Below are 72089 nucleotides of genomic sequence, written 5' to 3'. Positions count from 1 at the left end.
ATTTATTTCTGCTCTCTTCTTTTTTTGCTTTTGCATTTTATATTTTTATAAGTGTGGGTAATCCCGATCATGCGGTCTATCACTCACTTGGCATTCATGTTTCTCAGGCACGGTACTGAGCACTCGACAGAGACGCAATCTGAGACGTGTTCATATCAAAGACATGTTTATGTCAATGACATTGGAAAACTTGCCCTTTTGTACACTTGTATTTATTTTTAATTTTTTTTTGCTTATTTTTGCTATTTTAATTTTTTGAATTCACTCAAGCCTTTTTGAAATTGCATAAGTTACACACCATCCCATCCCAAGGTTAAGTAGATATGGGTTGAAAAAATGAAGGGTCTATCGTTAGACGAGGCTCAAAGTGGTTTACCAAAAAAGGATGTATAATTGAAGGGTGAAAGGTAATATGATGTGGCTACAAGGGGTGCCTCAAATCATTGGTATACCTTAATGATCATATGTAAGAGAATAAATGCTTATTTTATTAAAAAGGGGAAAAGAAAGAATCTACAAAATTAATCTAAAGGAAAAGAAAGGTGCCTATGCTAGACTTATTGGGGAAAGGGTAAATAAAGAAAAAGAAAAAATATGTCATGAAATCTCGTCGTTGAAGCTCGCCTCTTGTCTTGTATTGTTTGCTTTATCATCACTCGCTCTTCTTGTTAACTTGAGGTATGGGAAGCTTGTTATTATCAATCAAATGTTGGATAGCCTCCTTTAGCTTCCAACAGCTCTCAGTAGCATGACCCCTACCTTGATGGTACTTGCAGCGCACATTTGGATTCCAACTAGGCAACCTCTTCTCAAGCGGGGGATCTTGAAGAGGTCCAATAGGAGTAATGAATCCCTTGGCATGGAGTCGATCAAAAGCATCATCGTAGCTAATTCCGATAGGGGTTAAATCCCTTTTTTGTTGCTTTCTAAATCCTAAGATCTCATTAAGGTCGAAAGTACCAACACTGTTGCTAGAGTAGGTGTTTTCGGAAGAAGAAGGATAGTCGTTCTTTTTCCCTTTATAGCCATTGTTATTATCGTTATTAATCTTGGCCTTCTTGTCGCGCGGAGGAACATGAAGGAGATTAGAATCAATGAAGTCTTGAACACGATCCTTGAGGGCGAGACACTTTTCAGCAGTGTGACCGCGACCTTTATGGTATCGACAATAGGAATTTAGATCCCAATTGGGAAAACGTTTTTCATGTGGAAGGTCTTGACTGGGACCAATGGAGTGAATATGGCCTTGATCGTGAAGACAGTCAAAAGCTTCGTTGTGAGTCATTCCTATTGGCGTGTATTCTTCAATGGTCCGTTTTGCTCGTGGCTTAGGAGCATTGAGTTCTTCATTAAGCCCTTGGCGAGGATTTTGTTCGATGGCCATCACCCGATTTTCTAATCCTTCTACCACATTCAAGAGCATGACAACGACATCTTGCAATTTTCGAACGTCCTCTTTTAGACTTGACGAGTCTTCCCTGGTATTATCTAAGAAAAGACTTTCATCCTCCTCAATCATGGCCACTTCATCGAGAGAGGTTCTATAAGCTGTCTCGATCATGGGCTCTCCTACAAGTGTGATAAGAAGTGATGGATCGAACGATGCTTGGTCATCTTCGATGGCTAGAATCTCGGAAGTTTCATTGTTATCGATCAGATCTTGAATAGCTTCTTTGAGTTTCCAACACTCCTCAGTGTCGTGACCCTTTCCTTGGGGATATTTGCAGTGCTTATTGGGGTCCCACTTGGGTGGCCTAACTTCTGGAACTGGATCTTTGATAGGCCCTATGGGCATGACTAGTCCTTTGTGGTGTAGCTTCTCGAAAGTCGTTTCATAACTCATACCAAGTGGAGTGAACGCCCTTTTCGACCTTTGGATTCGTGATTTAGAGGCATTCGTGGCATGTACCTCATTAATGGGAGAGGAAGAAGAAGGATGGTCGTTCTTCTTTCCTCTCGCACTATTATCTTTCAGAAGGACAGCCTTGAAAGTATTCAAGTTGTGTTGGTACTTTAAGTGCTTTGAATACTTCCCTTGAAGATTCTTGATAAACATCCTCACAGATTCTTTTTCGGTAGGAGCCTTAACCATATTAGCAGAAGTTTCCCTCCATTTATTGAAGAAAAACGTGAACCCTTCGTTTTCTTTTTGTTTTAACATCTCAAGTGTCTATGGTCCGTCTCGTCTTGGATGTTGCACTTATATCTATCTATGAAAGCGTTTGTTATTGACTCCCAAGAAGAGGTTTTTTCTTTGTCAAGGGAAAAGAACCATTGCTGGCAAACGGTCTCGAGAGATAGTGGGAACAGAGAGGGGAAAACCTTCTTATCGATACCCTTAATGCTCATTATAGTTTCGAAAGCTCTTAGATGGAAGTAAGGGTTATCTGTTGCCTTGAATTTAGGGATGTTAGTGGCGTTGAACTTATGCGGAAAAAGTTCCTTGTCCAGCGAGACCCCTTGTGAACTAATGCCCTGAAATTTATAGTCACTAGATAGCTTGCTCAAGCTTTCTTGCATGAGGTTCATTTGTTGTTGCTTCACAGGGTCGTCAATTTTGAGGGTTAAAGCCTTTAACACCTCAGTCACGTCATTCAATTGACTCCTAAGTTCATTGACCTCTTCTTGACTTGCCATTATCTTTTTAGCCTTCCTCCTTTGACGAACTGGTTTATCAAAAAGTGAGACTTGAATAAAGAGGTTGTCCTTGATTAATCGCCCTTCTCTCCTCGACCAAGTACTGTGGAAAAGGAATTTGGGGATATTTATTGTTAATTGTTTGACTCAAACTTTATTCAACATGCAATGGATGGAGGAAGTGAAGAAAGATTAGAATAGAATGTGAAGAAAAATGATATAGATGGAGGGATATGAAGAATTAGGAGTAGAATGTACCCCCCAACTAAAATGACGGAAAGACCAACTTATGCATGAGCCTAAGACATGGTCATGGTGACATATACTCGAAGTGTGTGCTAATACTAGTGAGTGTAGGTGACATGTTAAGACTCGTGTCATGACCATGTGGCTAGACTATGTGACTAGACTCAATTAATGACTCGACAGAGTATTATTGACAGCGAAATTTAACCGAATTAATTAGCAAACTGGTTAATTAGACACTAGGTGATGACTCGATCAATAATCTGAACTGTCGGCAAAAAGACAGGACTGGCGTCGCACTGTGTAGTGTAGCGCCAGACGACAGAGCTGTCGCCAGGTGCCACACTCCACAGAGTGGCACTACAGTCCAGACTTTGGCGCCAATGCTGGAGCTTCAATTTGGGACTGTTTTCGGTGTTATTAATCAACAGGGGTATGCCTAAAGTCGTACTAGGTCAATTCTGATTAAAATATTAGACTTTATTTACTCAAATTAATTAATCAATTAATTAATTAGGTAAACTCTTAAAGTCATTAATTTATTAAATCTCAACACAAGTCAAACAAACGATTAAGAAATCATAGTATATGCACAACAAATAATGCACAATTAGTCAAGTGGGCACAATATGATGCAATGAGTTTGCAACCTAACCATGGCTCTAGTTCTCTAAAGTTCGGGATATGGTTTAGTCAATAGAGGGTCCATGGTTAATTGTCCGGATGCACTGCACGGAAGCCTAACCGTGAAGGGTTGGCGCGAGTGGATGGGACACCGCGAGTTTAGAAAAACTCGCTTCAATGGTTTGGTGAATTCAACATTCACGGATATACCCTTTGTTGCTCAGAGCGTTCAATCAGGTAGATGGAGCATGAATTCCCAGAGGGTTATGTCCATATGTAGAACACATATGGGTTTCAGAAAAGAGAGAAAAACTCAATCAGGAAGTAGGATCTAGCAAACAATACGAAAAACTGGTCGAAATTAGAACGCATATTTCTGGCTCGGTATTAGAAGAATTTGGCGCCGGCAAACAGAGATTGGCGCCAGGTTTTAGCTGTAGCGCCTGGCGACAAGCCTGTCGTCTGGCGCTATAGTTAAATATCTGGCGCCAATGCTCTGGTCGCTGACGCTAATTCCTACATGCCTCAATAGCTTTTTGTGCTCGATAAAATTTTCCAGTTTCGCCAAAAAACTGTGGGGAATATTTCAAGAGTTAATCCCCTAGCTTGAACCCCACTATGATCATACACTAAAGTACGGTGGCGTCCAAAGGGAAAGAAGATAGAGCAAAAGAGTCGCCAACAAGTTTTAGGAACTTGTAAACCGTTCACGAGGTGAAGGTTACACCCCTTAACGATCCAAGAGATCGTCAACTCCATAAGGTCTTGAACCAAATAGGGTTCGGGGATGAAGGTACAAATCCAACCTAAAATAGATTGAACCTGCCCTAATAATATGCCTCTACATTATTCTGATCGTATTCATGTGCGCTTTCTGACTAACATACAATAAATAGGATTAACCCTAAACCTGTTTATTTATGGTTGAATATAATGCACAAATAAATCTATTATTGGCGATCACTTGAATTATAATCAAATTAACCCTAACAAGATTATTAATTATCTTATTAAGCGTGATTACAAGTACCAATTCCCTTTAAACATGCATAAAAGGTGTGATCAAGCAAATAAATAATCATCAAGCAACATAACAATAATAATCATAATAATAATCGTAATAATAATAAAAATAATCATGTTAAAGAACAATAATAATAGCAAGATCCTAGGCATGATACTAACAAGATTAATAACAAACCCTAGCATGTCACTAAAAATTAAAAATCAAAGCTTTAGCCCTAATATGATACTAACAATCATAAATATTAGGAAGAACATAAAAGGCATCATAACAATCATACTTAAATATTAAAGTTACCCTAGACATGATACTAGGAATCATAATAACAATCTAAGCATGATTTCTACATAATAACATCAATAAAAACCATTAAAGCACTTACTTTGATGCCTCGTACCTCTTTCTTTCACGTCTAGGGTGAAGGCAACTTCGAATATGGCTAGGTATTTCTAGATCTAATGAATGCAGAATTTTTATATTTGAGAGAAGCTAGTTTAGAAAAAAGGGAGAGAGAGAGTAATCAAGAAAATCTTGATGAGAATTGGTGAATTAGTGAATTATATATGAATGAAAATTGGTTATCGAAAACGGAGTTTTTAGCACGTTATTTATAAAGAAATTCAGCCAAAAAGATAAAATATCAAAACAGAGTTCTGGCGCAGATAAAATCTGATTAGCGTCAACGCTGGCTATTGGCGTCAGACGCCAACATTAGCGCCAAGCGCTACAGCTGGCGTTTGGCGCTTATCTGGAAATACACGCGTTTTTCTTAAAATCAGATAGAAATTGTCGTACCGGAGGATAAAATCGTATTTTTCCTCAAAAATGCTCTTTGATTCTAATTAAAACTCTAAAAAGTCAACAAACGTCAATTTATCAATGCTAATTGAATTAGGAATGAAAAGAACCTTCTAGAAGAATCTAGAAGACTAAACCATTCCTAATTGCATTAGAAATGATAAATCTATATTAGGCCCTCCCCTAGATCATTGGGCCGCATATAAGGCTCAGACCGGGCCCAGTTCAGTAAATTGGCCATAACTTCCTCAATATTTATCGGAATTGGGCTTATAATATATCGTTGGAAAGCTCTTGTCAAGCCCCATCCAACTACACTACTATTGGACCCATATCATGGACCAATAAAACTGGATTGGCAGTTTTTCTTAAAATAAGTTTTCAAAAACAGAGAGAAGAGAAAAGAAATTAAAACTATCCGCAACACTAGAACTTTCCACACTTTCACTTCATTCGATTATGATTCGACGCAAAAGGCACTCATCACTGGGTTTGGTTTTGGGGAGACACAAATGAGTGTCTACACCATGCTAGACTTATTAGGGAAAGGAAAAGAAGAAATAGAAAAGAGATCACGAAATCTTGTCGTTGAAGCTTCCTCTTGTCCTTTTCCTTATTGTCACTTGGTGTTCTTGCCGACTGGAGGTATTGGAAGCTTGTTATTGTCGATCAAATATTGGATTGCTTCCTTTAGCTTCCAATAGCCCTCGGTAATATGACCCCTACCTTGATGGTACTTGCAGTGTACATTTGGGTCCCAATTAGGCAATCTCTTCTCAGGTAGGAGATCTTGAATGGGTCCAATGGGAGTAATGAGTCCATTAGCATGGAGTTGATCGAAATCAGCATCGTAGCTAATTCCAATAGGGGTGAAGTTGCTATCTAAGTCCTCGATTATCCATGGCTAAGATTTCATTAAGGTCGAAAAACCAAACACTGTTACTAGAGTAGGTGTTTTCGGAAGAAGAAGGATAGTCGTTCTTCTTTCCTTTCAAGCCACTGTTGTCATCGTTTTTAATCTTGGCCTTCTTGTTGCTTGGAGGAACATAGAGGAGACTTGAATCAATGAGGTTTTGAACGTGATCTTTAAGGATGAAACGTCCTTCAGTAGTGTGATCATGGCCTCTTTGGTGTTGATAATGAGAACGCTGTTCGATAACCATTATCCAATCTCTTAATCCTTCTATTGCACCCATAAGCGTGACAACAGTATTTCGTAATTCCTAAACGTCATCTTTCAGGCTTGACGAGTTTTCACTAGTATTACTTAAGAAAATTTCTTTCTTGCTGGCCATTATTACAACTCTTTTCGTGAAAAGTGATGCTTTATCAAAAGTGATGTCTTGGTTAAGTGCTCTTCTCTCCTTCAAGTATTGAGGAAAAGGAAGTTAGGAGTAAGTTTTCTCTTTTTTTTTGTTTTTATTATTTATTTAGACTTAAGCTCTATTCAACATGGAAGAGAATGTGGAAGAGAATGGCAATAGATTGGATCCCCCCACTCGAATGACGGAAAATGACTCATGTATGAACCTAAGACATGGTCATGGTGACATATACAAAGTGTGTGCTAAGACTAGTGAGTGTAGGTGACATGTTAAGACTTGTGTATGACCATGAGACTAAGTTCTTAGACTCAATTAAGGACTAAATAAGGTTACTGCCATTAACAAAATGATCAAACTGATTAATAAACTGTTTAATTAGACTCGTCGTGATGACTCGAGCAAGAAACCGAACTGTCGCCAAAGCAAAAGGACTGTCGCCGCACACTGCAGTGCAGCGCCAGATGACAAGATTGTCGCACGGCGTTTCACAACAGCGTTTGGCGCTGTAGCCCAGATTTTTACGCCATTACTGGAACATTAATCTGGGACTGTTTTCAGTATTTTTACTCTAAAGGGACAAGCCTAAAGTCGTACTAAGTCAATTTGATTAATTTATTAGTCTTTAATTACTCAATTAATTAATTAATTAATTAATTAGGCAAAGTCCTTTTAATCATTAATTAGTTTATTTAGACTTAATCACAAGTCAAATAAACGATTAGGATAAACACATAGAGTATGCACAGAAAACAATGCACAAGTAGTCAAGTAGGCACAATATGATGCAATGAGCTAGTAACCTAACCATGGCTCTAGTTCTCTAAAGTTCGGGATATGGGTTAGTCAAAGAGGTTCCATGGTTATGAGTTCGGATGCACCGCCCAGAAGCCTTACCTTTGGAAGGATTGGGGCGTGTGGATGGGACCCCGCGAGTTAAACTCGCTTCCATAGTTTGGTGAATTCAACATTCTCGGATGTACCCTTCGTTGCTCAGAGCGTTCGATTGGGTAGATGGAGCATGAATTCCCATAGGGTTACGTCCATATGTAGAACACATATGGGTTTTTGAAAAGAGAGAAAAACTCAATCAGGAAGTAGAATCAAGCCAACCGTGCTAGAACTAGTCAAAACAAGAAGGAAGATTTCTAGCTCGGTATTGGAAGAACTTGGCACCAGAAATCAGAGTCTGTCGCCATAAAATAGCTTTGTCGCCAGACGACAAAAATATCGCTAGTCGACAAGGTCATTTTTCAGGCGACGAACGCTGTTTTCTAGGGGCTAGTTCCTACATGCCTCAGCAGCTTTGTGTTCTTAGAATTTTTTCAGTTTTCGCAGTATTATTTCGATCCTAGTTGTGAAAGATATTTCTCAAATTTCCTACGTATAAAAATCCTATGTTGTTTACTCATTATGGATGGTCTTTCCAATGAGAACCTTTTTTCTATGCTTATGTCAATCAAAATTACGCACATCCAAAGGGAATTATTGCCAAAACAAATTTTAGGAATTAAAACAGAAATCCTCCCCAGCGGAGTCGCCAAAAACTATAGGGAATATTTCAAGAATTATCCTAAACTTGAGCCCCACTGTGATCATACACTAAAGTATGGTGGCGTCCAAAGGGAAGGAAGCTAGAGCAAAAGAGTCGCCAACAAGTTTTAGGAACTTGTAAACCGTTCACAGGGTGAATGTTACACTCCTTAACGATCCGGGAGATCGTTAACTCCAATAGGTATGGAACCATGACAGGAAGTTCAGGGATGAAGGTACAAATCCAATCTAAAAGAAAAACATAATAATAGGCCTCTACTTTATTCTACTCGTATTCATGCTCGCTTTCTGACTAACATGCAATCAATAGGTTTACCCTAAACCTGTTTAATCTATGTTGGTTAAAAATTTATGCACAAACAAATCTATTATTGGTGATCACTTGAATTATAATCATATTATCCTAAACAAGATTAATAATTATCTTATTAAGCGTGATTACAAGTACAAATTCCCTTTAAACATACATAAAAGGCGTGATCAAGCAATAACAATAATAAATCCAGAAACATAATAATATCATAGTTAAAATAATCATGTTAAAAATAAAGCATAATATTAATAGCAAGATCTTAGGCATGATACAAACAAGATTAATAACAAACCCTAGCATGTCACTAAACATTAAAAATCAAAGCTTTAACTCTAACATAATACTAACATGCTATTAGGAAAGAAATAGGAAGCATCATAGAAATCATAATTGATATAAGAAACTTAATCATTACCCTAAACATGATACTAAGAAGCATTCTTTTAACCATACTTGACATAAGAATTTACCCTAAACATGATACTAGGAAGCAAAATAACAATCTAAACATGATTTCTATATCATAATATCAATTAAACAATTAAAGTACTTACTTGTATGCCTCGTATCTCTTTCTAATAACAAAATACACGCGTTAGTAACTTCAAGGAAAATAATAAATTACAGAATTAAATTAAATAATTGAAATAGAGATTTGGGACCAAACCCTCAGAAATATCAAACCTTTCACGTCTAGGGCGAAGGATACTTCGAACTTGGCTAGGTGTGTCTAGTGCTAATGTATGAGGAATTGTGCTTGGAAAAGGCTAGGCTAGAAAGAGGGAGAGAGAAAATAAGCTTTAGCTTAGAGAGAGAGAAGAATTAGAGAATTCTGGTTATTGTTAATGATTGAAAACAGAGGTCCAGGGACCCTATTTATAAGAAAATAGTCCGGAATCGATAGAAATGAATAAAAGTTCGAAAAGGAATAAAACACGCTTATGTCGCCAGCGACAGGGCTCGTCACCATTTCCACGCGGAATCTATTTTTCGATAAAATCGATTTGTAAAATTCGTACGAAGGGTAAAATTGTAATTTCATTTAAAACACTTCTTTTATTCCAAATAAAACTCATAAAACATAATTATCAATCCTAATCCCGTTAGGATTCAAAAGAACCTTCTAGAAGACTATAATCAATCCTAATTGCATTAGGAATGATAATTCATAATAGGCCCTCCTCTAGATAATTGAGCCGCATATAAAAACCAAAGCGGGCCCAGTTTAGTATTTTGGCCATAACTTCCTCATTATTCATCGGAATTGGGCTTATAATATATCGTTGGAAAGCTCTTTTTAAGCCCTATCCAACTACACCATTATTGGACCCTTGTCATGGAAAAAACTAAACTGGATTGGCTATTTTAATAAAATAGAGTAGGTTTTTGAAAACAAAAGAAAGATTTTTAATAAAAACTAACCACGACATTAGACTTTCCACATTTTCACTTCATTCACTTATGATTCAACGCGAAAGGTATTCATCACCGGGTTTGATTTTGGGGAGACAAAAATGGGTGTCTACACTTTACAAGGTAATCGCCTACTCTTTCTCTCTCTTGTCATTTCACTTTTTTCACCTATGTTTGCTTCCTTAGAAATGGTATCACAAACACACACGGCACGGCCTGAGGTAGCTGTCATCCGGTCACCTGGGACAGCTGAATCTAGAACTAGGGGTTCCGCCTATCCTTAACTGCACTCGCCAACAAATTTTTCTCTGTCTATGCAGGACACTATGGCTAGGACAAAAAGGACAGCTCGGCCGCCAAGTGATAAAGAGAACGAGAGTCCTATTAGGGTGCCTAGGTGAAGTCTCCTACTATCCATCAAGCGTCCCCATGACCCCGGATGACTCTATCTTAGGTGAATCTGGAAGTGATTCGAGTGAGCAGACATCCGGCTCTGAAGAGAACTCATCTCAGTCAAATGCTAACACAAGCAATCTTAGAATCGAAGAGGGGCCATATGAGAACGCTGAACAAGCATCTGAAGAGGAAGCCGCCTCTATAGAGCGTTGCTAGGAAGAGACTTCCTCTTCTCTTCAAGAAAGATACACCCCATACTTCACCCACATATCCGCATCCACCCAAAGGATTATGCAGAAAAATTTAGAAGAGACCCGGGATACCTACGTTATGGGAGCCTGTTACAGAATAAACGTCCTTGTCCTTGACGACGCAGTCGTCTGGCCGCTTGACCAGAGTTATGGAGATTCATGCTTTGGGTGCTATGCGGCCACAATACAGGTGGGCCTTAAGTTCCCGCTAGATCCAGCTATTGAAAGGATTCCGGATGGGTACCGCCTTGGGGTATGGCAACTAGCACCTAATTCTTGGGTTAACATATTAGGGTTTGTAGTCACATGCAGGATTCAGGGTGTGAGCCTAGCTTTGAGGCCTTCGCCCATATGCATTACCTTAGCAAGGCTCCCAAATCAGTCGGTCCCAAATGGTTACATGATGACTTTGGGGAAAGAAAATAAGTGGAAGGATTAGAGGAACAAGTTTTATATTATCTCCTCCCCTGACACCATCCAGAATAGAAAATACAACTCCTAAAATCAAAATCCCTATTTGTTGGGTCAGAAAGCCATCCTCCCGCCTGTGACTGATGAAGGTTAGGATAAAATTTTTACGCCTGGGCTATTTAAAGTTGAAATAAAAATTGTTAAGGGGGGAACTGAGAAGGAAATAACCCCAAAGAGTTATATCCTAGAGTTTGAATGGCTAACAGATCCCTTCTACCTGGCCGCATGTGGCCTTAGTAGTGAAAACGGAAAAGGTGGGCAGCCGCATGAGTATTTTGCGTAGCTTTTTTTTTATACAAACATCTCATTTGGCCTTTTGCAGAGGAAGATATGTCTCAGTTGGACCCCAATAAGAAGCCAGGGAACGCCGCCTCTGCCTACCGCCAGATGGTTCGGTAGAAGAGCCAAATTTTCAAGAAATAGCAGCTGGAAAATGTAAGTTCTTCTACATCCGCCAACTTTCTTTTGGGCTTTTTCAAGTTCCACACTTTCATTTCTAAGTTGTGTTTTTTAAGGAAGGGTCGGTAAAGCCACCTGTTCTACCAACCCTTGGGCAAAAGCCCTTAAAGCAGCCAGCTCCAGATGAGGATCCAGCGCCAGCCAAGAGGAGGAAGACAGTTGTTCACAAGTCGTCTGCAAGCCAATCTGAAACTCATCCAACTACAGTCGGCAAATCGCCAATTGTTATGGCTTCTCTGAAGTAGGCGGAGGAGTCCAAGTCAACCAGGGATAAACCTCCGGCTGGTGCTACCGGCTCTCCAGGTGGTTTGTCCAACAGACGGAAGGACAAATACGCTTAGGATCTTGTCGTTATCCTAAGTACCTTCGCCTTTGATCCTTTGCCTTACCCGTGTAGGGTTAAGACTTATAGTTATTCGCCAACCACCTCTGAAGCTAGCCGGTCTATTGGTCGGATCTATGCCATCCTCTCACTAAGTGTTGATTGTGCAGATGCTCCCCAAGCGCCGAATGTGAAGCGGGTCGCCAAGGATATGCTCGCCGTCGTATCTTCTAAACAGCATGAATCTATTTAAGGAATCGACTCCTTGAACTTTGATGCTATCCTTGCAAATTTGGCACAGGTAATTTCGTTAAGTTATTTTCCAAATTTTGCCTTTGCCGACTGTATACTAACTGTTGTTTCCTTTTGACCGGATGTAGGCCATGCTGTGAGTGAATGGTTTTAAAAACCCATTCAGTGACAAATAGAAAGAGGTAAGAGCTGCTAACCTAAGGGCCGCTTCCAATCTTGACAAAGCCATATATGATGTAAATAAGATTGAGTTGTTGACCCAAGATATCCTATACTCACAAGCAACTGCAAATTTGCAAGTGAAGAAAGATTTGGAGGCGGCCTAGAAGAAGGTGACTAAGCTGAAAGCTGAGCTGAAAACGGCTAAGGAAAAGGTGGAGGAGCTTCAAGATGCTGGCAAAGAGGCAGATAGTCTCAAACGTTATAATGAGAAGTTGCAACACAAGCTTGCCGATCAAGAGAAGTAGCTTGCGTCCAAATAGTCCGCCAGGGTTGAGGAGGAGAAGAAACAGCTCATTCAGAAGAATGAGATCGACTGCGTCACTCGCATGAAGATGGCGTGTAAATCTTTGTTCCCCAATGACGATTAGTCCGTTTGGGAGTATCGTAATGAGCAAGCTACAAATGAGCTGGATGCACAGGCGGGCCATTGGGCAGATGGCGGTGAGGATATCCAAGACGAGGACGAGGACGAGGCTAAGAAGGGCAACGATCAGCATCCGACCAATGATGAGATGGCGGATGAAAATGAAGTTGAGTCCTCTCCCGAAGCTGATTAAATTTTAAGTGTTTTCTGCGGTCGAATGGCCTTTTCAAATACATTTTCGGCCTACGTGCCGAGTATCCTTGTTTCTTTATCGATAGTGGGGTCGGGTTACTCAACAATTTCCTTTTCTCTTTCACCGGTTGTTAAACCGGTTAACAATTTAACTTATTTTGGCTGATCAAGGGATCAGCTTTATTTATGAAACATCCGGCCGTTAGGTCAGTTTCCAATACTTGTGTTTAAAATTTGATACTTGTTATGAATTTAAAAACTGAATTTGTTGTGTATGGGTTACCAGAGCTTTTGCCCCTGGGCGCTTGTGCGTTTGGGTTTAGAAGTTGGTTGATTGACTTGGAAATTTGCAATACCTGATGGGGGTATGGCTGATTTCTAAGTCAATCAATCACTAAGGTGATTTCCCCTAGCCAAGCGCGCAACCGGCCACTTGAGCAGCCGGTGCTTATTGAAGGTGGTCGATGACCGTTTCATACTAGCGGGATGGCTATTCATGTTAGAAGCACTAGTTGCGTGAACTAGGATGCAATATTAAAATTGTCCGTCTCTGTGCTTTGTGGCACTGGAAGCCAAGCCTTCATTCACCAGGCGACCTAAGGTGCCTACCCCATTTAAAAAGGGTTCCCTTGCCATAATTAACCTACTTTTGCCAAGTTGAACTTGGCCGTCTGTGAGTTGACATACTACAATTATCCAATTATACTTTATGTCCGTTTGCTCCTATTGGGAAGACTTGTATAATTTCATTGAATAGTGTAATAGAGAACTTCAGTTATTAACTGGTTGATGTCTTTTGACATCTGATCTCTACACTTAGTCGTTCTTTTAAACTATTTTAGTCAGACAACTATAAGTTGACCAATTTGGTCGTTCAATCTTTGTCGTCTGCATATGCATGTAGAGCAAACGATAGAATGCCCTCTACGACGATAACACTCGGAGGGGCGTCGCTGGATGCCATACACATGTTGGACCAGACATAAAATATATATTTGCATCCGGCCACTGGCCTCAAGTTAAATATCAAATTAGCCGCCAAGTTTTTAACCTAGCTTATTTATTCAGTGGACCGTCTGTGTTTTCAACAAGCAGTAGTATATTGTTACGCGTGTATATATACAAAATAAAATTAATATTGGAAACAAAAAGCAACTTTTTCATTGATAGGCTTTTTATTTACAAAAATTTACAAGTATTAGAAATAGTACTTTTTCAAGTTATATACATTCCAAGTCCTACGCAGCCGCCTACCGTCTAGAGTTTCCAGCCGGTAGGTGTTGTCTCTCACTTCTTCATAAATCCGGTAGGGGCCTTCCCAATTAGGAGTTACCTTTCCTTACTCATTGGCCCTACCGGTTTGCCTCTCCATCATATACCGTAAACCATGAGAAATGGGGTTTCACCGGTTGCCCCTTTTTTAGCTGTCTAGATGACCCATAGGACATGAATCAACTCTTCAGCCCATAAACCACCAGCTCTTTCAATTTTCTTTTTGATAACGTATGAGATGAGTTTGTTGAAGGCTTCAACTTGGTCGTTTGCTTGGGGTCGGCCGACTGATGCAAAACAATGTGAGATCCCTTGATCTCCTAACCAAGTTTTAAGCTGAGGCGTCTCAAATTGAGGTCCATTATCAAACATCATTGACATAGGTACCCCTAATCGGGTGATAATGTTCTTCCATATAAAGGAGATGACATCCTTTGTACTGATGTCTTTGACCGCCTCTACTTCCACCCACTTGGTTAAATAATCCACAACCATAAGAATATAACGCTTTCCGCCTGGTGTAAGCGTATACGGACTTAGAATGTCCATGCCCCATTTAGCAAACGGGAATGGGCTGTGGATTGCCGTTAGATCAGTCGCAGGGCACTGGATTAGCTTGCCAAATCTTTGACACTTGTCACATTTCTTAACAAACTCCATGGCATCTGACTCAAGAGTGGGACAGAAATAGTGCCGCATGTTTCTGACGGCTAAGGACCTGCCGCCTGCATGAGAGGCGCAGTATCCCGCATATAATTCTTCGAGAACTTCTCTCCCCTTTTCTGGGGTAACACACTTCAATAGAGGCTTCAGAAACCGCGCCTTGAAGAGCTCTCCTTCCCTCATCTCGAAGTTTGCAGCACGCTTCTTAAGTACGACCTCATCCTGAGGTGAATCAGGGAGTGTGTCGTCTGTCAGATACGCCCGGATGCCATCCATCAGAGTAGATTTTCGGTCCAATACTCTAATGGGCTCGTCATCAGATTTGCTCCATTTTCCATCACTTCACAGAAGACTGACTGAGGCATATCACAGGAGGCAGAGGATGCCAATTTTGACAGAGCATCCGCCTAGTTGTTTTCAACCTGGACACTTTACTAAGATGAAATTGTTCAAGTGTCCCAGCTTCAGTCTTGACCGCCTGCAAATATTTGATCATAGCCGGATGGGTGGCTTCATACTCACCATGGTATTGGCTAACGACCAACTGAGAATCAGAGCAGGCGTCAATTTTTGTTGCCCCTGCCGCCTTACACATGCGGATACCGGCTAGTAGGGCTTCATACTCCGCCTCATTGGTTGAGGCCTGGAACTTGAACCATAGTGCATATTCATATTTATCTCCTTCCGGAGATTGACATATGATGCCTGCACCACAGCCGTTCATAGTAGAGATCCCGTCTACATGCACCTTCCAAACCTGATCAAGATTGTCCGGAGTAACCGGCCTTGTCATTTCGCAAATGAAGTTGGCAAACGCCTGACCCTTCACTACCTTTCTAGGTTCGTAGGTGATTTTAAGACTTTGCATTTGAATATCCCATTTGAGCATTCTACCGGATGAGTCTAAGGTTGTCATTGGCCGATTGAGGGGTTGATTTATGTAAATCACCACCGGATGTGCCAAGAAGTATGGTTTCAACTTCTTAACAACCATGTAAAGTGTAAGGCCAAAATTTTTAACCATGGGGTACCGGAGCTCAGCATTTCTGAGTACATGGCTAATGAAATAGACCGAGAGCTGAATACCGTCTCTCTCAGCAAGGAGAACGGCACTGAGAGCATGATCTGAGATGGCCAGGTACATGTAAAGCGTCTCCTTTGGCAAAGGGCTAACAAGACTTGGCAAGGAGTGTAAATGTTCTTTCAATTTCTGAAAGGCCGCCCTCAGCATCATCTCCCCATTCAAATCTAGTCTTCTTCCTGATTTCTTGGATGAAATAAAGGCATTTGTCACCTGACCGACTGAGAAATCTCCCAAGCGCAGCCAGACAACCGATAAGCCACTGAGCTTCCTTGACAGTGTGGGGTGACTTCATGTCAATCACCGTCTATATCTTCTCGGGGTTAGCCTCTATCCCCCTTTGATCAATTATGAATCTAAGAAACTTCCTAGACTCAACACCAAAAACACATTTTTTGGGGATTCAACATGACCTTATGTCGCCTGAGTGTAGTGAAGGTTTCTCGGAGATCAGCAAGGTGATCCGTCTGTAGCTTGGATTTTACTATCATGTCATCAATGTACGCCTCTAAATTCCTCCCAATCTGATTAATGAAGACTGTATTAATCATCCGTTGGAAAGTGGCCGGCGCATTCTTTAAGCCAAAGGGTATCACCGTATAGCAAAATAACCCCTGATCAGTGACGCTTCTCTTGATATTTTTTCCAAAGGGGTATCTGATGGAAGCCAGAGTAGGCATCCATAAAACTCATCAAGGAATGCCCGGCTGTAGAGTCGATAAGGTTGTCGATCTTTGGAAGCGGGTAACTGTCCTTTGGATATGCCTTGTTCAAGTCAGTGTAGTCAACACACATGCGCCAAGTACCATTCGGCTTCTTTACAAGCACCACATTCGCAACCCAATAAGGGAATTTACATGGTCGAATGAACCCGGCGTCTAACAGCTTTTTGACCTCGGCAGCTGCCGCCTGACTTCTTTCCTCGCCGTGATTTCTTTTCTTTTGCCGGATGGGCTTCTTTTTGGATACGACGAGTTTGTGAATAAAGAGATCCGGGCTGATGCTTGACATCTCTTCCACTTCAAAGGCAAAAATGTCTTTGAATTCTTTTAGCAGAAGGTGCAAGTCTTCACCGAGATTTTCAAAGGCAACCGTCCCCACCTTAACAGTTTGCTCTGGATGTCTATCGTCTAGAGTAATATCTATGTGTTCACCAGCCGACTGGGGACAGAGATCATCTAACCGTTCCCCGATAGTGATTGCTATTTCTTCTCCTTCTTCACATCCACCAGCTATTCAATTTTTCTTTTCTTTGCGGCTGTTGAAGGGGGTGAATCAGGGTCCTTGACATCGTTAAGGTATATTGGCTCCTTCGTCTAACCCGCTAAAGCAGCAGTCGGCTTGACGTCAGAGAGATAACACTCTCTGGTCGTCTTTTGATCCCTGTTGAAGGAGCCAACAGAGCCATCATCCTTTTCATACTTGAGAAGCATGAAAGTTGGGATGATGACGGCCTTGCACTCGCTCAGAGTAGGTCGGCCAAGAATAATGTTGTAGGCGGTAAGCTCTTTAACCACTAGTAACTGGATGACCATGTGTCGCCCTTTTCCCTTTCCCCCATCTGGATGGGTATATCGATTTGTCCGACTGGGTGCACGACCCCTCCGCCAAAGCCAACTAATGGATGGGAGACGTCGCGTAAATTGTCCGGCTTGTAATTAAGCCTGGACAGACACTTGTAATTGATGAGATCAAAGGAGCTACCCCTGTCTATGAGGATCTGACCAACCAGTTGGTTGGCGACCTTACATTCAATGACGACTGGGTCGTCATGCGGTCGGCAAACTTTGCCCTGAACCTTGCATTCAATCTTTCCTTTTTTTTTTTTTTTTTGAGAGTTTTAATTTAATTACACAACTTTTGTAAAATTAAATTAATTGGGTCTTTTGAATTAAAACATAACATTTATGCCTAATTAAATTTTGAAATCAAATTCACAATTCAATTTCAAATTTTAGGGTTCTTCATAAAATTAATTCCAATTTAATTTAACTTTTAAATCAAATTATTGATTATACAAAAAATCATATTTTATGTATCAAAACAATCCAATTAAAATTATGAAGCATAAATATTCGAAAATCATCAAAATTAAGCACACAAAATCAAAATTTTAGGGCTTTATTTCAATCAAAATTTTCGAAAAACTAGGGCTTAATTCGGATTTTGCTAGAACAAATTGAGCAATTAAATCATATTTAATCATATCCTAAAAATTAAATCTCCATTTAATATAAAGATTGAACCATAATTAATTATAATTCTCCCTCCTAATTGAATTAAAATTGTGGATTAACAAAGGTTTTAATACTCAATATATGTAATTGCAAGAGGCTAACTAATACCACTGAAGGGGATTATAGGTACTACGCAGCGAAAATAATCATGAATCATATTCATCTAGCACCTAACCAAGGATCTCATGCATAACACATAAAGAGTAAGAATTATACCTTTGAAGCGTGATTCCACTAGCAATCGAGCAAGAACAAGGGAGACAAAGAACCTCAAACGTGATTCCTCTACTTGGTCCACAGGCACAGGTTAAGACCTCCACTAATTCTAGTTAGTCGCGATCGAACTCTTTAATCGACCTTCTACGGAGAGGTGTGAGCAACGAACTAGTCACGAACCACCGCGAACACCACCAGGGGTGGTCGGCCGCAAGTCCAAGGGGGGAGAGGGGTGCCGTGAGTGAGAGAGAGAGATGAGGGAATTGGGATTTTGGTTGCCTTGATTCACAACTCACTGTAAGTTGATTGTGACTCTTATGTTTGCAATCCTAGGCACATATCTTATTTATAGATCATATCCATAAATAAGAGTCCATGACCAAACCCAATTCCTAATCCCAATCAAACTACACTAGCCCAATCCTATTCATGATTAGTTAAATACTCATAAGGCCCAATAATGGGTCTCTTACTTGCTTAACCCAATACCTTTGTGTGTGACCTCATAGGATCCATTCTAGCGGGCTTTGGGCTATTTTACTAGCCCAAAGATCATCTCTCATAGTCTAGCAACAGATGATGATGCCCCAAGAGAACGAACTTATTATCTCCATAATAGTGATCCTTGATATATCTAGTAATTGCACTTATCGAAGACATAACTCCTTCAGAACCGCCTGACATATGAGCGAAGTCCTTCTCTGTCTCCCTGCCGGATGGTGCTCAAGTCGAGACTTGTTTTCTTGGCAGGGATGTTCATCGAGAAGTTAGAGGCATACAGGAAGGCAAGCATCCTGAAGCCGTCAATGCATCCGGCTAGCAAGTTTCCAAACCATTATTGGGCAATGCCCTTCAATGTATCCGGGAAGCACTGACACCACATAGCATCCTCCAACCTGGTATGTGCATGAGGTTAGAGTAAGTCATGAGGTGGTCTTCGCGGTTGGTGGTGCCGTCATATGCACTCACCAGCACATTCTTAACCTAGGCCTTATCCTTGGTGAACGCAGAAGTTTGTTCACTAAGTTTGAGAAGAAGAAGCTGCCAGTCCAAAGGTTGGACATTGTATATCGCCTGACCCCCAAAGAGGATCGGCTGCATGAAATGAGGAGAATACGGACCGTAAACCGTAAGGGTTACGTACGATGCATTCCAAATCATATGAGGTTCAAAATGGACAGTATTACCGCCTGTATGGCTCTCATGCAAGGATTGAGTATTCCCTGCAGATGTATTCTTGAAGTTGTTGAGAAAGCACGAAGTAGAGGCTGACTTAGATAGCTGCTGACTTCTCCTGCACACGATGAGTTCTCGAGCGTCAGGGGTAGATTTTTGGCTACCCACCGGTTGATCCTCCCGGTGGGGTTTTCACGGACCCTTCTGAGGCAGAAGGATCTTGGACCATTAAAGCGTTGCGGCTGCCGTGTCCTTTGGATGCGAAGTTGGCTGCATGTCCCTGACTGACTTCCACCTCTCTTGAGGAGTCTTCCTTGCCAACTGACCCTTACTTGGGCCAGCCTTGCTTTTGGTGATTAGATCCTTGATTTCACCCTTGAAACTAGTCATGAATTTCATGAGATCCTCCCGAGTAACTGGGGTGGATTCGCTTGGCATCTGGATTTCCCCTTCTGGCTGACCAGGGGGTTTCCTGGTACCCGCCTGGCTTTCACCCCGTTCCAAAGTGTCTCTGGGACGAATGCGCCTTGTGATGAGTGAGCCATCGTTCGCAATGTATGTTTCGACCTAAGGATCATCATCCTCATGGTCGGTAAAGACCTCCGGCTGATTAGCCTTAGGGTTAAGAGGTGGTACAGACTCTTGAACCATCCTTGAGGTACTGTCCCCACATACGGCGCCAAATGTTTTGGTTGTTTTTGTCCCTCGGGAGAGTTACAACTCAAAAATTGATTGGGAAACGCCTATGCCTGCAAAACAACGGAAACTCTTGGTGGGTGGAGCTCCGCCTCCGACGATCAAGTTAGAACGTGCTAAAGAAAGTAAAAAGTGCGGAAAAGATAAAAGTGAGATCTTCTCAGATTTTGAGATTTGGAGATTTCTCTGATGTAAGAGAATGTCAGGAATATTGTAATAAAAATTAATCTACCCCACAAATGTGGGAAATCACCCTATTTATAGGGTCATTGGGAAAAGTATGCTCTTACATAAGTCATTTGACCTAGATTTGGTGGGTTTCCCGTGCTTTTGGCCGCCTTTTGGGAATTGCGCCCTTGAAGGACGCCATTCCTTCTCTTGACAGTGGATTCCATGTGTCATGCTGCTATTGGCCTCTTTTGACCAATTCTATGTGGACAAGTGTCCTATTTTAAGTGGCCCATGTGGCAGGGTTATTTTCCCCAAAACATAGACCATTCTATTGATTTTGTTAGCTTTATAATTACAACCTAATACTAACTAAAACAAAAACACTTAACAAGCTACACACACTAAGAACCATTACAAGAAGATCGAAGAGAACCAAACATTGAAATGGTCTTGCAACAAACAAAAAGTTGCAGAGCCCGAACCACCATAAGAACCGAACCACATCCAAAAAGTTGACCAAGAGAAGCCAAATGAACCGAAGCAGTCGAGATGAACCAAAAGCGCATATTCTTAACATTGAAGAGAATCCAAGCTGGCACTGAAAGCGAAGGGAACTCTAGATCGAAAATGTTGGGAGACGGAAAAACCCGAAGTATGCACCCTGTTGTTGAGAAACGGACCTGTGACACCATTCCACTCCTAAGGAACGAAAAACATAATTGCATCCTAGGAGCTTGAGAACAAAACCTGTAGAGTCATCTACCTTAATGACTCTACAAGAAACCATTCATTCAAATGCAGTTTCTCCTCTTGCAATTTTACTAACGGAGAATGCAAGAAAATGGAGGAGTTTGCTTAACCCAAACATTATGTATCAAAACAATCCAATTAAAATTATGAAGCATAAATATTCGAAAATCATCAAAATTAAGCACACAAAATCAAAATTTTAGGGCTTTATTTCAATCAAAATTTTCGAAAAACTAGGGCTTAATTCGGATTTTGCTAGAACAAATTGAGCAATTAAATCATATTTAATCATATCCCAAAAAATAAATCTCCATTTAATATAAAGATTGAACCATAATTAATTATAATTCTCCCTCCTAATTGAATTAAAATTGTGGATTAACAAAGGTTTTAATACTTAATATATTTAATTGCAAGAGGCTAACTGATACCACTGAAGGGGATTATAGGTACTACGCAGCGGAAATAATCATGAATCATATTCATCTAGCACCTAACCAAGGATCTCATGCATAACACATAAAGAGTAAGAATTATACCTTTGAAGCGTGATTCCACTAGCAATCGAGCAAGAACAAGGGAGACAAAGAACCTCAAACGTGATTCCTCTACTTGGTCCACAGGCACAGGTTAAGACCTCCACTAATTCTAGTTAGTTGCGATCGAACTCTTCAATCGACCTTCTACGGAGAGGTGTGAGCAACGAACTAGTCACGAACCACCACGAACCACCGCGAACACCACCAGGGGTGGTCGGCCGCAAGTCCAAGGGGGGAGAGGGGTGCCGTGAGTGAGAGAGAGAGATGAGGGAATTGGGATTTTGGTTGCCTTGATTCACAACTCACTGTAAGTTGATTGTGACTCTTATGTTTGCAATCCTAGGCACAGATCTTATTTATAGATCATATCCATAAATAAGAGTCCATGACCAAACCCAATTCCTAATCCCAATCAAACTACACTAGCCCAATCCTATTCATGATTAGTTAAATACTCATAAGGCCCAATAATGGGTCTCTTACTTGCTTAACCCAATACCTTTGTGTGTGACCTCATAGAATCCATTCTAGCGGGCTTTGGGCTATTTTACTAGCCCAAAGATCATCTCTCATAGTCTAGCAACAGATGATGACGCCCCAAGAGAACGAACTTATTATCTCCATAATAGTGATCCTTGATATATCTAGTAATTGCACTTATCGAAGACATAACTCCTTCAATCTCCCACTTGTCTGAGACAAGTGCGCAATATTCAAATTCCTTAAGTCAATGTGTGCCGATTTGATAATATGATTGCATCTCATGTCGTGATCATATTAGTCCACAAAACTTTTCTTGAAAACTGAGTGAGAATTACAAAACAAATGATTACTATGTAATCCATTTGAGCACGGCCATGCATTTTCTGAATTCTCCCTCTTCAAGAGGCCAAGACACATTCCTAATTAAATAGGTAGACTCAATCCAATCTTGTGGCAACCAAAGCTCCCACTCAATTTCAGAAATAACCGGGAAACACCCTTTATAATCTCCAGTTACGGGCAGACGTTTGAGTGTACCACAACCTTAACATCCATTGAGTGAAATCAATGTTCCACTCATGTCAAAGGAATCCACTAATATATCCGGAAGCTCTATACTTGAACTTCAAAGTAGGTCTATAGTTCGATCATGCATCATTCATGCATATCCATGTGATTGACCGAGCTTCACTACGCTCCTATAGCCCATGAAACTGCGCTATCCAATCAATCTTACATGCTAGTCCACTATTAGAAATCATTTATGTCCAATTTAATGATTCTGAACTAGGAACTTAAATAATATATGAATTTAGTTCACCTGTGGGGTTTCATTCACCAGGTCATCAACCTGATAAGCCCATCAATTCATAATTATTTTGGACATTTTATTTAATCTTGAAACCACGATTAAATAAGATTGAAACTTTGTTTCAATTGATAAACATAATTCTGCAAATGAATGTATTACACATGTAACTTGTTTTTCCCCAAAAACAAATACAACTTCTAATTACATCATTTGCCTCAATCCAATTTCATTAGCATGTTTCTCACGCTTTGGAAATGGAAGGGGTTTACTAAGTAGAGTTCATGAGACATTCTCATAAACATGAATTTTGCAATTTCTAAATCTTATAATCATTTTCATCTCCATACACTAAGAATTTTCCTTCGCCCTTTCACAAGGAACTTAGAAATTTCTAATTTGTATTCCAACGTAACATTGGATTTCAATTGAAATCTATCATCACTTGTTCTTAAAAACATGTGAATCAAATGGACGAGTATAGTCCATGACATGCATGATCCATCCTTTGCAAACTGCACAAGGATCATCACTCAAGACCTTAATTTCATCAACCTTTCTCAAAGTATTGAATCATAAGCAATGTGCCATGTTACATGGGATTGAAACTCCTTTCAATATAACGTTGAAATTTATAAGAATCTTATCAATATAGGTTTCTTAACCAAGCTCAAACATCCATCAAAACCTATCTCTATAGATTTTGAATCCCAAATGTACTCATCTTCTTCTTCAAGATTTACATACAAATTGCATCAACCATCACTTGACCCTTCAAGAAATGAATAATTGCTCTTTGTACTAGACCCAAAAGACTTCATAGCTCCCACTAAACATCTTGTACACACAAGACCTTTTCTTCATTTTACGAGAACAACAAACGATTTGATTTACTCACAAAATTAAGAACACTAATCAACTCCATGATGCTAACTTCAATCCATTAAAGGATCTTTTATGCATCTTTAGGATTATTGGATTTTCAAAATCATTATAATTGTATCATATACAAATCTTCTTTCATGAACAATTTCAAGAAGTCGTTTTGAAATCCATCTACCAAATCTTATAAGGTAGAAATCACCGAAACATCTCTCTTTAATAGATCTTTGCAACGTGACTAATGTAAAGGTTTCATCGTAATCATAGTCATACTATGAATTAGTTGAATCCTTTAACAAGTCTTTGCTTACTTAGAAAACATTTTTCTTTCTTGCCTATTTTGCTTATAATGGGTCTCACCCAATTAGGCAAATTATTCAAGTGTCATACACTTGCTTTCAGACTAGAATCTATTTCAGGTTTCCTGGTTTTTAAACCACTTGAAGTCATAACTTGTCAAATCATATTTATTACTTGCATAATCATCATGTTCCAAAATGAATATTTTAGAAATCTTAATCAATATGAAATCATATTTCTTTGACTAAGTTTTACATATGCTAGTCATCCTTGTGGGTTTTTATGCAACAATTGAAACTCATACAACAACTTTGTTTAGTTTCAATGAGAAACGACTATTGAGGATGTGTACTTGGAATGTACTACCTTCGACACATGGTTATTATTCCCATTACACTTAATGAGACCATGCGTTGTCACTTGTAACATGAGGTGAATCATGCTCATATTGTTGCTTTGATTCGATTACTTCTCAATTTCTTCAAGATTTTCGAAATCACTTTTCTTGAACTCTTTCAAGGCTCTCGAACTTTTCGAGATTCTTATACTCCCACTTGCCTATTTTAGGAGGCACTTTTAGCATAGGGTGAACCAATCATGGTTTGAACCATGTTTGTTTGTTGCTTTTCTCAAGCTCTTTTGAGATTTATACTACTCCCACTTGACCTTTTGGAACAATTTCCATAAGGGCATCTACTTGAGCAACAAACATTTTGTGCTAAGTATGATTTGTGTAGTAGTACCCCGTGCTCTGTGTAGGAATTGATCGTGCATTAAACTCTTTAATACAATATTTATTCCTTGCTTTGTAGAAAGACTTTATGAGAACTCTTCTTATCCATATCATATATGGAGTCTTTGCTACACTTGATTTGACATATATAGTTTGTTTAGTTTTGCAGCTTATCTTAAAAGTAAATCCCTTGAACAATGGCTGGAAGATAGGTAATTTTCATCCATTATCAAAATATATCTTATATAGATTGATAGCTCCCTTTATAAACACTTCACAAGGTTTTCTTTCGGAGTTTGTCGTAAAACGATTTCACAACTCTTGGATGTTCATCAAGGTCTTGGCTTAAATTTTCATTATTACGATCATATCGCAATATTTTGAATGTGTTGCCAAGTAAATGTCTTGACTCAAATTTTCACAATTACAATCATATTGTAATGCAATTATTATCTTGTCAAGTTGATACTGAACTTCATACTGAACATTTTGAACTTTTTAAAATTTTCACTCTTATGCTTCAACTAAGCACAAGTAGTGATCGTATCACAAATGAGGTTTTCTTACATCAATAGTATTAGACCTTGAGTTCACATCATCATTTCTCTAAATGGTGATTTTGTCAAAATTTCAAATTAGAATGATAATTACATATATCAATGGATTCATAATCTAATGATATTGAAAGTCCATCCCTTTGGATCTTTCGCATGCAATGTTCATTTTTCATTCGAATTAATTGACATATTAGAGACAATTTATATATAGAAATGGTTTAATAATTTCTATCATATAGAACTTTGAACCTATTTAGCAATCTCAAAACACATTACGACTCAATGAAGCATAGAATAACATTTATTCCACGTTTTTGAATCTTCGATGCATAGTCATTACTAACATTGAATGGTGTTTTGATAATGGAAAGAATGAATAACATTTATTTAATTCTAGCCAATATCAAGGTAAGGTGAAATATAGGTTCTACTTGTAAAGTTGCAACTTTTGCTTCCAGACTCGTAGATTCTACTTGTGAAGTAGCAACGTTTGCTTCTAAACTTGTAGATTTATTTCTCCTTTAGCCATAACTTCTTCCTTTAGTTCAACCACATTGTGCAATGAGTGATTTAAACAAGACATCATATGTCCAAGAAGTATCAATGTGCTAAATCAATTTCTATAATATACTTCTTAAATTGGAACATTTCCATTCTTTTACCTTCCAACTATATGAGGTAGTTTCTAATCAATTCGAATTGGTCCATTTAATTTGAAACATTTGTTGTTCATAACAACTTTTAGCATGTAAGTAGTTCTAGGTTTGAGAAGTAGCAACTTGTTTGCATTTCTTGGCCCATAACTTCTTAATGCAATCCTCATATATTCCTAAACCTTTCCATTTGAGCCACTGAGAACACTTCTCTTTGGTTCAAAATGATGCTTTGCTTAACTATTTTAAGCGCTTTTCATGATTTTGCTAAGTCTATTCAATCATTATTTATAATAGAGTTTAATCAACTTTTTAACTCTTATATAAAGTGGATGAAGAATAGCGTCGTTTGATCAACTTTTGATCATAGAGATTTCCAATCACTTTCTAATATTCAATCATATTGAAGATAAGAGATTTTATTGGACTTTTATACTTGTCTTTTAGAGGGTTTGTACCTCCCATCTCATTATATCCCTTGAAACACTTTTCAAAATGAAGATGTGTTGGCATTTTACTCAAACATTTTGAATAAAACCAACTCTAGACATGTGACATGGATTTCTAAAACTTGCCTTTTAGAACCATCTTAGCAAAATTGGAATATAGGTTTATTGATTATCTTTTAAACTTTTGAGAACGTTTCTCAACTTTATTTTCAATCGAGGAGATTATATATAATAATAAAATTAGAACGACATGTTACTTGTAAGTAAACGCAAAATTCAGTTATGTTTAATAAAATTTAAAGTGCCATAAGTGAATCATAAAATTGGTAACTTTAAAACATTCATTCAATATTTAATTGATCCCTATTGAATAGAATGATTCCAAGATCCTTTATTTGTGCAATGATTGACCGGACTTTGGCCCTACCATCAACTATTACATTTTCAAGGTGAGTAAACTCTTTACTGATTATAACTCTTTGTAATTCTTGGTTGAATAATTAACCATCACATGTTTAATTATTACCCTTAGCTTCAAGGTTCTAAACTCTTTAGGTAACCTTGTTGAGTATAACCAATCAAAAGTGTAGAATTTGTCTTACCCCCACTCCCCTAAGATATAATATGACACCCTGCTTTGGCATGACCCATCATAAATATCAAAGGTTTCATCGGGTTTTTGATTGGGAAAGCAACCTCAATATTACGGGGACCTAGATTCATTATGTGGTGATTGTTTAGTGAACTCTAGCGCATCATCAAACAACATAAATAAAATCTAACATGCATAATCTACTAATGCATAAATTAAACATGACATAGTATGGCCCCTTAATCCTAAGAAAACTAATAAAGCAAAAGCTCCCACTTGAATCTTCATGGATCTCATCCACCTTGCTCCTTTGGGCCTCCACTCCATGGATTCTTGGATTAACTGCAACCTGTAATTTTATTCTATTCTATCTACTACTTAAATAAAATAAAATAAATTACAAAAATACTTAACGGTACGCAGACCGTATTTAGATTACAAAAATACGAAATGATGCGCAGATCGTATTTAAAATCTATGGGCCATACTAGTCTATATAGCAATATATAACATCATATATTATAAAATGCCATATAATAAATCACTCATCATGCTTTCCTAAACTACAACATCGAATATTCACAGTAAAGAAAACATGGCTCCTAAAATATCTCATATTTTAATTAATTAATTAATTACTGTAATTAGATAATATCATATTATTCATGACAATCAATAAAATATCATATATTCTAAATTAGTCATGAGATAGAATCAAATCTTATTTTAATCTTAAAAGATAAATCATATTTATCCTCAAAGATTATCCTAACAATGTTAGGAAATTCTATCCTAATTACTAGCCAATCACAAAATTTTAAATCAATTATATCAAAAAATAATTATGGGATAATCACATTATTTAAATCAATCTTTATCTTTTTGGAATATGCTCAAAATATTTTAACAAATCCTATCCAAAATTAACAACCTTAATTAAGGATAATTATCAAAAACCAATTTTTGAAATTTGATTTTATCCAAAATAAAATCATATTTTATTTTGAAATTATCTTTAAAAAAAAAAATTTAATAAAAAACAATTTTTTTTTTTAAATTGAATCTGCTGCCACGTCAGCCAGGGGAAGCCCAGCCAATGCAGCAGCTGGAATCCGCAACATCGGATCCGCAGCAAGGAATTACCAAGCCACGGATTTACCACAACCCGCAACCGCAGCCAGGAGCAAAGCCCAGCCACGGCGCAGCCAGCAACCTGACTGGAACTGTTCCAGCAGGATGCCGACGCTACGGCCTGAGGGTGGTCCGCGCGTCGCAGCTAGGCCGGAGCCCAGCCACGAGCAGACCGCGAGTTCCAGCAGTCGACGCTGCAACAGTTGCAGATCGTGGCTGCTGCCTGTCTGCGACTTGCTGCCGTCGCCTGTCCTCCAGCCGTCGCCCTCTCTGTCCTTCTCTTCGACCACCTAGGCATCCGCCGTGGCCACCTTACGGTGGTTCAACCACCCAGCCACGGCTGCCCCTTCCAAATTTCAATCTTTCCTTTTTTTTTTTTTTGAGAGTTTTAATTTAATTACACAACTTTTGTAAAATTAAATTAATTGGGTCTTTTGAATAAAAACATAACATTTATGCCTAATTCAATTTTGAAATCAAATTCACAATTCAATTTCAAATTTTAAGGTTCTTCATAAAATTAATTCCAATTTAATTTAACTTTTAAATCAAATTATTGATTATACAAAAAATCATATTTTATGTATCAAAACAATCCAATTAAAATTATGAAGCATAAATATTCGAAAATCATCAAAATTAAGCACACAAAATCAAAATTTTAGGGCTTTATTTCAATCAAAATTTTCGAAAAACTAGGGCTTAATTCGGATTTTGCTAGAACAAATTGAGCAATTAAATCATATTTAATCATATCCCAAAAATTAAATCTCCATTTAATATAAAGATTGAACCATAATTAATTATAATTCTCCCTCCTAATTGAATTAAAATTGTGGATTAACAAAGGTTTTAATACTTAATATATGTAATTGCAAGAGGCTAACTGATACCACTGAAGGGGATTATAGGTACTACGCAGCGGAAATAATCATGAATCATATTCATCTAGCACCTAACCAAGGATCTCATGCATAACACATAAAGAGTAAGAATTATACCTTTGAAGCGTGATTCCACTAGCAATCGAGCAAGAACAAGGGAGACAAAGAACCTCAAACGTGATTCCTCTACTTGGTCCACAGGCACAGGTTAAGACCTCCACTAATTCTAGTTAGTCGCGATCGAACTCTTCAATCGACCTTCTACGGAGAGGTGTGAGCAACGAACTAGTCACGAACCACCACGAACACCACCAGGGGTGGTCGGCCGCAAGTCCAAGGGGGGAGAGGGGTGCCGTGAGTGAGAGAGAGAGATGAGGGAATTGGGATTTTGGTTGCCTTGATTCACAACTCACTGTAAGTTGATTGTGACTCTTATGTTTGCAATCCTAGGCACATATCTTATTTATAGATCATATCCATAAATAAGAGTCCATGACCAAACCCAATTCCTAATCCCAATAAAACTACACTAGCCCAATCCTATTCATGATTAGTTAAATACTCATAAGGCCCAATAATGGGTCTCTTACTTGCTTAACCCAATACCTTTGTGTATGACCTCATAGGATCCATTCTAGCGGGCTTTGGGCTATTTTACTAGCCCAAAGATCATCTCTCATAGTCTAGCAACAGATGATGATGCCCCAAGAGAACGAACTTATTATCTCCATAATAGTGATCCTTGATATATCTAGTAATTGCACTTATCGAAGACATAACTCCTTCAGAACCGCCTGACATATGAGCGAAGTCCTTCTCTGTCTCCCTGCCGGATGGTGCTCAAGTCGAGACTTGTTTTCTTGGCAGGGATGTTCATCGAGAAGTTAGAGGCATACAGGAAGGCAAGCATCCTGAAGCCGTCAATGCATCCGGCTAGCAGGTTTCCAAACCATTACTAGGCAATGCCCTTCAATGTATCCGGGAAGCACCGACACCACATAGCATCCTCCAACCTGGTATGTGCATGAGGTTAGAGTAAGTCATGAGGTGGTCTTCGCGGTTGGTGGTGCCGTCATAGGCACTCACCAATACATTCTTAACCTAGGCCTTCTCCTTGGTAAACGCAGAAGTTTGTTCACTAAGTTTGAGAAGAAGAAGCTGTCAGTCCAAAGGTTGGACATTGTATATCGCCTGACCCCCAAAGAGGATCGGCTGCATGAAATGAGGAGAATACGGACCGTAAACCGTAAGGGGTACGTACGATGCATTCCAAATCATATGAGGTTCAAAATGGACAATATTACCGCCTGTATGGCTCTCATGCAAGGATTGAGTATTCCCTGCAGATGTATTCTTGAAGTTGTTGAGAAAGCACGAAGTAGAGGCTGACTTAGATAGCTGCTGACTTCTCCTGCACACGATGAGTTCTCGAGCGTCAGGGGTAGATTTTTGGCTACCCACCGGTTGATCCTCCCAGTGGGGTTTTCACGGACCCTTCTGAGGCAGAAGGATCTTGGACCATTTAAGCGTTGCGGCTGCCTTGTCCTTTGGATGCGAAGTTGGCTGCATGTCCCTGACTGACTTCCACCTCTCTTGAGGAGTCTTCCTTGCCAACTGACCCTTACTTGGGCCAGCCTTGCTTTTGGTGATTAGATCCTTGATTTCACCCTTGAAACTAGTCATGAATTTCATGAGATCCTCCCGAGTAACTGGGGTGGATTCGCTTGGCATCTGGATTTCCCCTTCTGGCTGACCAGGGGGTTTCCTGGTACCCGCCTGGCTTTCACCCCGTTCCAAAGTGTCTCTGGGACGAATGCGCCTTGTGATGAGTGAGCCATCGTTCGCAATGTATGTTTCGACCTAAGGATCATCATCCTCATGGTCGGTAAAGACCTCCGGCTGATTAGCCTTAGGGTTAAGAGGTGGTACAGACTCTTGAACCATCCTTGAGGTACTGTCCCCACATATGGCGCCAAATGTTTTGGTTGTTTTTGTCCCTCGGGAGAGTTACAACTCAAAAATTGATTGGGAAACGCCTATGCCTGCAAAACAACGGAAAATCTTGGTGGGTGGAGCTCCGCCTCCGACGATCAAGTTAGAACGTGCTAAAGAAAGTAAAAAGTGCGGAAAAGATAAAAGTGAGATCTTCTCAGATTTTGAGATTTGGAGATTTCTCTGATGTAAGAGAATGTCAGGAATATTGTAATAAAAATCAATCTACCCCAGAAATGTGGGAAATCACCCTATTTATAGGGTCATTGGGAAAAGTATGCCCTTACATAAGTCATTTGACCTAGATTTGGTGGGTTTCCCGTGCTTTTGGCCGCCTTTTGGGAATTGCGCCCTTGAAGGACGTCATTCCTTCTCTTGACAGTGGATTCCATGTGTCATGCTGCTATTGGCCTCTTTTGACCAATTCTAGGTGGACAAGTGTCCTATTTTAAGTGGCCCATGTGGCGGGGTTATTTTCCCCAAAACACAGACCATTCTATTGATTTTGTTAGCTTTATAATTACAACCTAATACTAACTAAAACAAAAACACTTAACAAGCTACACACACTAAGAACCATTACAAGAAGATCGAAGAGAACCAAACATTGAAATGGTCTTGCAACAAACAAAAAGTTGCAGAGCCCGAACCACCATAAGAACCGAACCACATCCAAAAAGTTGACCAAGAGAAGCCAAATGAACCGAAGCAGTCGAGATGAACCAAAAGCGCATATTCTTAACATTGAAGAGAATCCAAGCTGGCACTGAAAGCGAAGGGAACTCTAGATCGAAAATGTTGGGAGACGGAAAAACCCGAAGTATGCACCCTGTTGTTGAGAAACGGACCTGTGACACCGTTCCACTCCTAAGGAACGAAAAACATAATTGCATCCTAGGAGCTTGAGAACAAAACCTGTAGAGTCATCTACCTTAATGACTCTACAAGAAACCGTTCATTCAAATGCAGTTTCTCCTCTTGCAATTTTACTAACGGAGAATGCAAGAAAATGGAGGAGTTTGCTTAACCCAAACATTAAAGATGGGTAGCCTCCTTCAAGATATTGATTAGCCGCGATGACTGACCTTGTCATCACCCAAACTAATCAAGGGATTGATTAACAACGATGACTGACCTCGTCATCACCCAAACTAATCAAGGGATGATAGCAATTGGTTGTATGCCCATATCATCCCACAAACGAGCAACAAGACTTGCAAACCAAACTCCTCCCTCTAAACCACCCTTCACCTGCAAACTCCATATGCTGGAAAAACTATCCAACTGCACAAATAACTTCCCCCCCCCCGGAGAACTAATTCAACTACTAGGTGAACGCATTCACACCCTGACAAGACTACTAGTAGGACCACCTTCCTAACGTAAGAGGGGTTGCTTAAACTCACAACCCTCAAAACCCACCAACAAGGCTCCAAAGACCAAGACCACACTTCGATAACTTCCAAAACTTGATCTACATTATGAAACTCTAACTCAAGACTATGCTGAGAAAGAGAATTGTAAAACAACAACAACCCAAGCAACAAAACATACATCTTAAACAAAACCATCATAATTTAACTAAAACAAAACTAATAACAACTAAAAGAAACAACAAAACAACCTTGCAAAAGACCAGAGGAGAAGGCCGAGAAAACCAAACCTCAACGGAAGCAACCCCACCCAACACCACTAATATTTGTCCACGACAACCCAAGAATCCCTCACTTAACCAAACCTTGGATACGCGAGGAAACCATAACCTTAACTTCACCTTTACCGTCGGGAATTAAAGAAATTCCTTTCGACGGCGGCGTTAAAGCTAGCTTTTGGTTCTTGATTTATAGAAGCAAGCCGTAAAACAATCGACGGAGAACCACTTAAACGCAACCACAACCAACCAAAGAGGACCCTTGAATCTACACCAACCGACCTAAGAAACGAAAATTAAGGTAAGAACGAAAATTAAGGTAAGAACGAAAATTAAAAGCATAAACTGAAAAGATGGAAGGGCTAGGCTCGCCGGCGACGGCTAGGCAAACTGAGCCTGTCGCCGGCGAGCAAGGGCTAAGAACGAGAGGGGCGGTGGAAGCAGGGAGGGATAAGAACAGGGGTTTCTAATTCCTAGGGAGAGAAAGTCTTGAAGCTCAAGTTCGAAATCCTTTTTTTTTTTTTTTTTTTTTTGACAAAGTTGAATTCCTTGTTTAAACTAATGTAAGTATTCAAAGAAAGATTTTTGAATCATTCATTGAATTAGGGCGTTGACTTGCGTTGACTTTTCTCCCTTCTCTCTCCTTCCATGGTGATCTGATTTTTTTGGTTTTCTTCAGCTTAATCGGTTCCAATGGCTCGAAAGAAGAAGCAATGTACTCCTCAGCCCTCAAACAACTTGAATCATGCTTCTAAATCTCTATTGAATGATGGTGTTAATAGGTTGAATGTGTCTAGGCTTGCGGGTTCTTCTTCTATTCCAGAGATTGATGAGGATCCTGATGAGCTGGTTACTCCTCCTTCTCATTTGAGTCGCTCAACTGAGAAGATTACTAGAGCTGAGCTGAAAGCACTTGAGGACTTTCATACGCGTCTGATTAAGGCTAATAAAACAGTGCCCAGATCCACTGTTTCATTGGAAATCCGAGCTTCTTCGTCTGAACTGAATGCAGGTTGTGCTTCAATAGGTGATACTATGGTGGCTGAAGGTAATCCTGGCCTTAATTTCGGTTTAGTGCCGCGAATTCCAGAGACAGCAGCCCCTGCTACTGTTCCATTGGTTTCTGGGATCGGTTCTGCTCCAAGTGCTGACCCGGTTTCTTTGGGAGATGATGTGGTCCCTCCTCAGCCAAATATTCCTGCTCCTAAGCCAAGCGTTGCTAAGCTCACTGCTAAGGGTTCGACCCTTTCTTTTGTAGCTCCTATGGTGATAGATGGCAAATCTATTGCAATGTTACAACAAGCCGAAATTACCGAAGGTAATCTTAAGTGGAAGAATTCTGTAATTTTCTATGTCATAGGCTATTATCCTACTATAGCTGTTGTCCATAGATACATTGCTGAAAATTGGAATGTTGTAGCTAAACCTGATGTTTTTTTGGCATGATGATGGCTACTTTCTGATTACATTGCAAAACTCTAATGATATGAATGTTGTTCTTAATGCTAGTCCACACATGTTGTTTGGTAAGGCGGCTATTGTTAAGCCTTGGTCTGAGAAATTTGACTTTCATGCTGAGGTTTTGAGAATTGTTCCTATATGGGTGAAATTACCTAACTTACCTTTGAATTGCTGGGGTGTGGACACCCTGAGCAGACCGGGAAGTGTCTTAGGAGTTCCTTTATGTGCTGATGAGTGTACTTCAAAGCAGTTGAGGGTCTCATTTTCTAGGTTGCTCATTGAAGTTGATGTCACTAAGACTTTACCCAAGAATATCTGGTTTGAAAGCCCAAATGGTGCTTTGATTGAACAAAAAGTTGTTTTTGAGTGGGCACCCCCCTTTTGTAGCAAATGTAACAAAGTAGGCCATGACTGTGCTAGGAAGGTACAGCCTCAAAAGAAGCAGGTGGCTTCTAAGGAGCAGCCTAAGCAAAAGGTGTGGGTTGTTAAGCCCCAACCTGCTACTGTTCCTACACCTGGGCCTAGTGTGCCTGAATCTGGGGGTAATGGTTCTATGCATAATGATGGTGTGTTCACTCCTGCTCCAACTACTGTGCAAGCTAATTCTGATGATGATTAGAGAGTGGTGGGAAGGAAGCAAAGAAGTCATAGTAATCCTCCTGTCTTTACTAATGTTCCTCATTCTAACACTTATGCTGCCTTGCTTTAGGGATGGAGATGGTGTTGGAGAACTTGTTCCTATCGGGGGTGATGGTAATCCCCCTCTAGGATCATGATTGTCCTATCATGGAACATTAGGGGTCTAAATGACCCCTGAAAAGTAGTTTCTCTTAAGAAACTGCTAGTTGAACAATGTGTGGATGTTGTTGGTATTATGGAAACTAAAGTGAAGTGTGATAAGAGTGTTAAGCTTCAGAAGAAATTTGGTTCTTCTTGGTCTTGGTTTTGTAACTACTCATCTTCTCATAGGGGTAGACTCTGGGTTGGCTGGTCTCATGACAAGGTTAATCTTTCAGTCATCTCCTCTCATGGGCAGTTCATTCATGTCCAGATTAGCTCCAAGGATCTTCATCATCAGATATTTTGTACCTTTGTGTATGGCTTACACTCTATTCATGATAGGTTACCTCTTTGGGATGGTATTTCTAGTTTTGGAGCTGTTTCCGGGCCTTGGCTTGTTATTGGTGACTTTAATTCTGTTCTCAATTCTTATGATAGAGTTAATGGTAATGTTGTCACTGATTATGAGGTCAATCATTTTAGAAGTTTTGTTGACAATCTTGATCTTTGTGAGCTTAAGAGTAAAGGTTCTTTTTACTCTTGGTCTAATAAGGGTCATGGTGATGCTAGAATTGCTACAAGGATTGATAAGGGGCTTGTGAATCAGGCTTGGTTGAGCAAGTTCCCCCATGTTGAATCTATCTATCTTCCTCCTCTCCTTTCTGACCACAACCCTCTCTTGGTTGAAGTGAGTAGGTTTGCTGCTACTAAGGGGAGACCTTTTAGGTTTCTTAATTGCCTGGCTGGTCATGTTGATTTCTGTTCCATTGTGGAAAAAAGCTGGCATAATGTTACAGGTTGTTCGGCTATGGTTACTATTTGGCAGAATCTGAAATCTCTCAAAAAGAATCTGAAAGATCTGAACACTAAGTATTTTGCTAATGTTGATGAGAAAGTGGATGTGGCTCTTGCCTCTTTGAAAGCCATTCAGGACCATCTTGCTGTAGATTATTCTAATTCTGACCTTCATGTTAAAGAGGCTGAAGCTGTTTCTATGGTGAAGCATTGGATGAATATCCAAGAGTCCATTTATAAGCAGAAATCTAGGGTTGATTGGATTAAGCTAGGGGGTTCCAATTCTCACTACTTCTTTTCTGTTGTGAAGCACAGGCAAGGTAGAAATAAAATTGATTCTATCTTTACTGAAGATGATGTACTTTTGAAAGATCCTGATCTTATTGAAAATGAGATTGTGGGATTCTATAAAGGGCTCCTTGCTTCTAGTGCTAGCTCTCTCCCTGCTGTTGATTTAGCCACTATTAGGAGAGGTTCTCAACTCAGCTCTAGTTCTATTGATATTTTGACTTCTGTGGTTACTACTTCTGAGATTGATAGTGCTCTAGCTCAGATTGGTGATGATAAGGCGCCTGGAATTGATGGCTTTAATGCTGTTTTCTTCAAAAAGGCTTGGCCTATGATCAAAACTGATATTTATACTGCTATCTTCTCTTTCTTTGAGACTAGTGTCATTGCTAAGCAGTGGAATTGTACAACAATCACCTTAGTGCCTAAGGTTCAACATCCTTCTTATGTCAGAGAGTTTAGGCCTATTGCTTGTTGTACCATGTTATACAAGCTGATCTCCAAAGTTCTCACAAACAGGATTTCTAAAGTGGTGGGGACTGTTATTGATGATGCTCAAGCTGGGTTTATCCCGGGTAAGCACATTGGTGACAATATTCTCCTGGCTACTGAATTGATCAAAGGCTACTCTCATAAGTTTGTTTCTCCCAGATGCATGATCAAGATTGACTTGAGAAAGGCCTATGACTCTGTTGAATGGCCTTTTCTGCAGACTGTTCTAGAAGAGCTTGGTTTCCCTCATTCTGTTGTGAAATGGATTATGACTTGTGTCTGCTCTGTCTCTTACTCTGTGATGGTTAATGGCTTTCCTGCTAAACCTTTTTCTGCAAAAAAAGGCCTTAGGCAAGGAGATCCTATGTCTCCTTTTCTTTTTGCTCTTTGTATGGAGTACCTCTCTAGGTGCCTTAAGGAAATGACTAGGAATCCTAATTTCAATTTTCATCCTAGATGTGAGAAGTTAGGTATTACCCATATGATGTTTACTGATGATCTTCTCCTTTTTTCTAGGGCTGATTCAACCTCTATTCAGCTTCTCTTGCAGGCTTTCCAGAAATTCTCTTGTGCTTCTGGTCTAGTGGCTAATTTAAGTAAGAGTGAGGTTTATTTTGGAGGTATCTCTGATTCTGATAAAGATCAGCTGCAAACTGTTCTTGGTATGAGTAGAGGTAGTTTGCCTTTTAGATATATTGGGGTGCCCTTGTCTTCTAAAAAGCTTACTATTGCTCAGTGTAGGCCTTTGGTTGAAAGGGTTACTACTAGGATTGATTGTTGGACTTCTAGACACTTGTCTTATGCTGGCAGGTTACAGCTTATCAAAAGTGTTCTTTTTGGTATTCAGGCTTATTGGGATCAGATTTTCATCCTTCCTAAGAAGATTCTTAGGGAAATTGAAGCCAAGTTCAGGGTTTTCCTTTGGACTGGGAAGAACACTTATGCAAAAAAGGCCCCTGTCTCCTGGCATCATATGACTCTTCCTAAGGTTTGTGGTGGCTGGAATATTACCTCTCTTGGTGATTGGAATAAAGCTGCTATTTGCAAGATTCTGTGGGATCTTGCTCACAAATCTGACAATATGTGGGTGAAATGGGTGCATACCTATTATTTCAACAATAGGAATATTTGGACTGCCACTATTCCCAAGAAATGCTCATGGGTTTTGAAGAAAATCTTGACTTGCAGAGATATTATTGATGATATTGGTGGCTGGTCCTCTATTATGAAAAATGGGAAAATGAGTATTGCTAAACTCTATGCCTGGATTCGACCTCAGGCTCCTAAAGTAGAGTGGAAAAGAATTGTTTGCAATAACCAAGCCGCTCCTAAGAGTATTTTCATTACTTGGTTAGCTTTGCTTGATAAACTTGCCACTAAGGATAGAATTGTTAAGTGGAATACAAGTTGTGATCCTATTTGCTTTTTCTGCCAGAACACTTGTGAATCTGTCTCTCACTTGTTCTTCTGCTGTCCTTACTCTAAGACTATTTGGGAACAGATTTTGAAACTTCTTGATGTGAAAAAAGCAGTTCAACCTTTTCGCATTGAACAGCAATGGATAGTTAAGAATTGCAGGAAGTCTAGCAGCAAGGGTAGAGTTTACTCTATGTGTTTTGCTGAGGCTATCTACAGTATATGGCTGCAGAGGAATAGTTTGATGTTTACGGGTGACTGTAAACCTGCAGATACTGTCTTTCGTGACATTATCTATCATGTTGCTATTAGGTGTAAAGGAATAAACAGGAAATTGCTTTTGCCTCACTGATTTAATGTTGCAGCTGTCTACTTTTAGTATGTTTTGGTTGGGTGGCAGCTGGTTTGCAGCCTGGTTTTGGTTGTTTTGGCAGTTGGCTATTGTTGGGCTGCTGGTGCTGCTCTGTTGTTTGTCTGTGTTGCTGTTGCTTTCTTGCTGCTGCTGTTATCTGCTTCAGCTGCTGTTTCTGTTGTTGTTCTGTTTGTTGCTACTGCATGTTGTTGCTGTGTCTCTGTGCAGTTGCTTGCTGCTGTTGTTGTCTGCTTCAGCTGCTGTGTCTGTTGCTGTTCTGTTTGTTGCTGCTACATGCTGTTGTTGTGTCTGTTCTGTGCAGTTGCTGCTGCTGTTTTTATGCAGGTCTGCTTCTGTTCTGGTTCTGTTGTTGTGCTGCTGTTTTGTTCTGTGTGTTGCATCTGTATGCTGCTGCAGTGCTGTGTTGGTTTCGTTGCTGTTGCAGTTGTTTGCGGTTGCCGTTCTGGTTTCTGCTAGGCTGCTATTTGGTCTGCTGTTCTGGGTTTGGCAGAGGTTTCAAGCTTGCAGTTTGCTTGTAGATGCCTTGTCTCTATTAGAAATCCTTTGTATGTTTAGGCTTTTGTTGTTTTGGTGGTTTTTGGGTTGTTTGCCTTGTAGTTTGCTGCTTGTGTTGTTGTCTGGTCCTGGTTTCCAGAACCCTTCCTAGAAGGTGGCTGGAAATCGGAGTCCAATTTGTTCTAGGCCCTTCCTAGAAGGTGGCTAGGATAGGATCTAGAACTGGTTTTTTTTTTTTTTTTGGGGGGGGGGGGGGGGGGGGGTTGGCCTGTTATACAAGTCTTGTGGTGTTCTGGTGGTAGTAATAACTTAGCTCTTGTAAGTTGTAACTTTCTCTCTTTGGTAATAAAATCTTATTTCCCAAAAAAAAAAAAAAAAAAACTAATGTAAGTATAATACTACAACTTACATCAGTCTTTCTTCATACAAATCAATGAATAGACTAGCTTTATATATTATGTTCATGTTTATTTGAGTACACAAACAAGGTAGTGTCAATGATTGTAGACCATATTTTATGTCAATTGATGTAACTTGACCTTGTTTAAGTTCATAAGCATTTCAAAAACACAAAGGTTGTATCAGTTTCCATCTTGCTGACAATGTATCACAGGAAGAGATTAACAAAGATACATCATACAAGTAATTAGAACTTTTGGGCATCTTTCGTACAGTAATCCCATATTTGATGAACTGGAAGTTATATGAACTTTTTGGAGTCATATTCTCGTGATCACCATTAATACTAAACACATACGAATATTCCCGTGTCTTGCATCAATTAAGATTATTACAAGAATATGAGCCTTACAGTTTTGTACAATTAGTCAATCCAAAGATGAAATTAATCTACTTAGATGGCGAAAAGCATGATTTTAAAAGGCGATAGGAGTAAAATTTATTTGTCGACTTGGTTGAGCTTGCCAAGGCCATTGCAATTAGCACATACAATTTGAGCTTGATCCTTGCGAGCTGCATTTGCCCTCAGCGCGCTTCCTGATTTCCTGACAAAACCCGCGCCATCACACTCAGGACACCTGTGTGAAGTACCACACACAATTATCAAACATTACTAAGAAGTAATAAAAGATATTAACAATTGAAATAATGCATTCCTATATTCAAAATTTTAACATAAACTCCAAAATGTCGAAAAATAAGTACATTAGGTACGCTAAAATTAACAGGAGAAAGGAAGAAAACACGTACGTATCATTGCGGGAAAAAATGATGGGAAAGGCAGTACCAAGGAGAGCAACAGCAGCAGCACCAGCAATCAAATAAGTGGTGCTGTCAGAGGATAATTCTCCCACTGCTGCCTTCACTGAAAACCTCTTCTTCTGGTGAAGGTTAGGAGGAGATCTAACCGTGATTAAATTTCTTGTAGCTGTTATTTGCGATGGTATCAATGGGTTCATCAAAAATTGGGACTTGAAGGAGGTCATGGTTGCCATTAGTTTTAAACTAAATTTTAGAAGTTTTCAGGGATTTTGGTAAGGTTAAGCCAAGGAGATGATGAAAAAGGGTGCTTAAATTAGCAGGTTTGTGGGTTTATGGATAAGAGGCCACGTCAGAGATTTCATATTCTTCTGTAAATTATTGGATAAGGTTTTATGCCCTACTAACTTGTGGAGGAAGTATAAGTGGAATGCTTGCTAAAAAAATATGGCCATGTTTAGAAAATAATATTAGAAGTAAAAAATAAGAAATAAAATTGAATGCACAATGAGGGAGCCCTGATGATAAACAAAAAGCATTTCAGTCGGATCACATTTTCGTAAATAACTCCATATTTATGGGGTACAAATTCTTAAATGGACCTGGTTCACACTAATTTATTGTGGACCACTAACATTAGAGAAAGTATGGTTGTTTTATTAATAAAAAAAAAGGGTCACTATAATTAAAAAAAAGTCACTATATTGAAATAAAAATCATTTTGGTAATATATAGGCCTAAGTGGTTATTTTTGTAATGAAATATTTTATATACTGATCAATATGAATAATAAAGGCCACTATGTTAAAATTAGGGTAATAGCATCGTATTTCAAGTTCAAAATATTATTAAACGTTGTAGTAGTTTTAATAAAGGTTACTAGGTTAAAAATAAGGTTACTATGTTAAAAGTAATGGTCACTATATTTAATATAAAGTCAGTTGCATGTGTATAGACCTCGGGTCCACAATAATATTATTGTGGACCAGGTCCACGCAAGTCTTTTTGTTTATGGGGACCCATATTTAAAAATAGTTCTTGACTTATTTCCCGAAATACCACTAGATAAACATTGTTTATCATAAACATAAACTTGTATTTTCTAAAAATTATGTTAGAATACAGTAACTTTTCATAGATAATTAAGACAATGATCCAATGTGGAACAACTGTAGTGAAAGAAGCTGAATTTTAAGTTAATCATTTCGATATCATTTTTCCAGTACACCTTTTCACTGTCTAGGCTTATTATCAAATGCTTCAGCAAAGAGGATATCACAGTTTTTTTTTTAGTCTCTCATAAATTTCAATCCTTTCTTTATTTTCATTTCATGAACAAGAAACGCATGACCATTGGTATTTCAGATTACAAATACACCAATATATTACAAGTTTCTTGTTTTACATAACTATTGTGTTATACAAATTGAATGATGAATAATATCCTCCTAACTAATGGAACCAAGGCTTCAGCTGTGTTGTGATATCCAGACTCCAGTTGTATACCAGCCACAAACAGTTTCTAGTCTCTCAGACTCCAGTATTGTGCAACTCCAGAACTGAAGATTTTACTGACAACTATCCATATCAAATAATCATTCAACTTTTGATATATTTTGACTAATCTGTAGTGACAGCCTTAAAACTTGCATTTAGACACTGACATGAAAGCCATTTCAGCAGCTGCATCTAAAACACTCTGGACGAAGAAACCATATGCGCTCCCAGGAACACCATGTAAACTGAATGACTTAGCTTCATAGCCAAAATCATTTCCTTTTATTCTGATGCTGATTCAGTAAGCTTATCATATGCAGTAGGGAAGCGTAATCCTGAACCAATGTGGCCTGAGGTAGGGCATATCCAGCTGAAGACACTTGGCCCAAGGACCTATTGGAGAAGGGAAAATCAACCAAACAATTAATTATTGAAATGGGTATGTTATACATCCCATAAAGCATACAGAAATAAACCTAAATTCATACGCACCAAACAACTTCAAACTATCTTTCAATTTCCTTTTTCCGCTATACATGTCACAAGGTTTGAGAACAATGCTGACCTTTCCCATATTTTATAAGCTGCAATTTATCTTATTGAATTACTGATACTAGAACTTCTGTTAGCTAATAGGAGAAAAATGGAGAGAAAAAAATGAAAGGACCCATGTGATGAGGAGACATAGGGGTGTTTGGTTAGGAGCTTTTTAACTCCTAACCAAACACCCCTATGTCTCCTCAACACATGGGTCCTCCGTTTATTTATTTATTTCTCTCCATTGAGTTGGCTAGAGACTTGTTGAACAATCTCTAGGAATAGACTTTCTTATCGTTCTTGGTGGATAGTGATAGTGGTTGTTTGGGGGGGGGGGGAATTGGGAAAAACTCATTTCAAAAAGCTCATTGGGGTGTTTAGTTAGGAGTTTTTTGAAAGAACTTTTTGGGTTCACCAAAACAGCTAATAATTAACGGCTAATATACCAAACACTTTTACATAAACGGCTAGTCAAAACAGTTTATGCAAACAGCTAACAACTAATTGCCAAACAAAGCCATTGGGATAAATTATGCGCAGATAATTAACAGTTCCAATAAATATGTAGTTTCTATAAAAAGAAATCCTAGAATGGAAGTAGTAGTTCAAAATCTTTGCATAATAGTTGTATGCAATATATGAGTGAAAGTCGGTAACAGCTACAAAAGAAGAATATTTTAGTGAGCTAATAAATTTGTTTTGCAAGGACTTTTTGGCTTGTAACACGGAGATACAAAGTAAGTTTCATTTAGTTAAGCTGTCAGCTTCCTTGAAATAGCGTGAAGTCCGGCAAGTAAGGCTGCAATTTAATCAATTTCATAATTAGTTGGGTCTTTGCAAGGAAGCTTCCGCGTAGGTGTTTTAAATCAATTTTGCCTGTAGTCTGATGTGTAATTGTGTATTTTATCATTTTTATGATAGTAAATTTCTATCAAATAATGTTTGTGGGTTTGTCCTTGTTTCACACAGCTTTACAATGCTTTATTATAATCAAATAGGGGAAACCTATAACTACTATACGGATTATGAGTCTATAAATAGTATTTTTGCTGATTAGTTGCAACTTGCAAGGGAAGGGACTGGCATTAAAGCGTATGTATTAGCAATTTTCGCCTTGTTTTATTACCTAATATATCAAGATACAATTCATTGCAATTTTCTTGCTTTTGTTTCATCCTTGTGCTCCTTAAATAAGAAAATTAAAAATTAAACCCCTCATTATAAATTACGAGCTAACAACCATAGTTTTAAGTTTAGTTCTGTTTTGTAAGCTGATTGACACAAATATTTGTTAGAGCTAGCAAGTCTAGGGGGCCATTCGGATCTTCTTTATTAAATCTATATAAATAGATAGTGGAAATTCCCCCCATTCCCCCATGCGCCCTATTTCGGAACAAGCTCTTGGTTAAAAAGACTGATGTGTAGTCGACACTTGCACTAAGCTCTTCATAAAATTTTCCAGTAAACCGACGACTGGAGTCTGGCCGTCCTGAGTGATAAGCACTACTAAACCTAAGTTCAGTGCCTAATTTCTTCCATAGCAACCTTTATTAGAGCGCAGACTGGTGTATTGATCGGACATAATGCTCCTCTTTCGTCATAAGGCGTGGTTTCTCACGCCCTAAACAGCTAAACCTGTATTCTCATACACACAATCTGACACCCACACACCCCCTCTGCAACCCTTTTCCCTAAGATCGCAGTCATTCCTGGGGTTCTTATGTTTTTAAAGAAAAAAAAAAAGGATAAGATCAGGGATCTTTTGTAAGCTCCAGACACTAAAAGTAGCTAATGAGTGAGGCTATGCTATAGCTGCTTTCAAGGCCAGCAATTGAAAATGATAATTTATATGAAGAAAGAAAATGTATTCACAATACTGAAGATTAAGAATCCTATCCTTCAAAGAACACTTGCAAGCCAAATAATAAACACCCAAATCCTTGCTCATGTCATATCTTCAGCCACAAGCCTTAGAAGCAGAGTGAAACTTACATTTCCCCCCCCCCCCCCCCCCTTCCCCCAAACACACACACACACACACACAAAATTTCTTTTTTATAGTGAAAAAAAGCTACAAATTCAAGCAAAACAAAAAGAAATTTAGTAAGTAATCCTAGACTGTACCATAATTAGAAAAGTTCAAACTGATTAAATTGAAGAGATAAGTTCAAATAGTTATGACATAAGAAAGCTAAAGCACACAGCCCAAATCATATGCACGAAATTAATTTGTTCTATATCAACAGTATACCCTAATTGCAAAATATTTACTAGTGATATGTAGGAAACTTACCAAAGTTAAATTTTCAAAAGCACCGAGATCATAAGGATGTCTGTACACTTCTCCTCCTTTCTCTGCAAGCCACATAGCTCTGACTCCTTCATAATACTGCAATGTATGTCCAAAATAAATTAAAAAAACCATTCAGCAATGAAGAAATGAGCAATAAATAACACCAATTTGATGAATGCAAACCTCAATAGTAGTCTTATTTCGTAGAGTCAGGTAGATATGCCAGCCAAGAAGAACGCCAAGTGCTATAGTCAAAGGAAATAAAAGCAGACATGATACCACCTGTGAAGAAAATATACAATTGAACAATGAATATCCCACATGGGTTCCAAGCAAGAAAATAAACATCATCCTAGAACATCGAATAATTTAAATCAACAATTACCCAAAATAAAATGATTAAGAGAAAGAAAAACGCAATGGAAGCTTTACATATACAGTTCTTGATGATTCTTCATTTTGCGGTTCATCCTTTACAGTGTCATAAACTATACTACCCAGAAGCAATACCTGAAAAATGCAAAAGGGTAAGAATCAAAAATATGATTTGATTAATGTCTGTTAATCCCTCACTAATTGCTTCAAGAAAACAAATGTATAACATTTTAAAAATAAACAAATTCAGAATAAAATAAAATTATAAAAAGGAAAAGAAAGCATAGATGACACAACGTGAACGTACCGCAGAGTGTATGCATGCTATTACAGCATATAGGACAAAGATAAAAAACGCCTTATAGTTAGCATGGCCTACACAATTATTTATCCATATGCAGTGGTGGTCCTGGCATTCATAAAACTCCATTAAAATGCATATCCACTACAATATACTCAGTCAGGTACAGGTACAATTAAACAGACGCATACCATCCGCAAAACACATCTTTTGCATACTCGACAATGATGTGCACGAGGAGGCTTGTAATGGGAGCATTTCTGACAATATCTTAAGTCACCACTCTGCAATAGGATATCCACACATGAATAAGCGTCAGATTAATCACTCTGCCATCCCAAAACATTTGAGACACCAGAACAAATTATTAATTAAATCATTCCAGACTTGATCATCAATCAACAAGGATGATACAACCTTGATGCATATCCAGAACAAGCAGTTATAGCTACTAGTCCACATTGGTAGAAATTCAATTCAAATCCCATTGATATAAAAAAAGGAAAGGAAAAAAAAAGTGAAAAATGAAAAAAGAACATAGTTGGGAAATTTTCTGGAGGATTCAGAAGCATCCATGTCAAGGTTCGTCCAAAATGCATGAGAATTCCCTTCAATTATAATGGTGAGATCAGGGTATCAAAATAGGTTTAAGGATTACTTTTGGTGATATGTATCATATCCAACTTTAAGTAGACTCCTTAATTGACTTGAAATGAGTGTAAAGAGTAGAAACACTCAAAATAGAGGAAGTTAGAAAGGAAAAAGGGAAACATATCCAATTTTAAATAGACTCCTTAATTGACTTGGAATGAGTGTAAAGAGTAGAAACACTCAAAATAGAGGAAGTTAGGAAGGAAAAAGGGAAAGAACGAAGCATTAGAAATCAGACTACTGTAAACAAAAGAAACAGTGGAATTGACACCCTCAAATGATACAAAATTAACCCATCAAAAGGAGTAACAAAAAAATAACAAATACAGTATACATGAGGTCAATAAAACTACTATCATAGTATCATCACTTGTATCTTGTACATTAGTACTAGTTGTAGTGCATAGTTACTATAATTCATAAATAAGACACAGAACTAAGCAGAACACAAAGAAGCTATAGCTAACAGATGCATGTGAAGGCTAATTACAGAGGCATATCATTATTACAACATTTTTCCAGGGAAAAATAACAGAAATAAACAGGCAGACATTCAAAGATGCATTAAATAATCAGCCATCATGTACACAAAAAAGTTTCTGGTCTTGTCAAACAAATCCACTTAAGTGCCATTGTGCTTTTTACATAGTATATTAGGTGAAAGATGGAGGTATTTTATAGGAATTCTTGATCATCTTTCTGCATTCGTTTTTCTCCTTTGAAGTCTAGCTACATCATCAATTTATCCCTATGCTGTCTATTCTTTCTTTTATGACATGTAATCTTTTGAGGATTCACTGATCTATACTGTACCTTAGTGCATTCATCAAATGCTGGTAGTAGATCCGAAGAAGCACTTGGTAACAGTATTAGACAATAATAAGGCATTAGCACAAAATTTGCCTGCTGCTTTAAATTGCTATACAATTTTGGCAATTGCAGGTGGTAATGGGTTTGGAAATCAGTTGCATTTGTGGTGGCTGTGGCAAGGCGGAGTTCCTTAAGAATTTTAGAATAGGAAATGTTTAGGATAGTAGTTACACAAAAAAGTCAAGATATCTTTTCAGATCTGTGCTAATGGGAAGAAAACTAGGTCTGCAAGTTTCTTAGATTTTTAAAGGATCTGTGTAAACGCAAGACGCTGACAAAATGATTGGCTGGAAGGGGACGAGAGATAGAGAGGTACAACTTAAAGCTATGTACTTAGAAGTTACATGGGATCATGAAGCCATCCTCCATAGCTGATATTACTTGTGTCCAGAAATACATGGCAAAGAGCTACACTCGGAGAGAGCCTTTGGTGAGATAGGAGAAAACTAATCAAATTGTTACTAGTTTGCCTGCAAGACTGATCGTCTTCTTTTAGTTGACACCATAAAGTTGGGTCTTTGGCACCAAGTTGCACACTAGCTTCCTGGAATCCTTTTATATTAGAAACAGCATGTTAATAATAGAAACTTGAGTTGTGTGTTGTGGGCCATGAATATAAAACAATTTCTGTCTCTAGTTATTCCATTTTCAAGCATGAGACAATAGCAGATGGGAATATCACTGTTATTACACTATTGAGCAAAGATAAAGGGAATATAAATGTTATTACACTATTGAGCAAAGATAAACATTGTGTCAAAAAAAGCAAAGATAAACAAATCAAACACTTGAACTTTGAGGGTGAAATGTATTAAGAAGGATCGTAAGAGCCAGTACCCTTTCAAGCTCAAAAGGATAATTATTTAATGGAGTGTTTCCGCTTTCCTTAGAGTAAATCAAGGTTTGTTGAAAAGTGTGCATCAACTGACTAATCAAAGCATTAGGCTGCCAATATCATATCTTGAGGGGTGAAAATTATCTCCTGTATCATTGGCAACTGTTCTGTGTCTAGAAGAAAAGAAACGGAATAGCTCAAGCCTCAAGATACCTAAAATTTTCACAATCAAATACCATATCTGAAGCTAGTTATAAAATACCTAAGGAAACGAAGAAAATGTATTAAAAAATAAAGGAATTACATGATGTGCATTTGCGCTGTATAAGCTCAAACCAATCTCGAGGTATGAGAGTTCAACTATGAGACGTCAATCAAAGTTATGGGTTTAGTCTCGAATACTTGTTTCCAATACCAGGCAAAGAACAATACGTTCAAAATTTTAATCTCAATAATCACTCTTCAATTCTATAAATGAAAACACACCAATTTATAAGGCATACATCCCATGCCCAATAGGATACTAAAAGATGAAATACACCCAAAAGTAATCCCTAAAAGCAAGGAAATTCTAATTATATCCCAATGTAAAGGGTGTATTTTATCCCATAACCCAAAAGACTAGACTACATGGCCATGTGAAATACACTACACGGTTATGTACAAATGTACTTCTAGTCCTCAACTACAGAGTCATTTTACTCCTTACTACACCGTCGCGCATTTAACTAGAATCTTAGACTTAGGGGTGCTTATGAGACGAGACAACTCGCAAGCTACTCGAGCTCGACTCGGTCAAAACTTGATTTGAGTGAGCTCAACTGGAGCTCGAGATTGACTCGAAATGTTAATGAGTCGAGTCGAGTAGCTCAATACTCGACTCGTGAGAAACTCGAATCTCTTTATACATCTATGATATATTATAAAAATAAAAATATTTTGATTCAAAAACTTTATTTTTAAAAAAAAAATAATAAAATTTATAATATTAATATACTCGCATCATCACATATATATTTCTTGTAATACAATATTAATGAGAAGGAACAAATGTCATACTAAATAGAAGGTTCTATTTAGAATGAATCAATTAGCAAGCTACTCAAGATCGACTCGGTCTACGATCGTCTCGATGTGTTAACGAATCGAGTCGAGCTACCCCAAACTCGAACTCGACTCGCATCATAAGCACCCCTAGTTAGACTGAATTAATTATGAAAACAAATAATTCCTCCTTTTTTTTAGTTGCATAACTTTTCAAATTGCGGATTCCTAGACAATTTTTGGAAATGAGAGAGAATAAAAATAAGGATCCATGTGATAGAGAATAGATAGAGTTTATTAACTAAAAAGAAAAGTGATGCAACTAATTAAAAACTTACGTTTTAGAAAAGTGATGCAACCAAAAATAAACGGAGGAAGTACCTGATTCTATTAACCATGTGTGATTTTTTTATTGACGCCACCAAATCTCACGTTTAATAGATGACTCAAACATAAATAAATAAAGTAATTAAATCCCACTCATGATGTCCTTGATCCCGCATCATACTCCCCCGTTATATATAGAAATAAATAAATAAATAAACCTAGTCTAAAGTTTTAGCAAAGCATGGATATCATCCAAATCAATCAAACATGAACCAAAAGAATATGTCTAGTCCATCCACCCATGTCATGTTTAGAACTCACATAATTATATGATTGAAAACAATTTTGCTGTCCACAACTAATGCATGGACCCATCGACAGAAACAAACCCAGGTTATTAGCAGACCACGCCTAAAAATTCTGGACTTTCATAGGTGAAAAGTAAACAGCTAAAAAAATCAAGAGAAAAAAAAAAGGAATTGTTGAAAAGCCTTGGTAACGAGGGAGAACGAAGCAAAACAAATCTGTACTCAAACTGGGTTTTTTAGATCATGAAATATTTTGAAAAAGTTTGGCTCTTGATACCAAATGATGTGTACTTGCTTGGTGTTTGAAAGGAGGCTCAAACCAATCTCAAGGTATGAGGGTTCGACTATGGAATCTCGATCAAAGTTGTTGGTTTAATCTCGAAAACCTGTTTGCAGTCTCAAGCAAAGATCAATATGTTCAAAATTATAATTTCAATAATTACTCTTCAGTTTTATTAATGAAAAGACACCTATTTATAAGGTAATAAATAGGATTTTAAGGTGTCGTTTAGTAGACGAAAAAAACATATCAATCAATCAATCAATCAAAGCCTTAATCCCAAAAGTGGGGTCGGCTAACATGAACCAAATTTGATTATTCCGTGTAGTCATCAACATAAATCTTTCTCCTCCATCCCTTACGATCCAAAACTTCATCCTCACGTAAATCCATGCACTTCATATCCTTCCTCACTCCTTCCAACCAAGTCATCTTTGGTCTCCCTCTTCCTCGTTTAATCCCTCCATGGTCCCACTCTTCCACTCTTCGCACCGGTGCACCCTCGGGTCTCCGTCTTACATGTCCAAACCAACGCAGACGATTTTCCCTTAATTTATCTACAATGCCCGCCACACCTACTTTCTTGCGAATAACCTCATTTCTGATTCTATCTCTTAAAGTGTTTCCACACATCCACCTTAACATGCGCATTTCCGTAACCTCCATCTTTTTAATATGCTCTTTCTTAGAAGCCCAACATTCTGTACCATAGAGCAACACTGGTCTTATGGCAGTCCTGTAGAATTTTCCCTTCAACTTTAAGGGAATGCTGCGGTCGCATAGCACTCCCGTGGCCGCTCTCCATTTAAGCCACCCTGACTTAATCCTGTGGGTCACGTCTTGATCAATGTCACCATTCTTCTGGATGATCGACCCTAGGTACTTAAAACATTCACTCATGGTCAAATCCTTTCCATCCAAACTCACCACTTCATTGCTTGTCCCCCTCTGAGTGCCAAAACGACATACCAAATATTCAGTCTTACTCCGACTTAGCTTAAACCCTCTAGATTCCAACCTTTGCCTCCATTGCTCCAACTTGACATTAACCCCATCCTTAGTCTCATCCACCAAAACGATATCATCTGCGAACAGCATACACCATGGAACCTCATCTTGAATTGGTCTAGTTAATTCGTCTAGAACCGTTGCAAAAAGAAAAGGGCTTAATGCAGACCCTTGATGCAATCCGATTGTAATAGGGAAATCTTTTGTCAACCCTCCGCATGTCCTCACATTTGTTGACACATCCCGATACATATCCTTAACTAGGTCTACATACCTTCGTGGGATACCTTTCTTCAACATTGCCCACCAAAGTATCTCTCTTGGCACCTTGTCATATGCCTTCTCTAAATCAATAAAGACCATATGGAGATCTTTCTTCTTTACCCTATAAAACTCCATCATTTGTCTTATCAAATGGATTGCCTCCATAGTAGATCTCCCAGGCATAAAACCAAATTGGTTATCTGAAATGCTTGTGCATGCCCTCAACCTTTGTTCAATCACCCTTTCCCACAACTTCATAGTATGGCTCATAAGCTTAATTCCTCGATAGTTAGAACAATCTTGAGCGTCTCCTTTGTTTTTATAAACCGGGACCAAGGTGCTCTTCCTCCAATCTTGTGGGATCCTTGTAGCCGTCCATATCTTGTTGAAAAGGTTTGTTAACCAATCAATACCAATCTTACCCAAACACCTCCACACCTCTATCGGTACCCCATCAGGGCCAACCGCCTTCTTAGGTTTCATCTTCCTCAGTGCAATCTCCACCTCTACTCTCCTAATCCTTCGCACATACTCCATGTTGATTTCTTCATCACTCATAGAGGTATCTCCTATCACAACTCCATTACTTCCATTAAATAATTCATCGAAGTACCCCTTCCACCTGTCCTTGATGCCCTCCTCTTGCACTAGGACCATTTGGTTCTTATCTTTGACACACTTCACCATGCCAATATCCTTCCTTGCCTCTTGTCTTCTCTTTGCCATCTTATAAATGATCCTTTCTCCCTCCTTGGAATCAAGCTTTTCATAAACCTCCTGATATGCCTTTTCTTTTGCTTGGCGAACAGCTGCCTTTGCCTTACTCTTAGCCTCCTTATACGCTGCAAAGGTTTCATCACTCCTACATTTTCCTAAGGCTTGATAGCATTCCCTTTTTTGCTTAATTACTGCTTTCACCTCTTCATTCCACCACGAAGTATCTCTCTGTACCGAAGTTCTTCCCCTTACTTCCCCTAAGACCTCTTTGGCCACTCTTAGGAAACAGTTCTTCATTCGTAACCAGGTCATGTCCGGATCCACCTCTCCATCCCAATCCGCTTCTTCAATTACCTTTTCTGTAAAAACCTTAGCTTTTGCATCCCTTAGGGTCCACCATCTTATCCTTGGTTCTTCTTGTCTAACTTTTTTCTTCGCCTTCTCTTTCAGACGAATAGTCATTACCAATAGCCGGTGTTGGGTGACCACACTCTCCCCTGGGATAACCTTACAGTTTATGCAACTTTGTCTATCTATGCTCCTTGTGAGCAGGAAGTCTATTTGAGTTGCATTTGCTCCATTCCGAAAAGTTATCAAGTGTGAATCCCTCTTCTTAAACCAAGTATTAGCCAAAATTAAATCATATGATTGGGCAAAATCCATAATAGCTTCACCACCGGCGTCCCTCTGCCCATACCCAAAGCCTCCATGGACACTCTCATAGCCATCTCGGCTCGCCCCAACGTGCCCATTTAGATCCCCTCCAATATATAACTTCTCTGAGTGGTGGACACCCTGCACCACCTCGTCTAGGTCCTCCCAAAATTGTCGTTTCTCTTCTGCATCTAAACCCACTTGGGGAGCATAAGCACTGATAACATTCACAATCTCCTTGCCACATAGCAACTTCAGCCTTATCAACCTATCGTTCTTCCGATAGACCTCGATCACCTCTTTTGCCAACCTCTCATCGAGAACCACACCAACTCCGTTCCTAGCTCCACCATTCCTTGTTCTGTGGCTCGTTTCTTGCCCAACATACCATACCTTATACCCCAAAACCAAGCCTCGAGCTCCTTCTCCTGTCCATCTTGTCTCTTGGAGGCACATGATGTTCACGCGTCGTCTTTTCATTACTTCTACCAATTCTGCTGATTTTCCCGTAAGAGACCCCACATTCCAAGAACCAATCCGCAAACTAAATTCTTTTCTCCCACGCTCCCTCCTGATCCCAACTCCAAGTCCTTGATTATTTGACACCACAATTGGGCAATATGGCGCGTCGCTTCTGGGCGACGACCTAGCAACCCTTACATACTTATCACTGCACCCGGGTGTGGGAAGTGCAGCGCGTCGCTCAGTAGGGAACGCCCCAATGGCACGCCCTTGCTCATTTGACACCACACTCGGGCAATGTGGCGCGTCGCTTCTGGGCGACGACCTAGCAACCCTTGCATACTTATCACTACACCCGGGTCTAGGAAGTGCAGCGCGTCGCTGAGTAGGGAACGCCCCCACGAAAATATCTGTTTGGCTCATGTCATGGGATGTGACGAAGTTTTATACTGGCTGTCACTGGCCTACCGTAACCCTCCTCCTTTATCCAGGCTTGGGACTGGCAGCGGGAAACCCACTGGCGGAGACGAAAAAAACATAGGAAGTTGAAATTCCTAGTAATTGAATTCTTTTGTGGTGTTTGGTTGACAAATTCATGGGAAATAGAATTCCTAAAAATTTCCACTTCCCATGGTTAACCAAACACTTTTTAGAATTTCCTAGGAAATCCAATTACATGGAAAATAAAGATTCCAGCGAATATGCAATTTCTACATTCAACCAAACGAGTCCGAAAAGACAAAATAAACTCAAAAGTAATCCCTAATAAGAAAAAAAAAATCCTAATTATATCCTAATAAGAGATAAAAACTAGACTACATGGCCGTGTGAAATACACTACACAGTAATGTACTTATGCATCCTAATACACGGTCATGTACTCCTCACTAAACTCTAATGTACTTAACTAGAGACTGATCTAATTATGAAAACAAACACCTAATTCTATTAACCATGCGTGACTTTTTTTATTAACGCCACCTAATCTCACAGCTAATAGACGACTCAAACATAGATAAAGAAAGTAAACAAAATTTTCCTCATGATGCCTTTGATCTCATCATTATGTGGATGGATCCTATGGGTACCATCCATAGTTGATCAAACATACAATACCCAAAGTTTAATAAGAATCTCACCACTACACTTTTCCATAAGAATTTTCAATAAAAGGCAGGAAATAAATAATAAATTAACAAAACAAGGAAGAGAGTTATAACAAGGGCCCAGGCACCAAGTTAAGAATACCATACTATCTAGGCTCAGCAATTCAAAACTAATAAAGCTCTTATCTTTGGAATTGTCATGTAGTTAGGATGTTGGACACAAGCTGAGAAGGATGAGAGGATGAAGTTCTTTGCTATCACTACATAGATGACAGACTGCCTTGCAATCACTACACGGTAACATCATGCGGCAGCAAAAACACCCATATAAGACAGAATTACAGGGGAGAGGCTATGCTTATTAAATATTATACAAAATAAAAATGTAATGGTGACATAGTTTGGAAATCTAAAACTCACTACCATGTAGTTTTGCAGCTAGGCCTTTTAATAATGTTATAGTGACTCATAATTTGTTACCAAGACTCAGGGTCTATAATTAAAGGCTCTGACACCTAGGAATTTGATATATCATGTCCCAACCCTATGAAGAAGCCCACAGCATGATAAAGCTTGGGATATTTATCAATGACTTAGAGATCCCAAAATATAATGCTTTTGCCAAAAGCGTTTGAAGATTATAAGCCTTCCTCTACGCATTGTGTCTTCAGTGACAGTAGATGACACCTCTAAGACACAGCTTCCCTCAACACCCAAATAGATTTATACTATCACCACACATCAATTAAAAATGGGTCAACATAGCAACCCTAACTCCTGTAGTCCTGCAGAGACGCTGTGTTAACCACTGCATATTTCTGATTGTTTCAAGTCATTTCCCAAGGTCTCCCAACACTCCTTATATAGTGCATTGTCAACTCAAAGTAATCAAGTAACACATTGTTTCATAAATACAGTGATCAAGTAACACGCATTCAGGCAAAAAACCAATTTCCAAACAAATTGACCATACTCTCCCCTAATACCTAAATACTCAATCAGATTCTTCATGCTATCACCAATCACCACAGCTATTCTAACTCTTGCGGAGATAATCAATTCACCATTACATGGTTAATGTCATGTGCCAACAAAACACTCCTTGTATGCTGCATCATCATTTCAGCATATTCTCCCCGCTATACCAGCCAGTTTAATATCCCACATCATATTATTGATTAGATGTGAGTTTATATGAGCCATTTTATCATTTTGAAAATCTGATCACATGTCACATTACTTCAAAACTAATAAGTAATATGGTAAAAACAAGGCGATTGATTAGGCACGACACAGAACATCAAACTGGCTAGACACGCGCCTTTCACAACAATGTGCACAGCCCTTCCACAGGCAGGTACGCTAATCAGGCAGATAGCAATGCAGCCGGAATCAATTTTTCGACCATTCTATGCTATTAAAACAGACAGTATGATCTACCATAAAGTTAATTACGGATCAAAAGGTAATAAAATTCTACCAAGAAAACTAGATTATTAACAAGGATCATGAATAATTCACCTTAAAATCTGACCATGCAATTCCCTTGAGCCGCGAAATTACCCAACAGAAACGCAAACTAAAAATTACACAAATCTGAAACAAACACACAGAACAAAAACAAAAAAATTAAACAAAATTCATAGAAAAATCACATTACCTTTCGCTTAACCTCTTGGATCGAATTATGGGAATCTTCAATATCGGGGGTAAAAGAAGAAGGAACTCGACCCGGATCCCGAACAATTGCAATGGCATAGGTAAATATACAAATGATAGCAATCGCAGTGAAAACGAAAGCATTCATAAGACCAGGGGATGAAAATAGACCAAACCATCGATCAATGAAAACAAAGATAGTTGCATAATAGATGTAGCAGATTGCAGAAACTACCATTACTACTGGAAGTGTTATTTTACACTTTTTCTTGCTCATTTTTTTTGTGGGTTTTGTTGAATTGAGTTTTATGGTATTTATGGTAGAGAAAGAGGCAGAGGCACCGGAGACGGTGTCCCGCGGAAGTGGTGGAAAGCGGGAATTTGTGGGTGTAAAGGCGGAGGTTGGGAGTTTGGTAAAGAATGACACCCACGGTAGCTGCGTGGTCACATGGGTGTTGTTTGATTTTGCAAATTTTTAAAGATCGGGTTGTATCTAGGAATTTTTTTTTTTTTTTTTTGACAGGGGTTGTTTCTAGTTCTAGGATCTTTGATTTGTACCGAATTGGTCCGTACGAATCAAGGATTTTGAAATCGGATTGAATATCGAAAGAAATTATATTGAATGGAAACAAATCATAAGATGTTTAGTTGTAAAATTAAGAAAATTAGATTAGGTTCCGTGTGATAAACGGTAATTTTAATAAATATTTTGAAAATTAACACTGTTAAATATTTTGACTTTCTTATGTTATATTCATATTAATTGAATGCTAAAAAACAACAAAAATGACAGAAAAATATCACACTAAGAATAATCAATATGTTTCTTTTTTGGAAAATCTTACTAAAGTATTGATAGAGTATTAATTGATTGAAATTTTAATCATAACTTATTCATACAAATGACAAAAGTATCATTTGTTGATTTGATATTGGTATTTCATTACTTAAGCTTGGCCAATTGACCATATTGGTATAAAAGTTAACACCCTTATGACAGATTGGTATAAAAGTTATTGCCGGCGACATATTGGTATAAAAATTAACATGTGACGACATATTGGTATATAAGTCAACAAATTGCGACATTTACCCCTATTTTCTCGTCGGAGGATATGCGTATGATACACGCGCTTAATTTTAGTGCTAATAACTTTTATTTGACATTTTGTTTTTTTGTACTTTTCTCTACTTTTTATATTAATTTAAAAAAATTATGAAGTAAAAATCCAAAAAAAAAAAAAAAAAGTTGAAAGCCCAAAAGTGATGAGAAAGAAGCTAGGGGAAAACGAATAGGAAAGCTTGAGCAAAGGGATATAAGCTTGAATGTATTGAGGGCATTGGTCATTGAAGCATCACAAGGGTAGATTTTTTTTTTTTTTTTTAAAAAAAAAAAAAAAAAAAAAACAAACAAACTCATATATATATATATATTCTTATTATATTGTTGATTTACAAAATTGAGGGTATAATTAAACAAATGAAGTAATAATGAAAGTTAGCATCTACTAGTAATTGGTTTTGAAATTAAATAACTAATATTGAGATTTTGTTTATTGTTTATTAGTTCTTTGGGGTTTTATCGTTTGATTGATTTATCAAAGTAATTGTATTGGAAGGGAAGAGGGAAAAATTATTATTTGGTGCTGAATAGTATATTATGATAATAAGTAAGATTGCAAAAGTAATTAAAACAAAATTTTGAAGTATACCACACGCTCTTTCATCCGAAGAAAAAATAGGGGTAAATGTCACAATTTGTTAATTTATATACCAATATGTCGTCACACGTTAATTTTTATACCAATATGTCGCCGGCAATAACTTATATACCAATATGTCATAAGGGTGTTAACTTATATACCAATATGGTCAATTGGCCACTTAAGCTTGTAGCTTCTACTACATAATTTTACAAAAAAAATCAACAAAACAATATATAATCTTGTTGTATTAAACATATATAGTACACAATATGTCTTTCCAAAAAAACCAAAAGTCATATGTCGTTAAGAATATTATTTTTTTAATTTTATGCATAAGTTATAATTGTCAATATGTTTTTTGTGGAAAGTTATATCATATATTTTTCCTAAAAAAAAAGGTTGTATCAAAATCTTTTGTTTTAGTTTATATGCAATTTTTACTTATATGTAGAAAGATTTAATTTGTTGCAAAGGACACACCAAGAGATGACACGTGTCATTGATGATGTGTCTTTTAGTATATATAATATATAGATGACACGTGTCATTGATGATGGCCTTTTAGTATTAATAAGTTATTGATAAGAGAGAAATTGGGAAGAGAATATATACATACATACATACATATACATATATATATATATATATATATATATATATATATATATATATATATATATATATATATATAGGGATCCGGTGAGAATAGGTTCATATGTGAGAATTCATACTTATATGAGAACTGATCTACAATTTAGAACACGTGAGTAAAAATTTAGAACATACGAGTAAAAATTTAGAACATATGAATAATAATTTAGAACATATGACTAATAATTTTGAACATGTGTGTGAGCAATAATATAGAACATCTAATTCAAGAATTAGAACATGTGAGTAAAAATTTAAAAAATTTGCTTTATGAAATTTAGAACATATGATTTAAATTTAGAACATCTGATTTAAAATTTAGAACATGTGAATAAAAAATTTAGAACACTTGGTATAAAATATAGAAAATGGGAGTAAAAATATTGAACATATAATTTAAAATATATAACATGTGAATAAAAATTGGAATATATGCTTTCGAATTTAGAACATATAACTAAAAATCTTAAAACACATGCACTTTTTAAAATTTAGAACATATAAGTTAAAATTTCGGAATAAGTCATTCGAAATTTATAACATTTAACTTAACTAATTTATGGTTTAGAACATGTGATTATTAATTTAGAACATCTGATTTTAATTTAGAACATCTGATTTTAATTTAGAACACTAGGGAAAAAGTTTAGAACATCAGATTTAAAATTTAGAACATACGAGTAAAAATTTAGAACATAAGAAAAATTCTCATATAAAAAAAAATTTCACAAGAGTCTCCCCTTATTATATAGAGTCTCCCCCAATTATATATATATATATAATCAGGTTATAATGAGAACCTCACCTATAATAACTAGGAACTCATTGCAACCGTCAAATTAAAACAAAGTGAATGGCTGCGATTGTGTCATGATTAAATCAGAAAATTAGCCAAAAAAAATAAAAAAAAAAAAACTTGTGTTTCTCTCTCCTCTTTCTCGCTGACAACATCGTCTCTCTCCTCTAGCGTTTTTCAAGCTTTCTCACCTCAATCATCAGCTCAAAAGTCATGAATTTTGCTACAATTTAAACAATTCTTCAATAATTTGCTGAACTAATTGCACAATTTCTCAACTATAGAGGTAATTATTGAAAATTTGGTATAATTCGATTTTTCGGGTTTAATTTTTTTTTTTCTACGTTTATCGGATCATATATCCTATCAATTTGGAGCATTCATTAGTAATTTCGTTAGCAATTTGCTTTGCTTCATTGAAGCTAATGATCTATATTCTCTATTAAAGGGAATTTCGAGCTTTTTCGGGCTTTTGATACTCCATTGAAGCAGCTTCTGAGGTAAGACGTTTTATGTCCTTTGTTAAATAGCTGAATTTAATTTCAATTTTAATATTTCTTGTTTTTCTTCAATTTTAAATCAAATTGCAATTAATTTTGATTATTCAATTATTGTTGCTGATTTCTTAATGCACACTAAGTGTTTGACGAAATGCCTCAATGAATCCTATAATTTAATCAATTTCAAAAATCGATATATATGGTCCTTTTATGGATGTGGCAGGTGCAATTTTGTTTCTTGTGGTGACAGGAAATCACATAGGGATGAGTGGTTTGAGGTTAATAACTAAATAATTAATGTCCTCTTCACACTTATGTATTTTTATCTAGGTCTTTACACTTTGCTTTATTTTCTAATCAGGTAAGAGTAAATATTTTCCCTCCGTGAGCTTGTTTTAGTGGCTGGTTTAAAGTTTCGCAAGCCTAGTTGCTAATTTAAGCTATTTACTTCTTTCTTCACATACAATGTTCTTGTGCTGGGTCTCGTACCTATGTCCATGAAAGTATATATCTCATAAAAGTAAACTATCTGTATCTAAAAGTAAACTAATTAATCCACTCTTATAGTAAGCATATGCTAGCCTAATTTAGGTGTGAGTGGATTTTTAGAATTGATTACAAAAGCTCCCAACTCTTCTTTTCAGGGCAGAGAGACTATTAGGGGATGATATTTCAATGTTTGCAAACTTATGTTGGTCCTCTTGGACTAGCAGGAATAACGTCATTCATGAGCCGTCAACATACGATCCTATAATTCTAGCTACAGGTTTCACTAGGTATGACTATAAGTCATGTGCTGATAGAGTCTTTGCTGAGGTGAAAAGAAGTGAAGCATAGTCTATATGAATTTTCTGCTATATTTGAAGGATAGGATCTTATGCTGATTAAAAATGAATATTGCTTCTTGTAATTTTCTATTTCTGTAAGTAGATAGAAGTTGGTTAAAAGTAGATCAATTAGTCTTAAAAGTTTGTATTTTTAAAAATTAGATTGAAAGTTGATAAAAGTAAACCAGTTAGACTCATAAGTTAATGAAAGTAAACATAGTTAGATTATCGATTATGCTTTGGATTTTTAAATACAAGTGCTACAACCTATTAGTTCAAGTGTTATTTGAGAGCTAATATAGTTGAAAATTGCTAATATATAGTTGCCTCTTTATCCAATATGTGTAATTTGCAGGCTTGGAAGTATCTCTGGGCTTATCCTATGTAAGAAAGATGTGGGTACTTAAGATACAATCCGGAGAGCTATGGGCATAATTGGTGAGCATGAGAAAGCTATTATTCAACCTGATCGCATGTTATATGCTCATATAGCTTCTATACAGTGATGGAAACCTTCTGAAATTAGGGTGTTCAAGTTGAATACCGATGCATTCTGCTTTGAGGATATTTCATTTGGTTTGGGGTCGTTATTCGTGACACTACAGGAGATGTTCTGCTGGCTACTTGTTGCAGATTGCAGGGAAATTTTGCAATTGATGTTAGTGAGGCGCTAGCTGCTAGGAATGCTTTGCAAATCGCAATTGAAGCAGGTCTCAATAGAATTAGATTGGAGACAGACAATGCTAAACTATACCATCATCTCAAGAGCAACAAACGAGAGAAATAAGGTTGCTCACATATTAACACATTTGAGTAAATGTTATATTGAAATGAGAGTGTGGATCGTAGAGGTGCCCGATGATTTATCAGATGTAGTGGTTCTTGACATTTCAAGTCTTCCTTAATAAATTTACTTGTTTGCTTTGTGTCCAAAAAAAAGTAAACCTATTAGCTCAAATGGTAGAGCACTATGCGGATGCATAGATACGTAAGTTATCTTAAAAAGTAATTACAAAACACTCTAAAGTTATTCAAAATACCTCAAAAGTAAATCAAAATCTCTATAAAGTAAGTAGAAAAACTAAAAAAAAGTAAATTAATATATGCAAAAAGTAAATCATAATTATTTAAAAGTGAATAAATAATGCTAAAAGTAAATCAAAATATCATTGAAGTAAATAAAATTAGCTTTAAATTATATGAATAATAAATTATCTTGAAATGATAATGAGTAACTAAACTTTGTTATAGCACAAAACTCCGAATCATTGACTTTCATATCCTTACAAGATGAGTCATTTTTTTTTTCTTTGACATAAATATATTGAGTTTGAAGAAGAGGTTTTCAAATTAAAACTATATCAACAGTAAACAAAAAAAGAAGAAATCTAATTAAACATATAACTACAACCTCGACAATTGTATACGTGCAACCTCAGCAATCCTAGTCTTGAGCACGTGGTCATGCCTGCCTATAGGGGTCACAAAAGTGAACATTGATGCTTAGTTTGCAACTGGTAACCTAGTGGGACTTGGTTTGGTGTTGCGAGACTTTAATGGCAACCTTCTTATGTGTGCAGCAAAGAGAACAAGGGCTGCCAACTCTGAGATGGCAGAAGCACTTGTTGTGCGCTATGGGATCCACATTGCCAGACGTTTTGGTTTCACAAACATAATGCTGGAATTTGATGCCTCAAATGTTGTCAATGCCATAAAACAGAATGTTGCTGGTTCCTCTCCAATATTAACCTTAAAGTAAATAATATTTACTCAAAAGTAAATTAGAAAAACTCAAAAGTAAATAGTAGTATAAAAATCTCAAAAGTGTATCTACAATAATCAAATGGTTCGAAGTGTTTCGAAGTATTAGAAGAACCTACATGGGATTCGAACCCACATCTTTTGTGCATTGGCACAATGCTCTACCTATTGAGTTAGTAGGCTAATATAAATTAAGCATTTGAAGTAAAGAAAAATGACTCAAAAGTAAATAAAAAAATCTCAAAAGTAAATAAAATAAAATCTGTATAGTATAATGCTCTATCATTGTATACGAGAAGTTCAATTGCTATAAGCTTATCAAAGAATAATGAAAAGAAACATAGACAAAACAATCTGATAAATTCCTATATGATTCAACATTCATGCATCTACTACATCATAAAGTAAATCATTCATGTATCTAAAAGGTAAATAAAGTAATCTATAAAGTATATGCACACTGACTTGGGGGGTTTAGATAGTTCTTAGTTGTTTAGGTAGCTAAGCTGTTCAAAGGCCTTAAACATTACTTTTATAGCTCAAAATATTTCCCTATAGTAATCCCAAAAGTAAGAAAATTTTAGAGTAATAAGTAGTTACTCAAAAGTAAATGAAAAATTATCAAAAGTAAAGCATAAAATTTACAAGTATGAAAATTACACGAAGGGAATCTCATATGCTTTAATCACCTTGTATTGACATCAAAAATCAAGTACACATCAATTACATACAAGGTAAATATATAATTGACTGATTTAACTATAGGCATGGAAAATGAAAAAGAATCATTAATCAATAGAACTACTATTCTATACCCCAACTCCACCATGTAGTGTTTCTCATTACAAGTTGCAATTGCATACTCTAATTATGAGTATATGACATCAAACAACTATACCCAGAATTCAAAAGCATAACCATTCAAAAAGACCAAATAATTTAGAGGAATCAACCAAAATAAAAATACAACTCTGCTTCATTAAATAAAGACCTACCTCAGTCGAACATCTGATTCATATAGATAAAAAAAAAACAAAAAAACAAAAAAAAAACAAAACCTCAGTTGAACAAATAAGAAAAGAAACCTCAAATCATACAAAAATCAAATAAATTATTGATGCCAAATTATGATAGAACATACAATTACTAATTCTACAGAACAATTGTGAGAACCCTAATTTTCGCAATCGAAATCGCATAATCTTGATTTTAAAAAATTAAATTAAATAAAATAAAACAACAATAATCAAAATTCAAATTTCGAATGAAAATATCAGAAGAAAAAAAGATAAAAATTCGCTAATTTTAGAAGCTGACTATACATCCATAGAAATTCATCAAAAAAATAATTCGAAACAAAACTCATGGAAAAACATCCGATTGAAACAAAAAATAATTCAACGAAACTCTAATTCGAAGAAATCCTAAAATTAAAAATGAAGGGCTTGTTTGGCATTGTTTTTTGTTTTTAGTTTCCAGTTTTTTTTTAAAACCAAAAACTAAAAACAGGAAACAAGAAAAAGGTGTTTTCACTTTTCTGTTGTCAGTTTTCAAAATTATCATGATTTTTAATAAGTTTGACTAATTTTTGATTCATTATATGATATATATCATATGATTTTAAAAAACGAAAACCAAAAAACAGAAAACCACAGTGATGCCAAACGAACCCGAAATTTTAAGTTGCTCATATTAAAAATCACGAAAACCTTAACTTCATACTCATAATCCTAAAAAATCAAAAAATTAAAATCCAATTGAATAAATAACAACAAAGAAAAACACAATTACTTAGCTTACTTGTCCAGGTTCAAGCTGCAACGAAAGACAAAGATGAAAAGTAGATCGATGCAAAGACGAGAAGAGTACAAAAATTCGCAAGAAGAGAGAATCAGAGAATATATAGAAGGAGAGAGAAAGTGTATTGAAGAGAGAGAAAGTTAAAATGGAAGGCGTTTAGAATGAAGTCAATAGTCATTCAAAACGGGAAATTACCATTATACCCTTAATGAAGCAGGTGAACTACAGGCCGTCAGATGAAGTGCAATGAACGATCCAGATGAGTTCCTAGTTCTTATTATTCATCTTGGTTCTCACATGATCTTATATATATATGTATGTATGTATATATATATATATATATATATGTATGTATGTATGTATATATAGATGTGTGTATACATACCAGGTTATAATGAGAATCAATCTTATAATGAGAACTAGGAACTAATCTGGACCGTCAGATCTAACACAAAAGGCACGCGATCTAACGGCCCAGATTAATCTTGTTTGGGTGTTTTTGTCCCTCGGGAGAGTTACGGCACAAAGACTGGTCCGGCTGAGTTGTACCTGCAAAACAACGGAGACTCCGGGTGGTTGGAGCTCCGCCTCCGACGATCAAGTTAGAACGTGTTGGAGTAAATGAAAAGTGCGGAAAAAGGTAAAAGTGAGATCTTCTCGGATTTCGAGATCAGGGGATTTCTCTGATGTGAGAGAATATGGAGGTAATAAATTATTCAATGTGTCCCACAGTTTGGGGAATATCTCCCTATTTATAGGGTCATTGAAGAGTGTGCCCCTATCTAGGTCATTTGACCTAGATTTTGTGGGCTACGCCGTTTTATGGCGCTCTTAGGAATTGGGCCCTTGAAGATCGCAATTTCAGGAAGTATTTGAAGGTGACACGTGTCAGATGGATGTTGGTCCACTTGGACCAGCCTGGGCTTGGCCCTCTCTAATTGGTCCATGTGGACAGGGTAATTTTACCCACAACATTTGCCCCTCACAGATGACACGTGGCTTTCCATGGGACGCCTATGACACGAGGCAGTAAATCGACGGTGAACAGTAAAATTGTTCACTTTCTAGGGTTTTTTTTACAGGGATGCCCCTGATTTTTACCCTTCTATAAATCTGAAGTTTCACCCTCCTCCTCTCCTCATTTCACACTCTAAGTCTAGACTTTTAGAGAGAGAAAAATAAGAGCATCTTGAGAGAGAAAACTCTGCTCCCGTTTGCTTGTAAGATTGCGCTTTCCGGCTGCTCTTCGAGGAACAACCGGTCACCGCTTGTAGCAGTTTTCAGAGTTTCAGAGACAGGTTAAAGGTAATCGCCTGCACCCCCTTTCAAGCTTTTTATAATTTTCCGCATGTGTAGTTGATGAGTGTCATTTATGGTACTCATTTGGTTCTCTTTAGGATGAATTTCATGCTATTCTTTAGCTCTTTTGCTTAGTTTTTCCTTGATTTTACTCTTTATTTCTTTTAGTTTGCATTTTCTGAGTTTGATTTCTTTCTTTATGCATTTCTTAGTTTATTTTGTTATTTTCTCTTTTATTTGCTTGTTTTCCTTTATTTTTCAGGTTAAGGTCGTTTTCCAAGCTTCTCGAGCCGCTTCCCGAGTTTGGCATTTATTAGGATGCCTTGTGGTCTCCATTTGAAGCTCAAGCATGGAGAAGTGCAAGTTATTAAAGACCTTGAGCTGTGCATTCAAGCCGTGGGGGCATGATTTCTAGTCTTGAACCCGCAAACATGGAGTTTAGAAACTGCAAGGTTCCGTGTCTATCAAGAGCATTAAGTGGAACGCACGAGGAGCATCGGAATGATTGGGAAGAGGGCTCCCCTACTCCCAGGCGCGGGCGCGCGCGACCATGGAGCGGCCGCGCGGCCTGGTGGCACGGGCGCGCCTCCCTTTGGCGCGGGCATGCTTCTCTCGGGCGCGGGTGCACCTTTTCAGGTCCTTGTTTTGTACCCAGTTTTGCGCGGCCGCGCTCCCCTTATGGTTGGTCGTGCCTGTATGGGTTTATTTGGGGACGATATAACTAATTTCTCTTAGTTAGTTTTACTATATATAGATTTTATTTCTATTTTTAGAAGAGGGGGATGATTAGAGAATGATTAGAGTTCAGTTTTTGAGAAATTAGAATAGAATTAGGTTAGATTCTAAAGAGAGAAAGAGGAGGATTGTAGTGAGAGAAACCATTGATTTTGATGATTGAAGATTGATTCTACCTAATTTTGAAGCAATTTGGTAAGAATCTCTTTACCTTAATGCAATGTTTAGTTCTTGATTTCATTTGTGTTGTTAATTGCTCAAATTTGATTAAGTTTTGATTGATTTTAGCTTGTTTGATATTATGATGATGATTTCATTGACTAGTTTAGTTTTGATTGCAATTTCTATGGATTGTGAGTAGTTAGCTTGCTAGGGTGATGGTGAAACATATATAATGTGATGAATTGATGAGAATAGGGGGATCTTGATGGAGTTGATGATGTGATTAAATCGGTTGTTTGATTATGTGCATGTGTGCTTTAATTGAAGAGTAGCTAACTTTGATTGATGCACTAGATTGCATTGTAGGTTCACATTGATACGGACCATTGATTTGTGTCCTACATTTGCCGATTGAGGGGATTTGTGAGGTTCCTAGTTAGTGTCTCTCGTAGTTGGCGCTAGTTTGACCTATAGGAAATCAGCCTATCACTCTCTCTTGATTGTATAATTGACCTTCCCTCGCATCACTCGACTTAGTCAACTTCCTATCCCTATTTTCTATGTTCATTGCTAATATATGTGGATCCTAACCCTAGTGTTTCATTATATTGATTTCTATTGCTTGTTTGTTTTGCTTAGTTGCTTAGATTACACACACACCTACCCCCATGACTTCGAGATAGCTTGACTTAGAAAATAGTAGTTAGCTCCCATTTCCTTGGGTTCGATCCTTGACTTTCCGTTATACTTGTATGAAGGTGTGTCGAGAGTTTACAATTTTTTTTTGACATAGGAAAGTTAGTCTAACGACCTAGCTTCCACCTAGGGTAAAAAATGGCGCCGTTGCCGGAGAATGGCGTAGATGATTGCTATTGTTGTTGAGCCTATTTCACCTTAATCTCAAAAATACAAAAATATTTTCTTCTTTAGGCTACATTTGTAGCCGTGCTACTAATAATTTTGTTTGAGATTGTGCGAGGAAGTGAACATGGGAGAAGCTCGAGAGCGCGACCTCATAAGCACCAGTTCTTCCCTCCAAAATTAAGGAGAGAGGTACTCCTTCCTCTAATTCTCTTCCTTCTTCTTGTTGCATGATTAAAGAATGTTGGTATTGTGATTTGTGTGGAATGAATGACCATGATGCTTCTTTTTGCCCTAATGTTCCTTTTAATGAAAATGTTGGGATTGAGAATGAACATGCGAACTTGGTTGCTAATAACAATGTTGGACCTAAAAGGAATATTGGAAATAGGAATTATCACAACCAAATGAACTATGACAATTGTAACCAAAATGGCGGTTATAGAAACCATGGAATCCAAGGGAATTGTGGTAGGTATAACAACCATAGTTATAATGGTCAAAGTCATGGCCAAGGCTATGGGGACTATAACCAAGGTTATGGTAATCATAATCACGATAGTGGCCAAAATCAATGTAGAGGTAATTGGAACAATCAAAGTAGGGGAAATTTACAGTCGAATGGTCAAAGAGATGCCCCACTTGGATTTGTTCCGAATACCCAAGAGCATAGTGATAGTTTGTATGATCAATCATTTTTCTCTAGGAGTTTCTTAGAAGGTGTCATAGAGAAGCAAACTAAATTGCTGGACACCTACATGACCCTAAGCAATGAGAAATTCAATGATATGTTAACTTGCCATAAGGGGTTAGAGAGCAAAATTTCTCAATTGGCTAATGAGTTTAAAGAATTTACAAATCTTTCTTCTTTGACTTCACAAAGCTTAGATTTTAAGAGCCCTATGAATGCTATTGTGACTAGAAGTGGTAGGGTTCTTAAGAGTGAAATCTTTGAGAAGAGTGATGATAAAGATAGTTCTCGCAATGGCCAAATTGAGTATGAGGGAGATGAGAGTACTTTAGTTGAGGAAGTCAATAAGGAACAAGTTGAGAAGGTGAAAGAGAGAGCGAAGTTTACAAACCTAAGCTCCCTTACCCCTAAAAGTTTAATAGGCACAAGCTAGACGAGCAATTTGGGAAATTTATAGAGATGCTTAGACAACTTCATCTTACTCTTCCTTTTACCGATGTGATAGAACAAATGCCAAATTATGCAAAGTTCCTTAAGGAGATTTTGAGTGGAAAAAGAACTTGTGATGTGGCGGAAACGGTTAACTTGACCGAGAATTGTAGTGCAATCATAATGAACAAAATCCCACCTAAGTTAAAGGATCCCGGAAACTTTTCTATCCCTTGTGCTATTTATAAAATGCAAATTGATGATGCCTTGTGTGATTTAGGAGCTAGTGTTAGCATTATGCCATACTCGGTATATCAAAGACTAGAGAAGGGGGAACTTTTACCTACCAACATTACCTTGCAATTGGCCGATAGATCAATTAGGATCCCAAGGGGCAAGGTAGAGGATGTTCCCTTAAGGATAGGAAAGTTCATCATTTCGGTTGATTTTGTGGTCCTTGACATAGATGAGGATTCTACAATTCCTATTATTCTTGGTAGACCATTTCTTGCTTCTTCGGGTGCCTTGATTGATGTCAAAAGTGCTAAGATTTCACTTAAAATTGGAGATGAGGGATTGAATTTGATTTGAATGAAAGTATGAAATATCCTTCTTCATCTCTTGAGAATTGTATGAGAGTTGAAATCTTAGATAATCTTGTACATTCAATGCATGAGCACTTGCTCACAACTAATGATCCTCTTGAGTGTGTTTTTTTGAACAAGGAAAAGATAGGTGCTCCTAGCAAGGACATGGCTTTGTATGAGAGCTTGTTGGATGGAAGCATTGAGGGAAGTGATGAGCAAATTTGCATGAAAATTTCAAGCCAAGAGGCTTTGCAAGCGGCTTCGATCAAGGAAGGTAAAGGCGTTCCTATGGTAGAGCTCAAACCTTTACTATCACACCTAAGGTATGAATTCTTAGGCCCTGTAACACCCCTGATTTACTAATTAATAATAAACAAGAATTAAAGGAAAAATAAACAACCTTTAAATAAAATTGCGGAAGCATACTCCTAAATCGGAGGTATTACCGCCACACTCGACAACCTGTCAAGTGTTAATGCTTACAAAATCCCAATAATTACAACCCAATAAACTAAGTGAGCTATTTATACAACTTTACAAACTTGTGACATCACACTAATCGAAACACTTGAGCTCCTTTAGCTACAACCACCTGATCAACCTGTTTAGACAACCTTGACTGCTTACCATTAAGGACAAGTTCCGAAATAGATTGTCCCAGGGCCACCATAAGAAAAAGACATGGCCGCAAACACAAATAGCACAACAAAACAAACAAACACACACGTCAGCAAAAGCTGAGTAATCACCACAAATCAGAATATAGAGTATAATTGAATAATAAACAATACTAGCTCAATTAAACAATGTAGTTCGAAACTACATTACACATTGTACTCTGAAAAAAAAAAAGAATAACCTTTATCAACTCAACCTCGAATAATAATACGAACCTTTACTCAATTAACTCATATAACCCATAAGTGTGACATGCTCGTTGTTCTATACCCAGCCTTGGACACGGGTAATTCGAATAAAACCAACAAGTATAAAAACTTGAATACTCTCAATAACCAAAAAAACACCTTGAACCAGACCACATACGGGTCAATTCCCACTGTAGGGGACCATAGAAAAATAAATAATAAAGATTGTACCTCATTCTTAACTCATGATTATTATCTCATTACCAACATGCCAAGGACTAAGGTCTATAACGCCGAGCCTCAGACCAATAACAAAATAATAATTCTCAACCTTTTGATCTCATACTTGATCAAATAATCATTCACAAATTAATTTATAATATCTTAACAATGGCACGGTTCCCAAATAACATAACAATTCGATTCAAAAACATCTCAACTCTTATAGGATAATCATTCTAGTAACCCAAATGTAATCAAATCTCAACCCAAAAAAAATAATACTCTGCATTAACAACCCTAAAACCTTGATAAAACAATACTCCCTATAACAACAACATTAAAAGCCCTAACACAAATAACACAATAATCAATTTGACAATTAAATCATATAATACAGTACAACAAAAGTAATACAATATTCAATACCAATCAAATCATATAATACCATATAATAATCAATTATATATATGTACAAGATTACAAATAATAAATCATACAATTCATATATAACAATAAGAATTATAATACAAACGGTTCCAAAATAAGTTCCGTTTGATTAACTTTCAATTAATTACGTTAAAAGTATGATGATCAACGTAGCAATACGCAGCCTTTCATACACAAACATACGGTGGGCATCAATATAAATGATTAGAAGATAATGGAGATTAAAGATGAAATAGAAAAGTTTTTCAAGAAACCAATCTTTGGGTTTGGTTAATGACTACCACGGCAAACGACCATTTGCTTTTTTTTTTTTTTTTTTTTTTAAATAATAATAATATTAGAATAACTAAAGAGATTATTAGGGTTTAACATAGTTTATATACTAAAACAAATAAGTGGAGTCCATATAAATTAAAATATGTTATCAAATAAATATTTTATAATATAAAAGATATGATATAAAATCTAATTTTAATATAATATAAGATACAAAATATACGGGTATTACAGGCCCAAATTCTACTTACCCCGTGATTGTTAGCGCATCTTTGAGTAAAAGCCAAGCTCAAGCGTTATGTGGTGTTTTGAGAAAGCACCAAGGTGCTTTGGGTTATACCATTGATGACCTCAAAGGTATAAGCCCCGCTTTATGTACACACCACATAACTCTTGAGGAGGGTGCCCTTCCTTCTATTAAACGACAAAGAAAATTACATCCCCAAATCGGGGAGGTAGTGAAGAAAGAGATCACTAAGCTTCTAGATGCGGGAATCATATTCCCCATCTCAACCTCTAGATGGGTCTCACCCGTTCATGTCGTTCCAAAGAAGGGAGGCATGATCGTCGTTAAGAATAAAAAAGGTGAGCTAATTCCAACAAGGACGGTCACCGATTGGCGGATGTGCATAGACTATAGACGTCTAAACACATCCACTAAGAAAGATCACTTTCCCCTTCCTTTCATTGATCAAATGCTTGAAAGACTAACGAGGCACAAGTACTATTGTTTCCTTGATGGTTACTCGGGATTTTTCCAAATTCCTATTCATCCCGATGACAAGGAGAAAGCTACTTTTACTTGTCCCTATGGTACCTTTGTGTAATCCCCCATATTTTTTTTAACTTAATTATAATTTGTTTATATATTATTCTTACAAATATTTTTAATGTCAGTTTCATTAAATAAGTTAATTTTTATGAAAAGATTTATGTAAACTAATATGTTTTGAACTAATTTACAAACAATTTTAACATTATAGCCCAAAGCCCAAATATTACTCCTAATCTAATTAGGAAACCCAAAGCCCAAATAAAACCCTCAAAACCCTTACCCTTCTCCCCCTTCTCACGTGAAAAAAAAGAGCAGCTTCACTTCTTCCTCCTTCTCCTTCATTCACGCAGCAAACAGAGAAAAAAAAAACCCCGAAGCTTACCCTGCCGGCTGCCGCCGCCCTTGCCGCCGCGCCTGACTATTGCAGTTCGCTCTCCCCTCTTCTCCTTCCTCTTATTTCTCTTTCTTTATTTCAAGTTATTTTGATTAAAGATTCAATTTTTATTTGATTTCAATTATAAAATTATTGTTATTAGGCTTTAATAGTATGTATAAATTACAAAAGATTATAAATTTATGGGTTTTGTATGTCTAAATTATTAAATAAAATTTCAGATTATGTATTTTGCATATTTTAGGGTTTAAAGCATTGATTTTTCATGTTTTAGGGCTTGATAACGTGTTAATCCAACTATCTAATCATACTATGTTTAAATTACATTAAAATATAATTATCTTAATCATAAATAAATTTTCAGATTTATTAAAGTTTCAATTTTTATGAACAAGTAGTGTTAATTTCATGTTTTTATGCTTCTAAACCTACAAAATAATTATTGTGAGTATTTTGTGATTGAAAAAGCTTTGAACTTTATATTCTAACTTTAAAAATAATTTTCAGATTTCATACCTTTTATTTTGAAGCCTCTAATTGCATTAAATTGATATATTCTTGGGTTTTTAACACACTAACTTGCTTTATAATGACTAATTCAAGTAATTATGCTTATGGGGGTTATTTTATATATTTAAAACAAATTTCCAGAGTTATTTACCCACTTTAAAGTTGATGTAATTTGATATAAAACACTATATTTTCATAATTCTAACATATAAACTTAAAGTTGGGATGTTATATTACTAACTTTGATTTTTGGGGACAATTTAAAGGCTTTATTTTGATGATTTAAGAGGTTTTAAAGTAGTTTAGTATTGCTGTAATTTTAATTGCTTTGGTATTGATTTATTTCTAATTGTTTGGTTTAGGAGAGGACTTTGTAGAAGGCGACTTCTAGTTTTAAAGTGGCCAACCGGATTGTTTACACAAGGTACGTACAAGATACGAAACCTTGCTTGTAGGTGCATGTTTAAGGACGGATCGAGAACTTAGTATCATGTATAGGATTGACTTGGTTA

General features: G+C 37.4%; 1 protein-coding gene and 2 long non-coding RNA genes across 3 annotated transcripts; 1 reads left to right on the top strand and 2 right to left on the bottom strand.

The window, feature by feature from the left end:
- Window positions 1–39496: 39496 nt before the first annotated feature.
- LOC145585442 (uncharacterized) lies at window positions 39497–40615 on the bottom strand. Its single transcript, XR_014100660.1, has 2 exons — window positions 40086–40615; window positions 39497–39913 (listed from the first exon to the last, which is right to left on the bottom strand). It is a non-coding gene; the product is annotated as an uncharacterized LOC145585442 (long non-coding RNA).
- A 704-nt stretch (window positions 40616–41319) lies between these two features.
- On the bottom strand, window positions 41320–55810 carry LOC145585449 (putative protein S-acyltransferase 16). The gene is made up of 7 exons (XM_081642147.1): window positions 55284–55810; window positions 45289–45381; window positions 45104–45205; window positions 44854–44931; window positions 44605–44703; window positions 44422–44517; window positions 41320–41984 (listed from the first exon to the last, which is right to left on the bottom strand). Exons 1-7 carry the CDS (start codon window positions 55557–55559, stop codon window positions 41874–41876), a joined length of 855 nt encoding a protein of 284 aa, XP_081498273.1. The 5' UTR covers window positions 55560–55810; the 3' UTR covers window positions 41320–41873.
- A 2642-nt stretch (window positions 55811–58452) lies between these two features.
- Window positions 58453–60706, top strand: LOC145585434 (uncharacterized). The gene is made up of 2 exons (XR_014100656.1): window positions 58453–58935; window positions 60118–60706. It is a non-coding gene; the product is annotated as an uncharacterized LOC145585434 (long non-coding RNA).
- The last annotated feature ends 11383 nt before the right edge of the window (window positions 60707–72089 follow it).

Source organism: Chenopodium album, chromosome 2, assembly GCF_948465745.1.
Source record: "Chenopodium album chromosome 2, dcCheAlbu1.1, whole genome shotgun sequence".
Taxonomy (NCBI): Eukaryota; Viridiplantae; Streptophyta; class Magnoliopsida; order Caryophyllales; family Amaranthaceae; genus Chenopodium; species Chenopodium album.
The sequence above is the reverse complement of the archived record's forward strand: the minus strand, read 5'-3'. Positions and strand labels throughout refer to the sequence as shown.

Bases quoted from the DNA above. Each gene is read 5' to 3' on its own strand.
- LOC145585449 (XM_081642147.1), bottom strand. From the start codon at position 55,559: ATGAGCAAGAAAAAGTGTAAAATAACACTTCCAGTAGTAATGGTAGTT. The intron at 45,206-45,288 runs GTATGCGTCTGT...TATGAATGCCAG, and splicing joins AAAGATGTGTTTTGCGGATG to GACCACCACTGCATATGGAT. The intron at 44,518-44,604 runs GTTTGCATTCAT...CATACATTGCAG, and splicing joins GAAATAAGACTACTATTGAG to TATTATGAAGGAGTCAGAGC.